Source organism: Oryctolagus cuniculus, chromosome 9 (genome assembly GCF_964237555.1).
Source record: "Oryctolagus cuniculus chromosome 9, mOryCun1.1, whole genome shotgun sequence".
Lineage (NCBI taxonomy): Eukaryota > Metazoa > Chordata > Mammalia > Lagomorpha > Leporidae > Oryctolagus > Oryctolagus cuniculus.
The window spans coordinates 106,878,431-106,949,201 of NC_091440.1; the positions used below are offsets into that span (position 1 = coordinate 106,878,431).

Genomic DNA, 70,771 nt, shown 5'->3' on the forward strand with positions numbered 1-70,771 from the left:
TTATATAATCATTATTCAAAGAATATCACTTGATTGAAAATTAAGCAAGCTGCACCAGCAACAAGCTGGATAAATTCCTACTTATTAGAAGCAGCTGGTTTCTTTTTTTAAAATTTTTATTTATTTATTTATTTTGACAGGCAGAGTGGACAGTGAGAGAGACAGAGAGAAAGGTCTTCCTTTTGCCGTTGGTTCACCCTCCAATGGCCACCGCGGCCATTACTCACTGGAGAAAAGATCATATACATAGTTGAGTAGCTTGATGTTGTAGACATTAATGTTTCTGCCTGACTCCTAGACTCCGAGTACACTTTAGACAGTGGAGACCAACTCAGTTCTGTGAACTGACTCCCTGGACCCCTCACATCCTTGTCTAGTGTGCAGTTATCTGCGTAAGACTTCCAAGCCAGCCCACCTCCACTGAGTCTGTTTAGAAGTGCTGCCTTCTAAGGTACATTGGCTTAGCAGGAAGCCACTGAGGAAGAGGAGGTGAGGAGTTGCCAGGACAAGTCCCCTTAGAGAAAGAAATCCAGTGGTTAAGATCATTGGAATGGAAAGAGATAAAGATCTCCGGCAAGGCGTGTGGGTAGGACAGTGCTTCCAGGAAAATCCTCAAACTAGAATTTTTAAAAGAAAGAATAAGCTCTTCTGATAAGGAAGAAAAACTGAAACCCACTGAAAGGTCTGCTCAAATCAGACATCTCAAGGATTTGGTGTAGATTAGGACAAGGATGACAAAAAGAGAGCGTCTAGGGTAGGATTAGTTGTTACAAATGAATAACTGAGACCTATATCAATATGCCAACTTTGAGCCTGGAGGTATTTCCAGACAATAGTTCAGACTGAGCAGAAAGCCTGCTGCTGCATCTCTTCACACACCCCACACCCCGTACCTGAAAAGTTGTCCATTCTCTTCAGAGCCTCTTGGAGATTCAGGTACTGATGGTTAAGTTCCATTTGCTTTTTGGATTTTTCATCCAGCCTCTTGGCAAGAGTTTCTATCATTTCTTTGAGTTCCCTTTGTGACTCCTGGGAAGCTGCTTCTGCCTGCTGCTGGGCTAAGACCTGTCCCTCCAGTATATTCTCCTGCAGAGTGAGGTTTGCTTGCTGTTGCTTTAGGAGGTCAGATACCTGCAATACTAAATCACACCCGATTCCATTTTCAATCCTCGGCAAAAATTCCTCCAAATGGATTTTTTAAGTAAATCGGTACACAAACTCAAATAACCTATCTTGACAACAGATAAGATACTGGAAAATGACCTAAATGCAATCAGATATTGTGGATTTGGAAGTTAATTTCAGGAATTGTACTAGTGACAAAAAAAGAGATTTTATTTTTAATTGAGAGTTATACACAAGTTAAGAGTAATCACAGCACACAAAGTGTAATAGTCGAATAAAATATAGCCAGACACCCATGAGATTCAGTGGTTATTAATAGAAATAGCCATTAATGATGTACTCTATTTGTGTCTTAATTATTTCACTACATCTCCTCCCATTCTGTCTGTTCTTTCAGACTTCCTAATTTTATTTAGGAACTGTGGTGCTCAGAATTATTTTAAATTATTGTGTCATAAAAGTCTCAAAACTTTTTTTTGGCTACAGCATATTTTAGGAAGGGTGGAGATGAAATGAGGTTGTGAAATCAAGCAGAAGTGAATTTTAGGGTCAAATAGCTCAGTTATAGATTTTTTTTAAACCAAAAATATTATTTATTTGAAAGGGAGACACACACATACACACACACACCCAGAGAAAGAGAAAAATTGAGACATAAATACAGATGAAGAGAGATCTTTCATTTACTGTTTTACCCTCCAAGTGCCTGTAGCAGCTAGGGCTAGGGCAGGCCAAAGTCAGGAGCCAGGAACTTAGTCTGGATCTCCCACATGGGTGGCAGGGATGCAACTTCTTGATGTCTCTTAGGGAGTCCATTAGCAGAAAGTTAGAATCAGGAGCAGAGCTGAGACTTGAACCCAGGCACTCCCATATGGGAAGCTGGTATCTTAGTGTCCCAAGCAGTGTCTTAACTGCTGGGCCACACATCTGCCCCTCAGTTCTGGAGTCCTGATGGTAGAGTACAGAACAGACCTCCTGGCTTCAAGGTCAAATGTGACCCTTGTAGGTGACCAAAGCCTCAGAGGAAGGCTCCTACAGTCCCTGACACTGAGTCAAGGATGCCTCTCTCATTAGGAAAGACCTTAAGTGTCTATAGATGGAAATAACAGTAGTTTGTGAATTTGAACAACCAACAAGCCAATAGCAAATCAAAATCTTTAGTAACCTAGATCCTAGGCAGCTGAAGCATCTCAGATCTACAACCTAACACACAGGCAGAGCAGATGGATGATGGGCACCACTTTCTTTCTCTCTAAGCCACTCTGGTCTTTCTTTTCACTTCCTCTTTTCCTCTCAATATCCTCTCTTGCTAAATGGTCATATTACAAATTTGGCAGTTTTTAAAAACAGAATACAGATATTTTTTGAAAACATATTTTTTCAGTTTATTTGAAAGTTGGGGGAGGGGAGAGAGAGAAAGAGAGAGAGAGACAGGGAGAGGGAGAGGGAGAGAGAAAGGGAAAGAGAAAGGGATAGAGAGAGAAACCTTCTATCTACTAATTCACTCCCCAAATTCCTACAGTATCTGAGGCTGGGCCAGTCTGAAACCAAGAACCTAGAACTCAATCCAAGTCTTGCAAATGAGCTGCAAGCATTTGAGTAGTTGGGACCCAGGGACTCGAGTCATCATCTGTTGCCTCCCAGGATATGTATTAGCAGGCAGCCACGTCAGAGTGGAGCTGGGGCTCAAATCCCACATATCCCAAGCATCATCTTAATTGCTGTACCAAACACTGCCCCTACATTTTGTTTCAAATATTTTACTTATTGTATTTATGGTTCTTAACTTTAAAATAATATTTAATCACCACTATTTCAAAAAAATCCATAAAAACTAAATTTCTTTTATGTTTAGGTCTCTGAAGTAATCGTGTGGAATAGCAACTTCAAATAATTTTCTTCTCCATCGTTGTAGCATTTAAATAGACATGATCTATGAACTTATGAAAACAAAAAGCCAACCATTTATAATCTTCATTCCAACTCTCTACTCATTTGAGGTATGAACAAAATATACTTACTCCTTTTCCCACACTAAAAACATTTTGCCTAAACAGAATCTAAATCAAGACTGTTTTGTAGTTGTTACAAAACAAACTTAAACACTTACCAGCCCTCATCCTCCCCCCACTCACACACCATTTCCCTATTTCAGCACTTACATTGCATCCCCAGCATTATAATGGTCACCAGTGATCCCAGGCAAAGGACTCCGAGAGCCACAGCAGCTGGGCACCACCACGGAGAAGAAAGAAAACGGAGACCTGGAGTGACAGAGGACATTAGCGAGATGAGTAAGAATGGGAAGAAGTCATATTGTTCTCTGGGTCCTGTCTGTATTTGGAGCTCTGCTTTCCTCACCTCTGGTCCTCCCATTGGTTCTGAAAGCAGTTTCTTCTACATGTTTACAGAGGAAATAAAAGGATCGTTAAAGGACTGGCGTGGTGCCTCCAGGACCACACAACTGCCAGGATTCCACACCAAATGCCTAAGTTTATAATCTGCCTAATCTCCCCACAGTGACTCTGCAAGAAACTCCCAGTCCAGCCTGGTTGGATCAGCTTCACCGACAGTACAGAGAGCCTGATGCTTGTAACACAGGTCATGTGTACACATGTGTGTGTGCACACACGTGTTTTATAAGGAACATGATATGAACAGATATCAGGCATCAAGAAATAAGTTTCAGGCAATTAATGAACAGAGATTTCCTTAAAGTATCCTGTACATTATTACATAGTCTTTAATGTTTAGTCCACTAAAATTACATCTTGAAATTGGAGCTTTTTTTGAGCAAAGACAAATCAGAAGGAAACTTCAGTATTCTCATGGCTTATACTAACAGCATGTCCTACACTAATACCAATTCTGGGGTTGTTGTTATAAGAGGAAAATTCATCATTTTTATGAAAATAAATAAATCCTATAGCTTACAGGTGTCAGAATATCTCTTTATGTGTTCCATCAGTAACAAAGCACAGATAATATTGGATCTGTAGGAAAAAATTCCATACAATATATTTGGCTTCCTCATTTAATGAGAAAAACAAATAAAGCACTGATATTGTTATCTTCAATATGCAAATAGAAAAGTGAAGGGTTCCATCATGTGCTTAAAATCAGATGATAAAATCTAAAGAGATATTAAATTTAATTGTCTATCGCTATATAACTGGCTATACCACATCACAAAATTTCCAGTGTGAATGGACAATGATCCAAGTCAACCAACACACAAATATGTTCAAAGAGCTTTCATGATTCAAAAGCACTGTGCTAGACTCTGCAGATGATAAAGAGAACACAGGCATTTTTGACAGTGAGGAGTATAAGGGTACTTATGGAAAATATGTATTATGGAAAAACTATGTATGGATTGCAAAAAAATTATTTTGCAACATAATAAACTTATCCTTTCATTCTATTTTCCATTAAGTTCTTGAAGTACCCGCATGTGGTTCTTTCACTGACTCAATAGTTTCTGAAGTCCAGTGTGTGTGTGTGGCAAGCTTGGAGATGCAGAAGATAACTTTCTCTTGTGAACAAGTGACCAATCATATCCTCAGAAGCAATTATCTCCTGTGAAGTTTTCAACCCATCTCCCTCTGGCAAATATTCATCTCATTAGGATGTCAAGTATGTTCACCACTTCTGGATGATAAAATTCCTGAATTTTTAGAATTTTTACTTAAAAAAAATGGGAGGACCTATAGCTGTGAAAGATCTTCTTTGTTTCTCTATACCTCCCTTTGTCCTGTTCCCTTGGTAGGTAGAAGCCATTAATTCAATTCCACCCCTACTATTGTTTTCCTAATCAGAAAATAATTCAATTCTTTGCAGCTGGACATGAATCTAACCAGGGTTCTGAAAGAATTAATTTAATATTACAGCAAAAGTCAAGCACTCAATCCTACTGTATGAATAATGAATGAATGAGTAAACAAGCTATTATTATTTCTTGTAGGTCTACCCATAAATGCCAGCCTTTTTTTCATACCAAGTTATGTCATCATCTCCAACTTATTTTCCTATGGAGAGAAATCTTTATCTTGTTTATTGGAAACATGATCTGAAATTTTCTTATCCAAATTTCTGGTAAAACTTGTTTTTCCTCTCCTCCTTATATTTTGTTCTTTTTTCTCAGGATAAATATAAAATAAGGCAATTTATCCAAATTGTTGAAATGGAATTATGAATTAACATATACTTAAAGAGTTTAGATTACATGTATCAAATAGAAATTATATTTTTTTCAGTTATATATAATAAAATTATATGCTAAAAAATACTGAATATCCTGTGATTTACTTTGGATAATTTATATTTCAAGTTTGCAGTATCTCAAAGGCACTTACAAAAGTTATTGGTGTACACACTGGGTCAGAAGGGATTGGATTTTGGATAAATAGATAAATAAATAAAAATAATACATTTAAAGTGAACATCATAGAGAATAGCTTACAATAAATTCTCTAAGTATTATCATCTCCATCATCACCATTATATCTGACTTGTTTTTCTGTAAGGCAAACGGCATTAACTGTACTATGTTTTCCGATACTTGGGTGTCTAGCTTTCCAATCCTATTCTTCAATAAATTTACACTTTTGAGCCTGTGTTGAGATTCTGTTCCTCTACACCTTTGCCCATCCCTGGTACCTTTAGGTTTCTTCCCATTCGACTTCTGATCAGGCTGGTCCTTCATGGGCTTGACCTTGAGGTCGTCAACAGCCATTTCCAAATTCATGCCAAGAACGAGAGATGGAAGCAGTGAAAGACTTCCACAAACTGAGAGTGTGCACACTTCTGCCGGAGTATTTAAAGAGCCACTGTTATCTAATAGAATGACTCAATCACTCGGTAGGAGGAAGGGGAGGTTTTTGCTTCATTTTGGGAAGTTGGCTGACGCATTCTTGAGTTATGTCTATTGCAGGTGGGGAAAGTTGTGATTCTGATACTGTTTCAGCATGTTTCACTAAGTAAATTCTGAAAGGGAAAACTGTATTTTCCATGACCATTAGGGGAGAGGCATTGTTGTACTCCTGCTTCAGACAAGGAAACAGAAATTCAAAAAGAGTGCGTGACACTAAATTTGTGAGAGTGCATTTGGGCCAGCTTATTTCATTCCAACAGTCAGAGCTGTTTGTTAATTTCACCATAGTACATGTCTCTATGTCTATATAGTGTCTTTCACAACTCATACATTTTTCTTTGTATCTGTCACTTTGTTCTTTGTAGGCATCTTCCAGACTAAGATTAAATGCTTTTTCTTTTTTTATGAGAGAGAGAGAGAGAGAGAGAGAGAGAGAGTTCCTATCTGCTGGTTCACTCCCCAAATACCAGCATCAGCCAAGGGAGACCAAAGCTAGGTCTCCCACATGTAGGATAGTTTCCCAAATACTTGAGCCACCATGGCTGCCTCCCAGGATCTTCATTAGCAGGAAGCTGTGATCAGGAAGCAGAGCCAAGTGTCAAATCAAGGTGTACAGGTGTCGCTCCCTGTCTTCGTGGAGGAACGACACAGGACCCTGCGCTGTTCTTTTGTCTGCTCGGCCCTCCCCGGGTTTGCTGCTGGTTCTTCCCGGGTTGGCTACCGACCCTTCCACCTCCGTGGAGGGGCGTTCCCCCTGCCACATTCCCCACTTCCGCGGGGGAGCAGCACACCGCCGGCTGGCTCTCTCGGGGGCTGCACAGGTGTTCCCCTTAGATGTTCCTGGTGCATGTTGTCTCTCTCCTCCTTTATAGTCCTCTTCCACCAATCCCAACTCTGCTACCCACATGCCGAGTACGCTGCTCTCCTCCAATCAGGAGCAGGTCCCACAGTCTATTGGTTGAACTGGAGGCATCTGTGTAGAAGCTGTTTCCCTTCTCAGCGCCATATTGTGGGAAAGCAGATGCATAGAATAAGTCTTAATTCCAGTAACTTAGTCTAGTCCGAGTTGCTCCCCACATACAGGCATCCTAACTGGTGTTTTAACAACTGAGTGAATCCCTGGCCTGCTGTCATTTTTAAAGTTGATAGTAGACATGAAAATTTGGGATGAGTCATCTATAACTCCTATTAATGCAGTGATGTGCTGGATAATTTTAGAACTTAACTAAGGGTACCATTTCTTTCTTTCTTTTTTTAAGATTTATTTATTTATTTGAAAGGCAGAGTTACAGAGAGAGAGGTCCTCCATCCACTGTTTCACTCCTTGAATGGCCGCAATGGCAAGAGCTGAGCCGGTCAGAAGCCAGGAGCCAGGAGCGCCTTTCTGGTCTCCCACGTGGGTCCAGTGGCCCAAGCACTTGGGCCATCCTTTGCTGCTTTGTCAAGCATATTAGCAGAGAGCTGGATTGGAAGTGGAGCAGCTAGGACCCAAATTGCCATCCATATGTGTGTGTAAAGCTGGGACTGCAGGCAGTGGCTTTACCCTCTGCCACAGTGCAGGCCCCAAGGGTACCATTTCATACAGTTGCAATGTGACATAGAAGCACACAGCCCTGTATAGTCAGAACTAGTTTCAGATCTTCCCCAAGATCTGCAACCTTACGGAATTGCCTAACACTGTAAATCTCTTTGTCTATAAGTTAGAAATAATGTCTACTTGCTAATGTTGCTATAGGTATTTAAACGAGAAATTGGGTGAAAAGAACAAGCTCTGTACTTGGAACATAATAGGAACCCAATTAATATAGTTATTACCATTGTGAGTAGTGCTATTCAGTCCAGCTGAATTAGTCAGCAGAAGTGCATGTGGATGACTTGCAACCCAAATATTTGGTCATGGTGCCCTCCCTGTAAATGTGTCTGTGTTCTCTGATTGAATCCAAATCTGCTTTCCCTTCCCAATCTCCTAACCCAAAAAAACCTCACTGACATTATATGTGTGTGGTTTTTTTTATTTTAAAGAATTCTTATCCATTAGAGATGTCTTCTGAAGTGTTATGTCCAAAATGATATGATGTTTAGGATCTGCTTTAAGCTAAGGAAAAAAAAAAACTGGAAGAAAAAGTGGGTAAAAGAAGAATGGACAAGTAAATACAGTTTTGAGGGAACTATTAGGAAAAATCACCAATATTGACAGGCTACTTAGAAGTGCATTTCCCTCCTACCCCTGAGAAGCTGCCTGTATTACTTTGTTCTGAGCAGGGTATCTGAGATCAACTTGAAAATAGTTAACTCAGCCGGCGCTGCAGCTCACTTGGCTAATCCTCTGCCTGCAGTGCCGGCACACCGGGTTCTAGTCCTGGTTGGGGCGCCGGATTCTGTCCCGGTTGCTCCTCTTCCAGGCCAGCTCTCTGCTATGGCCCGGGAGTGCAGTGGAGGATGGCCCAAGTGCTTGGGCCTTGCTCCCGCATGGGAGACCAGGAGGAAGCACCTGGCTCTTGGCTTCGGATCTGCGCAGCGCGCCGGCCATAGCAGCCATCTGGGGGGTGAACCAACGGAAGGAAGACCTTTTTCTCTGTCTCTCTTTCACTGTCTAAGTCTGCCTGTCAAAAAAAAAAAAAAGAAAAAAAAAGAAAATAGTTAACTTGTCATTTTAAGTTTTACTCTATCACGCAGTTCGCACGCATAAAAAATTCAGCATGCACCAAATACATGGGCGTTAACGCAGCTTGTAACAAATCCCTTCATCTCCCAAGCCCATCCCACATCCCTGGACAGTGAATTCTGGGAAGGGAAGAGCCTGACTCGATACATTTCTGTGCTCACCAGGCTGCCTTTCACACGTATCAGATCGCAGGAAGTTAATAGTAAATTAATAAATACTGAAAATATCACAATGAAAAGGATGCTTCATCATTCTCACAGTGACTGCTGTTCCCAATGCCACTGAAATTATATAACATCAAATGTTTACCATTTTAACCATTTTTAATGTCCCGTCCAGTGACATTAATGTATCTGCACTGCTGTGTAGCATCACCACTACCTTATCTCCAGAACGTTTTCATTTCCTCTGACTGAAACTCTGCTCCCATTAAACAATAACTCCTGTGAGGTAAACTCCATGTGTCCCCTTAACCAGGCCAGGGACTCCCAGATAGGGTATTCTGGGGACAGAGTCACTTATTAACCAATATTAACCACTAAAATAAAGCAAATTTCTCTCCATAATGTGAATGGGCCTCATCCAAACATTGAAGACTTGCAGAACAAAGGGGTTAGCTTTCTCCCAGGTAAAAGAAGACCTCTACACCATTAGCTCTCCCGGGTCTCCTTACTGATAGCACTCCCCACTCCTTCCTCCTCCCTGGAAGATCCCATTCTACTTTCTGCCCATATCCTAGGTAACTCATGGATGTGGAACCATGCACTATTTATCTTTTTGCATCTGAGTTATTTTACTCCGCATAATGTCTTCAAGGTCCATTCACATGTGTTGTGTATTGGGATTTCCTTCCTTTTTGTATGCACTTTTTATAAAAAGATTTATTTTATTTATTTGAAAGAGAGTTACAGAGAGAGAGAGAGAGAGAGAGAGAGAGAGAGAGAGAGAGAGTTCTAATCACTCCCTAAACAGCTGCAATGGCTGGAGCTGAGCCCATCTAAAGCCAGGAGCCAGGAGCTTCTTCCTAGTCTCCCATGTGGGTGCATGGGCCCAAGCACTTAGACCATATCTACTACCTTCTCAGGCACATTAGCAGGGAGCTGGATCAGAAGTGGAGCGGCTGGGACTTGAACCAGTGCCTATGTAGGATGCCAGCATTGCAGGCTGGGGCTTTAACCCACTGTGCCACAGCGACGGCCCCAAAACTTCTTTCCTTTTAAAAGCTGCATAATATTACCTTGTCTTTATGTACCACATTTTGGGTTTCTTCTGTTTTTAAAGGGATAGTTTCTAAGCAGTTTCTCCCTGTGTAGGAGATAGCTGGACAGACTTGAAAGACTTTAGCAGGGTCCCATTATTCTTGACTCCTGGTAGGAGCTCATGTTCAGGTGTAATTTCTTCCCCTGGGGGTGTGGTTGGGGATTACAAAAGTGATGGATTGGGGCCAGTGTTGTGGTGCAGTGGGTTAAAGCCCTGGGCTGAAGTGCCAGCATCCCATATGGGTGCTGGTTCTAGTCCCGGCTGCTCCTCTTCCAATCCAGCTCTCTGCTATGGGCTGGATAGCAGTGAAAGATGGCCCAAGTTCTTGGGCCCCTGCACCCATGTAGGAGACCTGGAAGAAGCTCCTGGCTCCTGGCTTCGGATTGGCACAGCTCTGGACATTGCGGCCATCTGGGGAGCGAACCAGTGGATGGAAGACCTCTCTCTGTGTCTCTACCTCTCTCTGTAACTCAGTCTTTCAAATAAATAAAATAAATCTTTAAAAAAAGTGATGGATTATATGTAATCATATAAATGTGATTACATGAGGTATAGTGATTGTTACGCTAAAGCCATTCTCTTTGCTTTTCCTATCTTTATTATTTCTGCATCTCTCTCTCTGTCTAGTTATAAAGAAGAAAGCTTAATAGATCCTATAGCTACAAAGACATGAACACTACTTGAAGGAGCTTGCAAACAGATCCTTCCCCCACTGAGTCTTCAAATGAGAAAGTAGCCTTGTGAGACCATAAGCAGAGGACCCAACACCTCCATGCCCACACCTCTGGCTCTCGGATACTTTGACTCAGTAAATGTGTGTTGTTTCACATTGCTTCGAAAGTAACATGGTCATGTGTTATATGGCATTAAACTGAATACATCTTGTGACAAACTGAATCCTTCTGTTGCATTTAACTCTCCTATATCTAATCCTCTGGCTCTCAATGCCTCTGAGGTTGTCCCTTAATACCTATGCTGTGATCTTGGTTCATGAGACAGTTCCCAGTGGAGCCCCCAGAGGTTTAAAAAGGAACTAACTTTGTTTGCCATCTTTACTTTTGAAGGCATGGTTGTGATCCAATCCACTGCACAACTCTTTATAGCTTGATGTTGATGCCTCAGAGTAATAACAGTCTTGGCCTCTGTTTCAGTGGGGCAAAGAGAAGAAAGGACAATGTGGCTCACTAACTTGGGCAAGGTCAAAAGGAGAAAAATCAAACAAGCAATTATTTGACTATGCTTGTTGTAGTAGTTGTATAACAATTCCTGGAAGCATGGGCCAAAAAAAAAAAAAAAAAAAAAAGCCCTCCATTGGTTCCACTCCAAGTCCTTAACAACCTGGATATGAGTTAATGATTCACAAGCTTAATGGAACCACACAAGATTGTATAGGACTGTCCTGACATCAACCCATCCACCCCAGCTCCCTGGCCTCCTGTGTCTGCCCAGTATATACCTTCCTAAGCCTTCTTGCCTGACTTGTCTTTTCTCTCGATCATTCCCCATATGGAGCCTTTGATAGAAATTTTAACAGAGTTAAAATTGCCACAAGGCACAATCATTTTCATTAGGATTTTTAAAAAAAGTTTTATTTCCCTAGCAAATAATCTGGTGGGAAAATAGGAAATCTAGGAAAGAAAAATAACAAGGCCATTAACAGAATCCTATTTTGTTAGGAAGCTGGAGGGCAGAATGATGATGGCAATCATGTGGTGGAAAAGTGCAATGGGAGAGAGGGTAGAAATCATGTTAATTGGCAAACCTGTTTGTGCAGGTCAAGGCTGGCAGAGCTGCGAGAGGAGATGGCCAGGTTAGCAAGGGCAAATATTCAAGAACTGGAATATTAGGAGAGCTAAAACGTAGATTGGAAAGGAATTAGTATAAAAATACACAGGAGATGCATAAAGGATGTTAACCATGCAGCATATTGTAAGGGAAGATCTTAGGTAAAATTGAATGAAAATCAAAATAGTGTTAGCTAACACATGAAATAGTTGTTATCAAGACTATTATGTGCATCTAATACATACTGGCTTATTTAATCTTTATAAGCCGATTACTCTGACAATGTTATCATTATTACCCCCATATGATATGAACTGAAATTGAACCAACAGAGAGAAAAAATAACTTGCTGAATAACTTGCCAATAAGTGACAGAGCAAGTACTGAATCCCAAGCATCCCTTCTGGGAGCTGAGTCAGGATGCTTTATTGTCTCCCTGATAAGCCACACAAAAGAAAAGGTTTATGGTGCTTTTACGCTTGACTGAATAGAAACATTCCATTCCAGGCATCTTCTGGCCTTTGGTTCCATTTTCTCTAAGAAATACCATCTAACTCGAGTCAGGCAGACATCCATTCCTGCCTTGTAAAGGACACATTAAGTACTGGGGAGCCAGCACAAGGGTCTCGCTTTCCCTGACGTGAAAAACACCTCCCACTCTGTCAAAATTTTTATGGAAATTTGGAAAACATGCTTCAACCTAACCCCAACTGTCTTACTTTTTTAGAAAAGGAATGTTAATGCTCCTTACTTCTGAAACAGGTTTTAAATAACCAGTATCATGCCAGGGTATTCTTTCACTATTTGTTTTCCTCAGCTGAGAAAAAAATGTTTATATTCGCCATTCTCATATCACTTTGTCATGCTCTGTGTGCCCTTGGACTACAACCGGTCTCACCCAGTGGTCTCAACAAACCACTCAGTATCATTAGACTTTTCATAGTTAGGATCTGAAAGGTGCTTTTATTCCACTCTTATAAGATAGATACTCAATGAACAGTGAAAATTAACATTTAATGATCTTATGAATTGCATTGTATTAAGCCAAAGATTCCTTACTTAAGTATAAATTTTTGCAGTCTCTATTTGTTCCAATAGATATGTTTGTGTATTTTCTGTCTTTCCATGGGTGCTTGTTTTCACTATGACCTTAGGTTTATTTTCTTGAGTGCAAAATTCCTTTTTCAATCACAACACCACTTTGCCAGAAAAGAGAATGAGAGAAATGAACAAAGGAATAAGTAATTTAAGAAAACCTTATACATTTTTGGAAGCCAGTTTTTAAAAAAAAAAAATGTGCCTATCTGCCTCACTTGCAGGTGTTGATGGCAATCAAGTCAGGGTGGAGGAGGACGTCATTGACAGCACCTGGAAATTCTAATTTTCCAACCTGATTACTCCTACCCCAGTGGTTAGGAATAAATGATCCAGAACCAGCAGAGTTGATTATCAACATAGTGAAGGAGAAGGTTTCAAAGAGCAAGACCGGGCCGTGTTAATCACATAGAGAGGGGGCGAGCGGAGACTGGCAGGGCAGCCTTCAACCTCCTCCAGTTATCCTGGAGAGTGGCAGTGAGAGACAGGACGTTACTAATTTTCTGATGACAATGAGAACATATATTTTGTCATCATCCATCAGCTTTTGATCTTCCTCAAAGCTCACTTTCTCATCACTGACTAGAAAAAATACTTGATTCAGAGGACAAATGTGTCCTTTTTGACTGGTTTCCTTTTGGGGATAGTGGGAGAAAGAAAGTTAAATAGAAAGGATTTACAACTGGAAGGAAAGAAAGAAGGCAAAAAGAAGCAAATGCGCTGATCATAGAAACAAAGGAGAGGGGAGAGAAAGACAACAGAAATTAAGAGCTAGAGAAAGTTAGAGGAGAGAGAGAGAGAGAGAGCAGGGAGAGACAGAGAGAGAGCGAGAGAGAGAGAGAGAAGGAGGAGAAGAAGGAGAAGGAAGAGGAGGAGGAGGAAAAACTGACTTACTGCTGAGAAAGTTTCTCTTCTTAAGAATTCTAGGTGAAGAAGTCACACATGGCTCACAGCATGAAAAGGAGGCAATGGACATGCAGCATGTGATCCTGGAGAAGCAGGAGTCCAGACCCATGGGAGTCAGAGCCCAGGCCCTGGTGGCCTCTGCCCTGGCATCTTTCATCCAGGTGAGTTCAGCTGTGAACAGGCAGGAAGAAGGCATTTTCTCCCCCCTCAGATGCATCAACTCCCAAAGAACCTGCGAGAAAATGGATGGGGGCAGAGGGGAAGATGTACATAGAACCTGAGAGGCCATGGGAAAAAGGATAACAAAGTTTCCTTACAGTCACAGAGTCGTGTAGGTGAATGGGTGACTAGTGGCAATGCCAGTGGAAAGGGGGACAAATACAGTGGCCATCTCGACAGGCTATGCCGCTTTAGAACACAACCTGTGTGTATACTTCTCTGAGCGTCTTATCCATCTCACAGAACCCCAAGTAAGTGATGAAAACTCTGCAACTCCCCTAAATAGAATTTCCTATGTCAGCCTAACACATCCTGCGCAGCTGAGATGCCTCCAGTCCAGGAATGTTAAGAAAGGAAGGACTCTTTAAAAGCTCTCTGAACCCTCTATTTCTCCTGACTATTAATAGCAGCCCCTCAGTAATTCATCAGAGAAGAGGGGTTCAGAATGGTGGTCAAGGAGGAGTTTCTGTAGCCGTGAACTCTAGCAAGGAGAGCAAATGAAGGAACTCAATGGTATCCTATTCCTGTTCAGCTCTTGGCCTAGAGGGTTTTGTCTGTTTTACTCTGATATACTCTTGAACCAGCATCTGAAAATCCACTTTTTCTTTATTTTTCCTGTATTTTATTTTGTTTCTTCTTCTCTTCTCTTTCCTTTTTGAATCTCCATTTCTCCTTCTTTGGGCTTTTTGCAACAAGTGTGAAAAGTGACATTTGCCTTCCGGGTTCTTTAGGTTTCTCTCACCTTTGGTGAAGAAAGTGAAACAGTCCCAGGGTTGGGTTGAAGAAACAACAGCTGATAGCGAGGGGTTTCTGAAATGTTTTCTGCCCTAAATCCTTTCACCTGGTATGTGCTAATAGTGTGTGTCCCCCACCCTGTCTCCTCCCAACCACAAATTTCCAGTTGGTCCAAATCCCTATCCCCTTTTAAGGACATGTGTCATTGCTTTCCTGAAACTCCAGGCCATTTGTGTTACTGGAAGACAGAAAGGACTTCTATGCCTAGAGAGGTCTTTGAAGGAAGTCAACTGAAATGCAAGGTGGAAGGAGTGGAGGGACGAGACAACAATGTCAAGGGATTGTCACAGCGAACTCGCCTCATTCTATTAAGTCATTCAACACAATTATGATGGAATTTGATTTGAATTCCAACTACCTCTTTCTTAAAATCATATGCCTTAGTCCTCAACTTTCCAAAATAAGGTTAACTATACCCATTTACAGCATTATTGTGATGGGATGTTGTGAAATAGTGAAAGTTCTTAGCAGTTTTATTGCCATATGGTAGTCACACCTCCCCCCCACCCAGCTGTTTGCTATACGGTGAGTTATTAGCATAGTGAGGGGGATGAAAAAAGATCAGTGTCATAGAATTCAATTTGCAACTGGGCAGGAACTAGGAGGATGAAAACAACATCCTAAAGGGAAGATCAGAAAATTTCTAGGACAAATTGATATAAATGTTTGCCTCTCATTTACAAATGCGTGATACTCACCCTCCATCAACATAACAGATGCCAGGGAGCTGTGGTTGGCACAGCAGTTAAGACATCATTTTGGGTGCCTGCATCCCACATTGGAGTGTGTGGGTCTGAGTCCTGGTTATACTCTCAATTCCAGCTTCTTGCTATTGCACACCCTGGGAGGTAGCAGGTGATGGCTCAACTAGTGGGGTTCCGGCCACCTATGTGGGAAACCTAGATGGACATCTTGGCTCCTGGCTTGAGTGTGGCCCACCCCAGGTGTTGTGGGCATTTGGGGGGTGAACCAGTAAATGACAGATCTCTGTCTGCCTGGCTCTGTCTTTCTTTCAAAATTAAATGAAATAAAAAGAAAACCTGTGGCCGGTGCCGTGGCTCTATAAGCTAATCCTCCACCTGCGGCACCGGCACCTGGGTTCTAGTCCCGGTCAGGGCGCCGGGTTCTGTCCCAGTCGCTCCTCTTCCTGTCCAGCTGTCTGCTGTGGCCCAGGAGTGCAGTGGAGGATGACCCAAGTCCCTGGGCCCTGCACCCACATGGGAGACCAGGAGAAGCACTGGCTTCGGATCAGCACAGTGCGCAGGCTGCAGTGCACTGGTCACGGCGGCCACTGAGGAGTGAACCAATGGCAAAGGAAGACCTTTTCTCTGTCTCTCTCTCTCACTGTCCACTCTGCCTGTCAATAAATAAATAAATAAATAAATAAGAAAACCTCCACAGATTAGGTATTGCTCTTCTGGGGACTCCCAGCTCAACTGCAGAAGTTCACAGGCTCAGGAGGGATGACTACAAGGGACATAGATGTGGACTGAGCCTCATCTTTACGCCTTGGTCCAAGAGAGCACAGCCCTGAGAGGTGGGAGGCAAGCTGCTGAGCACAGCAGATGAGACAATTTCCCTGTCTGAGACTCTTTTCTTATTCTAGCTGCCCGGGGCGAGATGTGAGGAGAACTGTGCCACTGCAGACCCGTAAGTATCTGAGCGCGCAAGCAGGGAGGAAGGAGGGGCAGACGAAAACACGGACATTCCGACAAAGGTCAGGATGTCATTCGATTGCTAGGACTTCCCCTTCTGTCTTCATAAATGGGCATCCACCTACCAATCTCATGGACGTGTGTGTCATCTTGAGTGCTCAAAAATAACGCTGCTGAGAGTATTTTTTTTCCAAAGCTGATCTCATCCAAGCAAGCACAAGTAATAATCTCAAGCTATATGGTCAGAGTGGATTACAGACTTTCTCAGCCATGCTTCTCAGTGACTCACCACGACCGTATTTAGTCACTAGCATTTCTATGTGCTGATTCCCAGTGTAGCATCACTACTTCACATCTCCAAAACACTTCCACGTTTTGGAGTCCTGTTAATATTTATCGTAGGCTTCACTTAGCTATGACTTGGATGGAGTTATTGAATCGAAACCTGTCACAAGTGGGTCTTAGGCAGACAGAAGACATAAAGGCTGAGCTGCGAGTGCTTCATTCTGCTTTGAGGAATTATTGAAGACAACAACCAAAAGGAAGTGGAGATAGTTTGAATTAAAGACTTGTTCCTGCTGAAGGAAAACACATATTTACTGCGGGAACAGTTTCCCAGTCACGTCTGTTGAATCCGGGGGAGATGGCGGTGGCCTTAACACTTCAGCTTGTGCACGTCAGGCCTTCCTGCCTTACGTTCGTGCCCTGGTGTTTTGGACATCTGCCACCATGGAAGTGTCTTTTCCTGGAGAATCAGGATCTGCTGTAGCACTAGAGGGGCTTCGAACAGTCGAGGAATGTGAAAAAATCGAGAGGAGTCATTGTTTAGTGGAAAAGCAAGCTCAGTTTTCCACGAACATGTGACCAAAGAGAAGATAAGAAAAACAGATTTCAGGTGATTGACGTATCAGAAGTATTATTAAATGAAAAAATGTAATCATTTACAAAGAAACACTTCTTTGCTTTCCCTCCTACTCCTGATCTTATCTTGCACATCTTCTCCCAGGAAATTCTTATTTTTTTCATCTCTTCAGAGAAAACTTACAATTTCTATGGTTAATTCCAATTATTTAAATTTTTTCATGGTGAAGTTAGTTGGTTTCTACTTTTTCCTCCTTCCTGTTTGGTTTCATGCCACTTCTGATCGCAGATGTGAGAATTTAAGATTTTTAAATGGGGGATGTGTTGCAACAACTTGTGAAACAGAAATTACAAACTTGCTCTTACTGCTTTCACACTCTTCACTGACACTCTACTTATGTTTACATATGACCTCAAATACATACAGACGTTAATGTTAACCTCTGTCTTCAAACTCAGCCTTTGTGAACTTGCATTCTAAATTCTTTCTTGTTAATTTTCATGCTAACTGTGTAAAATGGTCATGAATCCATTTTCTATTAACATTCATCAAGATCACCACTTTTGTCTGTTTCATGATGATTTTGAAAATGATTTGCACGATGCCATCTATAGAATAAAACACAACTTGAGGCAGATGTTTCACAGAAGATTCAGCTAGTCACACTGAGGTTTGGACAATATGACTCGTGATGCTTTTATTATAATAAGATATCATTGTTATATTGTATCTATTTCCCTGATTCTGAGCTCCAACAGAAATTTACTATATTTTTAATCTAAAACAATTATGTTTTCTCCATAGCTGCCTGACCACAGACTGGGTCCATCTCTGGTATATATGGTAAGCTTCATTTGTAATGCCCAGAAAGATATTTTATTTCTCAGGGGTATTAATTATTTTTAAGCATTTAAATACATTGTCAACAGGAAGAAAATATATGAGATAGCTTCCTACTTAGTAAAATTTCTTTACTTCATCACTAACCTGTATGATAAGTTTAATTTAGTGCAAAAAATGTTGAAATGCATGCAAGGGGTCTTCAAAAAGTTCATGGAAAAGACACATTGTGCAGAAGTTATGCATGGATTTCAATTTTTCGCACCCAAATAACCATATATTTTAACTATATTTTCCCATGAATTTTTTGAAGTTCCCTAGTAAATCTGCTGAGATTATTTCAGTGAAAAGGCAACTCCTCAAATGTCTTATTTGTTCTAATGAACCGAGTTTGTCTTGTTGACAAAATAAAAAAAAGATATATGTCAAAAGATATAAAATCAAAAGGTATATAAAAGGAAAGCATCAGAATTAAAAGCTTGTAATTTTTCTATAAAATATTCAAACAAGAATCAAAATGCAGGAGCAGGCATTTAGCCTAGTGGTTAGAGGCACTGGTTAAGTTGCCGAGATCTCATATCACAGGGCATGGGTTGGATACCTGGCTCGGGCTCTGTCTGACTCCAGCTTCCTGCTACCGCAGATCCTGGGAGGCAGCCGGGGTGGCTCCACTGATCGGCTCCTGCCACCCAGCTGGGAGACTTGGATTGAATTCGGGGCTCCTGGCCTTGGTCATTGCCGGCATTTGGGAAGTGAAGAAGCCAATCAGAGTGCTCTGCCACTTTCTGTCTCTCTGCCTCTCAAATAAATTGAGAAAACAAAAGGGGGGAGGGGTGGGGAGTGGGAGAGTCAAAACACAGATAGGAACGGCTGATCGCCGTTAGTTAGGAGGAAGCCAGAGCACAGAGCTCCCGTGTGCTTCGTGGGCTCTTGCAGGTTGCTGGTGGTGATCGGCGCGCTGCTCCTCCTGTGTGGCCTGACTACTGTGTGCTTCCGCTGCTGCTGCCCCAGTCGCCAGCAAAGTGGGGACGACAGGAGCCCGCCCCCCTACGAAGTGACTGTCATCGCTTTTGACCATGACAGCACTCTCCAGAGCACTATCACTTGTGAGTACTTCCACCTGGTGACGTGGGACCGAACCCGATTTAAACGAATGAGCCGGAGGGTACACAGGTGCAGAACTGCTGATGGAATAGGTTTAGAACTCAGGGCGGCTTAAACTTCTGGAGGCCTGCTGGGGTGGTGACCCACTTTCTCACTCATGCTGCATTCCCACTGTTGGGCTGATGATAGAGTGAAAGCAGAAGTGAAATATTGGAGATAATATTGGAAATGTTTTATAAGCAGGAATTACCCAGATTATAAATAGTTATTTTGCTAAAACTGAGATTTGCTCTTTCAAAATGTCGTGGATTTGGGGAAAATCTACATTTTCTGTCATCCGTGCAGTCGCATACACTTTCAGTTCTCCAACTCTTGATACACTAATGTTTAGCCCCACCATCCCTCTGATGATCATACATCTCCTTTTAGCCCCTTCTGTTCTAGTCTTTCTGAAAATTGGGGAGGCAATGCCAGGCAGAACACCAGGTGGCAAAACGCTGTGGTGTTTCTGTGGAAAAGAGAACAGTGAGACGTGTGTGGCTCGCCTCTCCCCCTGCTTCGTCACCATTATCCTGAAGAAATGACACATAAGGCAGACAGAGATACTCCCAGGGAGTCTGCAGGATTGGCGGGTGGGGTAAAGGAATCTAAGTCTGGAAGCGGAAGGGAAAGGCAGGGTGTGAGATAGGGGAGCACAATTTAGATATCAGAAAAGACAACCCTTCTGGGGTCTGGTGTGGTGGCTTAGTGGGGGAAAGCTACTGCCTGTGATGCTGGCATCCCATTTAGGAGCCAGTTTGAGTTCCAGCTGCTCCACTTCTGATCCAGCTCCCTGCTAATGTGCCTGGGAAAGCAGCTGGAGAGGGCTCAAGTAATAGATGCAAATCAGAGGATGGCACAAAAAGACTGTTTTAAAATATCACTTTTCTGGCTGCTGCTGTGGTTCAGTGGGTAAAGCTGCCATCTGCAAAGCTGGCATCCCATATGCATGCCGGTTTGGGTCCTGGCTGCTCTACTTCCAATCCAGCTCCCTGATAATGCCCTGGAAAAAGTAGAGGATGATGGCCCATGTGCTTAGACCCCTGCCACCCCTGTGGGAGATGCACAGGAAGCTTCCGAGCTCCTGGCTTCTGCCTGGCCCAGCCCTGTTCCATTGCAGCCACCTGGGGAGTGAATCAGCAGCTAGATCTATCTCTTTCTATATAACACTGACTTTCAAATAAATAAATCTTTTTATTTTAGTTTTTTTTTAAATTTATTTGAGAAGCAGAGTTACAGACAAAGATAAAGATCTTCCCTCCACTGGTTCATCCCCCAAATGGCTGCAATGGCCAGAGCTGGGCCAATCTGAAGCTAGGAGCCAGGAGCTTCTGGGTCTCCCATGTGGGTGCAGGGGCCCAAGCACTTGGGCCATCCTTTGCTGCTTTCCTAGGCACATTAGCAGGGAGCTGGATTTTTTAAAATATTTATTTATTTGACTTGAAAGTCAGAGTTACACACAGAGAGAAGGAGAGGCAGAGAGAGAGAAAGAGAGAGAGAGAGGTCTCCCATCCACTGGTTCACTCCCCAGATGGCCACAACACCACAGCACTGGCCCTGGAGCTGGATTGGAAGTGGAGCAGCCAGGACACAAACTGGTGCCCATATGAGAAGCCAGCACAGGCTGAGGGCTTAGCCTACTATACCACAGCGGCAGCCCCCAAATAAATAAATCTTAAAAATGAAAAAGAAAAAGGAAAAACGAAGGGATCAAAAAGGAAAAGAGGAGATGAGGTTCTTCTGGCAGAGCATGAGGTTTCTAAGCAAATGCTGTAGGAGTGATAATGCATTGGAATGTTTGTTAAAAATGAGAGGATGCTAGAGCAGACATTTGGCCTGGTGGCTGAGCTGCTGGCTGGGACACCTGCATTCCTATCAGACTTCAGACTGGGTCTGGGACCTGGCTCTGCTCCCCATTCTAACTTGCAGCAGAGGTGATGGCTCAGGTGACTGGGTCCCTGCCACCCACATGGGAGATCTTGTTCGAGTTCTTGGCTCCTAGCTTTGAAGGGACCCAGCCCCAGTTGTGTGGGCCTTTGGGGAGTGAACCAGTGAATTGGTGCTCTCTCTCTCTCGGCCTCACAAATAAATAAATACATTTTTTAAAATGAGGGAGCATGAAGTGTGACGTAAGTCTCTGATGTCTGAGGATGTCACGTGGACGTCCGCTCTGTTCCTTCTCTCCTCACAGCCCTGCAGTCAGTGTTCGGCCCTGCAGCTCGGAGAATCCTGGCGGTGGCTCACTCCCACAGCCCCCTGGGCCAGCAGCCCTCCTCACCGGACATGCTCCCAGGGTATGAAGAAGCTCTGCACATGAGTCGCTTCACCGTGGCAAGGTGTGGGCAGAAAGCACCCGACCTACCCCCCACGCCAGAGGAAGAGCAGCTGCCTGTCGTGCAGAAGGAGAGTCCCCAGATGGAGCATGCTCCAAACTGATGGGAACTCAGACTTCATAAATGGGGTAGAGGTATCCCCAGAATCTGTAGGAATCTACAGAAAAATGGGATACTTCCTTTTCCTACTGTCAGAAGGTCTAGGGTGGCATCTAAGTATTAGTCTGTGAAAAAGATGGATTCTAATTCTTCACTCTCAGCCACGTGAGAATATTTCCTGACATGGACAGCTCCACCAGGGAACTCTCAGTCTATATCCAACGTGGTGCAGAATTTGCAATTCACTGCAAAACCGTGTCAACTACGATGAAAACAGGAAAGCACCAAGGGATCTGAATTCCTTCAATGAGTGTGTATAAAATTCCTTGACCCAAAAGATATTGCAATTTGTTTTTCTCTCTGCCAGTTGCTAGATTGTGATAAACTCGAGGAAAAGGATGAGGGTGTAGGATTGGCCACCTATATTAAGGCAGTGAACTCGCCCATCTTTTCTGCCTGAGAGAACAATGCAGGGTGGCTGATGTGGACAAAGAGAACACAGTGTGGTAGTGAAGGGCCAAGTACCAGCTTTATTTCATGGTCCTTCCCACCAGCTATAAAAAGCCCACCTAGAGTGCAGTAATTTTTCTGTTAATTTGTCAGTTCCTCCACCCTGAAAACACATATATGTGCACACACATATACACACATGCATGGAGACAGTCCCCCTTTTCCAATTTAAAGAAATGCATGGTTTTGCTTATTTGTTCCTTGCTTGGACCGCTCACACATCCATAGTGATACGCACTAGTCTAGGCTCTCACTGCCACCTGGTGGAGGTATGGTGGAAATACATTTTCTCCTCTGGACCGTCTGCAAAACCTCCTTGGAGCACTGAGTGCTACACTAAACCTTGATGAGATCCTTCCCAGAGCACCATTCTGTCAGGTACAGCAAAGCTATCCATTTGTCTATGGGACACTCGACTTCCCCAAAGTACTGCTATTGGAAAATTGAGGAATGTATTTAGGGGAGAACTACTCTCCTTAGATAAACACAGGTTTCTCATCACAGGATTGTTGTGAAGATCAAGGAAGCTAAATACAAGTGATATGACTTGTAAAGTATTATGCACTTGGACTTGTTATTATTCTTCTCATTGTCATCTCATCTTCACCTGATTGTTACGATTCCCGGGAGAGCTCTTGTTTGTCCTTTGCCAGCCTGTTATGTTGTTGCTAAGTCATACCTTAGGTGGCTTTATCAGTAAGTTGTTTGTCGATAAGTAACTAGAGATATAAGTGATTCCTTACAATTTGTTGTATGGAGAGACAGGGAAGACTTGAGACAACTGTGGTTTGTTAAGCAATGAGCTCTCGTGCTCAGGGGGGCATTCGGACCCAAGGACTGGCTGCTTAACACAGCACCTCATTGCATAAATTCTTGGAACGTGCACTCGGCCCATGCGAAGTGTGCCCTCAGTGAGTTTAACCTGCTGGTGATCTGGATTCGTACTGAGCCATTTATCAAATTGCCTCTGGAAGTTACTGAAAGAGGTGAACTGTTGATGGCACTTGAGGGGACCTTGTTTTAACACTGCTCATTGAATCATTGAGTCATCACGCATTCTGTCAAATACTCCAGGCTCTTTTGTCCTTTAAGACATCACAGACTTGAAGAAGTTACAATGTTGATCTGCATTAAAAGGTCTTGGAAGAAATCCTGCCTACGAGGTCTTATTCTGGAGCAATCTTTCTGCCTTACACCCTCCCCAACCCTTACCACCTTATTTGAAGTACAGAATTACTTCCATCCCTTTTCTGCTACTCTAGCCTACATTTCTCCTTACTGGTGTCTCTTCCTGACCTGCATCAGGTGTACAGTCATTACTACTTCTTAGCCACAAGGAGACTTTCACTCTCATAACTGTCCCTTGGCGTCATAAGCAATTAGCAGTTTTGTGGCTTCATTTATTTCTCTACCCAATCTAAGACACCTGTTAATCATCTCAATTGTTCTCGTTATTGCTTTTGATGTTTAAAACTCTCTGAACTTTCATCACACACATTCTTTAGGCTTCAGACACTGGTTCAGTGAAGCCAAATGTTTTCTCCCCAGTGCCGACCCTGCTGAGCGCTGCTGGAGAAATTCTCCCAACTCTACTGAGTTACAAGATCATGGACTCCAATACTACCTGAGCCATTTAGCACTCCTAGAGTTCCTATGGAAATCTCCCTATTTGTTTTCATAGGTGTTCAAATTTCAATGACCCTCTTCATATCCTGTACTCCACCATCAACTGATTAATTCTAGGCAAGGAAAGCCTTCAGATAACTTTCTACCCCAAAGCTACAAATCTCTACAGATCTGCACCTCTCTTCTCTTTCCTTTCAATCTCATGGAAATCAGCGTCTAAGTGCAGAGGTAGCAGGGGGCAAAGAGTGTGCAAGCTCGAGTCTCTGAGTCTCCGTCCTCACAGAGTTTACTTTGAAGCAGGGAATATCATATTAAGAAAAGCCAAAATAAAATGAGAACAGACTTTAAAAGGATAGAATATAACCAAGATGGAGATGGGGAACAACAGATAGGAGGAAACAGAGAACACCTGGAAAAGGCAGAGGGGCAGGGCAATGTGACATAGCAGGTAAAGAAAGCTACTGGTGGCAATGCCAGCATCCCATATGCGCACTGGTTTGAGTCCTGGCTGCTCCATGTTTGCTTCAGCTCCCTGCTAATGGACCAGGAAAACAGCAGAGCACCCAGGGACCTGGGCCCCTGCCACTCCTGGCTTTGGCCTGGTCCAGCTCCCATCATTGTGGCCATCTGGGGAGTGATCCAGCAGATGGAGGACCTCTCTCTCTCTCTCTCTCTTTCACCTTCCCTCTCCTTCTCCCTCTCTCTCTGTAACTCTGACATACAAATAAATTTAACAAAATTTAAAAAGAGAAAAGGCAGAGTGAGGGAAAAGCATATTCAAAGATGAGAAAATGTTTGGTAAAATTGAGAAATTGAAGAAACACTGGCATAGGGATAAGGCCACATGAAATGGAATCCAAGACTTAGAAGGGACTCTGGAAAGTTAGAATCTAGACTATTTTAACATTCATTGAGAAACCATGGAACAAACAAGCCATTGGATTCTATTTGAATTGCAAGATTGGTATGGAGGCTAGTTAGTGAACAAAGGAGCTGAGAGGTTTCCAGCTGTTTCCTTACCATAGCCCTGAACTGCTAAAACTCCAAACCCTTCCATGTTGATTTGGTACACTCACTTCCTCAGGGTGCACCTGAGCCTCCTCCATCATACAGAAGATGCCATGATGAACATGTGTTTGCTTAACTCCATATGAACACACCATGAAACCTTCCCAGAGATCATCTCTAATCCTGAACCCCATACAACCTCCACCTTATTTGCATATTCAATTAGGGCACCACTCCCAACCCAATAGAGGGGTGATCAATGGGAATGTGGGTGATTCTCCCTCATGCGTTTGCTCACACTTCTGTCTGAGTGAATACTTTTTCTTTAATCTTGTAAGATAAATCCTGCTCCCATTCTTGCACTCTATGTCTCTGCTGTGAATTCTTCTCTCATAGTGAGACAATAACCTGGAATAAATCCAGCTGGGGACCCACATACACCCCATGACTCATTATGCTTCAGAAGAGTGGACTGGTGTGGAGCAAGTATGGAAGTGAGAAGACCAGATAGGAGGCAACTGAAGAACAGAGGATAAGAGATGATTATGGAGAGGATGAGTATGGTGGTGATAGAGGCAGAAAGGGAGCTAAATGTAGAGGTTGCAGAGATTTATTGGGGATGGGATCACCAAGGCTAACTGATCAATGGCATTGGGAAATGTATTAAGGAAAAGGAACTGAAAGATGACTCCCAGATCATTTACCTGAGCTGATCCACACAACATGTAACTTTTTATTAGGTCTGGGAAGATCGGGGGATGACTACATCTAGGGTGGAAACAAGGCAGTGATTTCTAATAGAGAGGAAAAGGTGCTTGACAGTGAAATATAACAAGTTAAAACAAAGCCTACTATACTAAGCAGCAAGGAAAACTCAGATGTACCAAGGCAGCCATTGCAATAGGCTCAGTTCCCAAGTCTGATGTTAATGGTTAATGAATCTGTTCATGGATAATGGATTAAAGGTGGAGGCTTAATTCAATTGTCTTGTTGGAAGGTGTCCCAACTTTTGGAAAGTGCTTAGATTGGATTAAGTAGCGTTCCCAGTCTCTCTGCTTTCGGGCTCCCCATGTGATCCTTCCCCCTGCCATCCTTCTACCATCTACTACTCTCATCAGATGCCAGGCCAACAGGGCCACCCAATCTTGGACTCTAAAACCACGAGGCAAAATTATCCTTCTTTCTGAAGTAGCCCCTCTCAGGTGTTTGCTTTAGTGATAAAAAGCTGACGAATATCCTTGTCTGAACAGAAACTCCTGCAAAGCTTCAGGGCTGTGTCTCCTGTGATGATAAAGACACCTGAGGGGAGGTCTCTATCTCTATAGCAGGAGGGGAGACCTGAATGATGGGCCCACACTCATTTACACAAGGATGCCATGGACTCTCCTTCTGGGTGAACCTGGGTCTGAGAGAAGACTGGGTCCGGATGACTTGCTCCGCCAGGGGTTACAGCCAAATAGAACAGAACAGCGTTCCTTCTGGTGGTCAGCTTCTGGTCCAGGTCTAAGTCAGGAATTGCAGCCTCAGTGCTTATTGAGCTAGTCTTACTCGTGACAATGTTACCTAGGGCAGTGCCTGCCTGCTCTAGTTAAGTTACTACCTCCGCCCTCACATTGCTTCTCTCTGAGACTAGGCCAGAAGTTTCTCCTCAGGCTAACAGGCCAGGCCAGCTGGACCCAATATGGCTGCCTGAGCCAACTCCTTCTGACCTCAAACTTCATTTTCACCTAATGACATACCTACCCACTGGCATGACAAGAAACAGACTACAGAGGGGTGAAAAGTGGTTGCACCTGAGTTTTTGAGAAATCTCTGCTCATTCAAGAAAGACATGAGCATTCCTTCTCATTTCTGTTTGCCCTGGGTCTGTGGCTCTTCACCCCCCAACAGGTTGAGAGGTCAATTTGTGAACTAGGCTCTTGCTTCCTCATTCTTTGGCCACTGAATAAACTTGTGAAATTTGTTTGTTTTAAAGATTTATTTACAGAGAGAGAAGGAGAGAGATTTTTCATCTGCTGGTTCATTCCCCAAATGGCCATGATGGTTGGGGCTGTGCTGGGCTAAAGCCATGAACCTGGAACTCCATCCTGGTCTCCCATGTGAGTGGCAGGGGCCTAAGTACTCGAGTCATCTTCCATTGCTTTCCCAGGCACATTAGCAGGGAGCTGGATTGGATGTGTAAGAACCAGGACTCTGGCACTTATGGGAGATGCAAGGGTTGGAGGCTATGACAACCTGCTGCACCACAACACTGGCCCCAAACTTGTGCTGTTGATTCTCAGCTTGGGTTTCATTTTTGGCTCGATGCCACAGAAAAGACAAAGGACACCCTCTCTGTTGAGGTCTCTTCCTGCAAAGGAGGCGGGGCAGCATTATGCTGGTGACAAAGGAAATATCCTTACTAAAAGATCTGTTTAGTTAATACCAGAGATTACTTATACTTGAAAGTGTCAGTAAAGCAAAACAGGAATTATTCTGCAACTTTAAGGGGCAGGGGATTAAAACTGCCAAGTCTGGGGGCAGTGAACTTTTTTTCCTTTTCCTTGGGTAGATCAGATTGGCTGGAAAGGAACAAAGCCAGGTTCTAAGTGTGCCCTTGCGCAAGCCAACTGGGAAATAATGCCAGTGGGGGTAGGGATTGTCCTAAATATATTGAGGGTTGAACTGTGGGAAACAGTTGGCCGCTGTCTCTGAGCAGTGTAGGTCAGATGGCCTCCATCGGCTCCTCCACTTTGTCCCGGAATTGTACCATCTTCCACCTCAGCAATTCTCATCACTTCGAGAGTTTGGAAAGGGTGCCATGACATTAGTATTGTCTGAGTTGAAACCTGAAGGAAGGCTAAATTGTAAACATCAAATACACCTGAAATGATATGATCTCTGTATGAGCAAAGAAATTACATGAGGCTGTGACTCCTGCAGAATGGCAAACAGTCCAAGAGTGATAAGAATGAATCTGGAAATAAAAGTTGGCATCTTTTTATGGAAGTCATCAAATGCAGCTCTAGCAGTTTGGACTTTATTCTGCATTCTGTGAAAACCACTCTAAATATTTGAAGAGGGAAAAGGGATTCTGTAACTTTAAAAATGCTTGGTGCTGTGGCATAGAGGGTAAAGCCAACCTCCTGCAGTGTCAGCATCCCATATGGCACCGGTTCAAGTCCTGGCTGCTCCACTTTCGATCCAGCTCTCTGCTATGGCCTGGGAAAGCAGTGGAAGATGGCCCAAGTCCTTGGGCCCCTGCACCCTCATAGGAGACCCAGAAGAATCTCCTGGCTCCAGATAAGCATAGCAGCAGCCGTTGTGGCCACCTGGGGGAGTAAACCAGCAGATGGAAGACCTCTCTTTGTCTCTCTTTCTCTCTGCCTCTCTGTAACTCTGACTTTCAAATAAATAAATAAATCTTTTTAAAAATGCTTTGATTGTCACTAGAAGGTGCATAAAAGAAGGAAAATACAGAAGACGGGTGACCATTATGCATATTGAACCATCCCAAAGACAATATCTCTTTAATTTCTATGATACAAATGTAATTATAGACAAAAATATGAAATAAGTAGATTTAACTCTGCCTCTTCTCTATATTTCCGATTCCCAGTTCATCCTTCAATTGCTTGTGTGCCCTTTGGTTCTCACTGTCCCTGCTTGATAAGTTGTGTTAAGCACTGTATGTAAGTGCTGCAAATGTCGAGACTCTTCTTTCCAGTTTGCATATCAAACATACTATCAAGGATGGCTCTCATACTTTCCTCCCTTGCACTGCACTTAGGACCTGCTCTTCCCTGAAATATTGACACTAATTACTGTAGTGCTAATTGTAAGGAAAAGAGGGCAGAATGGTGCTGCTTCACACACAGCACCAAATGTAAGGAAAAGGGGTGTAGAATAGACAGGATACAGGAAAAAACACACAGCCAGAATTTATTCAGGGAAAACAAACTCGCAGAGATCAGCCAACTGCCAGCAAGTACACACACCCAAAGGACACGTGGCAGAGGGCCCAGACCCCAGCAGGCTGGGCCCTTTTATATCTTAGGTGGCCTAGGGGGGATGGGAGGCAGTAGGTGGAGATGAGCTTCTCCATACTGCTTTTTCAAGTTTGGCCCACTGAGTTCCAAACCTGGGGAAGAATGTAGGGGGTGGGGTAGGGAAAAACGCAGGATGTGAGTCTTTTGAAAGAAGGCAGGGATAACAAGAACCCAAGATGGTTGAGGCTGGTGTCCTTGTTCCATCACTAATGATCCTCGCTCTCTCCCAAAGAGGTTTAAATTCAAACTCAGGTGCCAGTGTTGTGGTGCAGTGCGTTTAACCATTGCTTACAACACCAGCATACCATACTGGAGCAACTGAGTGAGTCCTGGCTACTCCACTTCTGATCCAGCTCCCTGCTCATATGCCTGGGAAGGCAGTGCCCCTGCCACTCATGTGGGAGACCAAGATGGAATTTTGGCCTAGCTATTCTGGCTAAATGTGGCCATTTGGGGAGTAAGCCAGCAGATGGAGAATCTCTCTCTCTCTCTCTCTCTTCATCTTTTCTTATTCTGCCTTTCAATTAGGTACATAAATTTTTTTTTAAAAAAGGTCAAATTCAATAAATACCAGAATAGATACATGCAAATCCAATTTAAAGGAGACATTAGTTCAAGAGTCAAGTAATTTGTTAGTAATTACAACCATTTGAATGCTTTCTGTGGTTTGGGAGTCCTCCAAGGTTTCCTATGTTGACATTTAATCTCTATTGCAAGGTAGTAAGGGGGTGGAAACTTCATCTGACTGTGGGCTTTGGAAAACGCTGAGGATAAGGCCATTAGGGTGCAGTCTCCATGACTGAATCCTGATGTCCTTAAAAAAAGAGAAACAGAGACCAGACAGACACATGCCCACATACACACATGTGCTCTTGTCTCTTGCAGTGTGATGCCTTGTGCTGTCCTGGGACTCTGTCAACAAGGCCATTACCAGATGCAGCCTGTTGACCTTGGGCCAGGACCCTGGAATAAAATGAACCTGTTTTCTGTATAACATATGCAGTCTGTGGTGTTGTGTTATTAGCAAGAGAAAGCCGATTATGACACTTGTATTACAGAAGCCCTCTTTCACCAGCATCACCCCTACCTGTGCTACCATCACACAGCTGAATATTTCTCATGCCCCTCATTTTCCACATATGGCCAGTTCCATATTTTTATTAGATGAGTATCATGGGGAACAGCAGATAGGGCAGGCATTATGCTGTAAAATTCTAGCTGTATCTGCTACTTTCTATGCAACTGTGGTATGGTTATTTAAATATTCTGTGCTTCCCTTTCTTCATCTGTAAAATGCAGACATCTACATTACATTAGCATGTGAGGACTGTAGGAGTAAATAGATATACAAATAATCTAGGAAGCACATACATTAAAACAAGTATTAGTCACTTTGTAGACTGTCTTTCCCTTGTGTTAATTCCTGTTTCTTTTATTCCATATCTTTCATCTTGCTTCTTCATTTTGGAGTTGTTTTGTGAAAAAATTACATAAGTGTGGGGAGCAACTGGGAGCAACTCGGACTAGACTAAGTTACTGGAATTAAGACTTATTCTATGCATCTGCTCTCCCACAATATGGTGCTGGGAGAGGAGGAAACAGCTTCTACACAGCTGCCTCCAGTTCAACCAATAAACTGTAGTACCTGCTCCTGATTGGAGGAGAGCAGCATACTCGGCATGTGGGTAGCAGAGTTGGGATTGGTGGAAGAGGACTATAAAGGAGGAGAGAGACAACATGCACGAGGAACATCTATCTGAAGGAACACCTGAGCAGCCCCCGAGAGAGCCGGCCGGCGGTGTGCTGCTCCCCCGCGGAAGTGGGGAAAGTGGCAGGGGGAACCGCCCTTCCATGGAGGTGGAAGGGATGGTAGCCAACCCGGGAAGAACCAGCAGCAAACCCGGGGAGGGCCGAGCAGACAAAAGAACAGCGCAGGGTCCTGTGTCGTTCCCCCATGAAGAGGGGGAGCAACATAATGGTGCCGTGACTCGGATATGAAGCCTAGGCAGGGTTTAGTGTCGTTCCTCCATGAAGAGGGGGAGCAACACATGAGAAGTACAGTTTTGGTGACATTCGATGCCCTAGAATGTCTCGATTAAATTAAACAATATGAGGGAGCCATCACTGTGGCATTGCAGCTAAAGCTGCTGCTTGTGAGGTTGGGATCCCATATGGGCACGGTCCACGTCCTGGCTGCTCCACTTTCGATCCAGCTCCCTGCTAATGGTCCGGGAAAAACAGCAGAAGGTGGTCCAAGTGCTTGGGCCCCTGCACCCACCTGGGAGACCCAGAAGAAGCTCCTGGCTCTTGGCTTCAATCTGGCCCAATACTGACCATCATGACCATTGTGGCCATCTGGGGAGTGAACCAGAGGATAGAAGACTTCTCTCTGTCTTTTCCTCCTTCTCTGTAATTCTGACTTTTAAAATAAATAAATATTTTTTTTTGACAGGCAGAGTGGACAGTGAGAGAGAGAGACAGAGAGAAAGGTCTTCCTTTGCCATTGGTTCACCCTCCAATGGCCGCCGCGGCCGGTGCGCTGCAGCTGGCGCACCGCGCTGATCCAATGGCAGGAGCCAGGACAGGCGCTTCTCCTGGTCTCCCATGGGGTGCAGGGCCCAAGCACTTGGGCCATCCTCCACTGCACTCCCTGGCCACAGCAGAGAGCTGGCCTGGAAGAGGGGCAACCGGGACAGAATCCGGCGCCCTGACCGGGACTAGAACCTGGTGTGCCGGCGCCACTAGGCGGAGGATTAGCCTAGTGAGCCGCGGAGCCAGCTTAAATAAATATTTTTTAAAAATCCAATTCGAGGGCCGGCACCATGGCTCACTAGGCTAATCCTCCGCCTAGCGGCGCCGGCACACCAGGTTCTAGTCCCGGTCAGGGCGCCGGATTCTGTCCCGGTTGCCCCTCTTCCAGGCCAGCTCTCTGCTGTGGCCAGGGAGTGCAGTGGAGGATGGCCCAAGTGCTTGGGCCCTGCACCCCATGGGAGACCAGGAGAAGCGCCTGTCCTGGCTCCTGCCATTGGATCAGCGCGGTGCGCCAGCTGCAGCGCACCGGCCGCGGCGGCCATTGGAGGGTGAACCAATGGCAAAGGAAGACCTTTCTCTCTGTCTCTCTCTCTCACTGTCCACTCTGCCTGTCAAAAAAAAAAAAAAAAATCCAATTCGAGAGGTTTTCCAGAAGTTCATGGAAAATGTGTATTTTGGAAAAAAAAGTGCCTGAATTAAGAAAAAAATTTGCATCAAAATAAACGTATTTTTTCACTTTTCCACAAACTTTTTGAAGTATCTTTATAGTTTGGTTTGGTATAAAATCCTGGGAGAATACGTTTCCTTAAAATTTTGAAGACACAGCCAGGTTTACATAAACTCTGGCCTCCCTCCCTATTTTTGCATATGCTAATACTCCCAGATCTTGAATGTGGGACCTCTGACTTTATAGCTCTTCTCCCCCTTTTCCATCTCTTTGTTATATTGCTTTTCTTTCTAGGAAATGCCTTCAACTTTCTTCAAATACTTCTACTGAATTTTTCCTTCTCATATTTTCCATTTTTAAGATTTCTTATCTGAATCTTCTTTGTAGCTGATTTATCTCATACATATAAAGATTTTTCTTGTTTTCACAACCCAATTGTTGATGTTTTTATCTCCCTGAGTAGTCATTTTTTTCCTTCAAACTTTTTTTTTTTTTTAAGATTATTTGAAAGGCAGAGTGTCAAAGAGAGGGAGGGAGAGAGAGAGAGTGAGAGAGAAAGAGAGAAAGGGAAAGACCTTCTATTCACTGGTTCATTCCCCAAATGCCTGCAACAACTGGAGCTGGGCCAGGCTGAATTCAGGAGCCAACAACTCCATTTGGGTCTCCTATGTGGGTGGCAGACACCCAAGTCGTTGGGCCATCCTCCACTGGTTTCCCAGGCCCATTAGAGCAGGAAGCTGGACAGGAAACAGAGTAGCTGGGACTGGAGCCACCTCAGATATGGGATGTAGGCATCTCAAGTGGTGGTTTGACCTGCTATGCCACAGTGCCTGCCCCCTCCAAGTTGTTTTTCATTGATTATTTTACATTAGTTGTTTTCTTCAAATCCCTGGTGAACCTGGATTCCTTGCTCTCTGCTCAGATTTAAAACAGAAATGCTAAAAGGAGAAAAACATCCCACCCCAAATGTATTTCACTAGCACACTGTGAGAGGCTTATTCAGGGAAACTGCAGACCTGTGCACGCTCTGGAATGGCCCTGAAAAGCTCGTGATTTAATCACGAGGACAGAGCTTTTTTTAAAGAGGCCGGAGTGACCCTTTGTGCTTTGTCTCTGGCCTGTGAGGTTGGAATGAGAAGACAGCTGCCGATGAAGAAGTGGACCTCCACCAGACACTGAATCTGCTGACCTCTGCATCTCAGGTACCCCAGGTTTGAAAACCATGAGAAAGCTGCTGTTTATAAGCCCTGCAGTCAATGGTCCTTTGTCATAGCAGCCTGGACAGAGTAAGACATCACCCAAATTTCATCCCCCAAGAAGAAGGGGCATACTTCCTTTAGCTTACATGGGATCAATTCTAAGAAAAAAAAAATCAGATTAGTTTTGTGTAGGCCACCTAGACATTACCTGGAAAAAGCAGTGTGGATCCATGACTGGCAAGTATAACTAGAAGAACCAAGTGGTGTCAGCGGGGGAAGAGTAGTTGCCTTCAATACCATGTGTGTCCCCCAAACAATGAGCTGTAAGGGGACTTGTACTGTCTATTGAACAGTACGTCATTGTAAGTGCTATGACACAGGCAAACACACAATGCTTGGAAGCACCCAGGAGGGATACGGAACACAAACAAATGAGATAAAACACTTTCCCAGAAGGTGAGACCGGAACTGAACCCTAAACCCTGAGTGGTTTATAGAATTAGCTATGGGAGGGGGTAGTAACAGGAGAAAATGTTTTCTTAAGAGGAGCCTTTAGAAGATCCAGTGACCAGAAACAGTAACATACAGAGAAAGAAGTAACTTAGGATGCATGGAACAGAGAGAACACAGCGAATGGCCAAAAGTGAGAAGAGAGAAAGAAACAACAGCCAGGTCTTTGGTACTTTAATTCTAACTAAGAACTCAGCTTTCTCCCAAAGACCACAGAGAACTTCTGACCACTGAATGATATGAAGAAATGCCAATGAAATTCGGTTTTATTTCATGCATTCTGACATGAGTGAACTTGTTCCCCTCCCCCAATTTCTCTCCCCTAGTAGTGACGAGGACAAGATTAAAGACCAGCTAAGAATGGGTTTGCAAGACTGCATTTAGCACAGTGGTTAAGTTGTTACTTGGGATGCCTACATTCTATATTGGAATACCTGGATTTGAGGCCAGGTCCGCTTTGCATTACAAGTGAAATAGTTTGATCCATGTGGGAGACCTGGATTGAATTTGTGGGCATTTGGGAGAGTGAACCAGAAGATGGGAGATTTCTGTTGCTCTCTCTCTCTTTGCCATCCAAAAAAACCAAAATGAATTGATAAAATTCAAATAAATAACAATGGGTTTGAGTAATAGTAATGGGTCTAAGCACATCTACCATTTTTAAGATTGATTTATTTATCTGAAAGTCAGAGTTACAGAGAGAGAGAATGTGTGTGTGTGCACATGCATGCATGCATGCATGGAGAGAGAGAGAGAGAGAGAGAGAGAGAATCTTCCATTTGCTGGTTCACTCCTCAGATGGCCATAATAGCCAGGGCTTGGCCAGGCTGAAGTCAGGAATCAGGAGCTTCTTCCAGGACTCCCAAATGGGTGGCAGGGTCCCAAACACTTGGGCCATCTTTAACTGCTTTTACCAGGCCACTGGCAGGGAGCTAGATCGGAAGTGGAGTAGCCAGGACACATGTCAGCTCCCAAATGGGATGCTGGCATTGCATGTGGCAGCTTTACCCCCTATGCCACAATGGCAGCATCACAGTTTCATATATATATGTATATATATATATATATAAATCTATATATATGAATCTATCTATATGATTTATTTATTTGAAAGGCTGAGTGACAGACAGAGAGGAAGAGATGTATCTTCCATCTATGGATACATCGCCAAATGCCTATACTAGCTGCAGTTGGGCTGGGCTGAAGCCAAGAGCCAGGAACTCCATCCATATTTCCCACAGGAGCAGCAGGGACCCAAGTTCTTAGGTAATCATCCACTGCCTTTCCAGGTGCATTAGCAGGAAACTGAATGAGAAGCAGAGAAGGCAGGACTCCAATCATGAGCCAAATAATGTGGGCATCCCAGGGCAGGACACCTGCCCCCATCCACTTAACACTCTGTCCATCTAGGAATAATCTGTGGACTCTCCCTTCCAATCTGTGCAGAACTTTGTGACTGCTTTGAAGAACAGACTGAGACACAAGTGTCATTGAGGTGCTAACAATGCCAGGTTACAAAAGGTCATGTGTTTTCTGCTGAAAAAAATTTTTTTTTGAAATTTGCTGAGAGTCCCTAGCTGCTGTGGAAGTATTAATAAAATCTCAGTCCCTGTCCCTGGTGCCAAGTCAAAATAACAAGGTCAAAGTTTGAAGGTTAAGAGAGGAGAACATTTAATCTGTCGACACATGAGGGGTGAGCAGACCTCTGAGTCTCATGTGCAACTGCCCTCCTGAATGAGGGTGCTCTGAGCTTTTTAAAGAGGCTACAAGGAAGGAGGAGCTGGTCTAGTAAAATCTCGCACGCCTCTGGGGTCAGGTGCCAAGGCTTGTCACTAAATCAACGGCAAGGCATTCCCTCTCTGTTCCATCATGGTGGTCCTTGCGGCCCGCAGTTGGTGAGAATAGATGTAGCCTGACCAGGTTATCGTGCTCTGGTTGTCTGGTTTCTATGATGGCCATAAGGGCGTCAGTCAGCCTGGGGTCTACATACAGGTGTTAGTTATTTTCTGTCTCAGACCTGGAATTCCTCTAAGCACAACCTCTTGAGACAACACCGGCCACCAAGCTGTTACCTGTTAGAGAAGCCAATGACCTCATGAGTCCAGTGAGTAGAACCGGCAGTGCTGGCTGTACTGCTCCTTCAGTTCAGGGAGTTGGGGTGTCTAGGAGAGTGGGGTCTGATGGTATTGAACATCTGTATTCAAGGCACTATTTGGGGGCTCGGTTTCGGAAGAAGTCTGGCTAGACTACGCTATGCCAGGAGACCCATGTTGGGACCATAGAGAGAAGGTGGTAGCCAAGGAGTTCCCATTACCATAGCGCTAATGAAGCTGCCTTCAAAGAAGTCATGGTCAGACTAAACCAAGAAAGAATTGCCTCGCTGAGCCCTATTACCCCAGATAAATGAGCAAAACTTTTAGATGATATTACTGTGTCAAGCCACCATTTTGAAGCAGTTTGTTATACAGCAAGAGATAATCAGAACTGTAAGTCAAATAAAAAACAATCAAGACTAAATTAAAGTGATGGCAGTCGAGATGCAGCAAAGTGGGCACATTCACATGCTTAAGAAGGAAGATCCATCCATGCACAGTCCTGAGAGCAAGAAATATTCCCGGTGTAAGAGTCGACCAGTCTCATCGTGACAGTATTTGGCATTCGTTTTGTAGGTGACAGCTTATGTGAACATTCAAATGAAATAAAGGACTCTCTTGCTTATTCCAAGCTTGGCAAGTGGTTTTGGCAAATGATTGCAAGTCTCTGAACCTCTAGCCACTATATTCCTTATCAGAGGTCAACAAGTAGAAGCAGGAGTCCACCCCAGGCACTCTGATATGGGACACAGGCATCCCAAGTGGTGGCTTAACCAGCTGTGCCAAAACTCCCATCCCAAATGTGAGTTTTTAAAGTGGCATTTTCTCTGGTTAAAAGAGGAATCTGAAATGTTTTTATTAAATGTGTTAATTTATAAATTAGCTTCCGTATAACATTTTAAATGTCATGCTGAGAATAAAGGTAAGGAACACACTTTGGAAACTGACAGATTGTGTATTCTAAGATAAGGCATTGGCCTTTAGAAAAGTTGTGGCAGAAAGATTAACCAAAATTTCATCTCCAAATTAGTTTTTACATATTGTATAAGTTGCCTTTGTGCTTGGATATTTTTAAAATAAAGGTTAAAATCAGCATTTCAACTAGCTACGATTGTTCCCAACAACACTCTTAGCATTTTAATTGCCACCATAATTACCTTTCTCAACTGGATGTAAAGCAGTCCTCTAAAAGATTTACCTAGGTTTGAGTCAAAGCTAAAATGAATGAGTGGCAATTAAACTAATTGCAACTTGAAAATAAGGGCTGGAAATTATATACAATGTGATAAAATGATATGAGGATTTTCATATATTAACAAAAGAACAGAGGCTACCACTGTGGCAGAGGCTTATTAAGCTGCAGCTTGCCATACCGGCACCCTCCAACAGAGCAGTGGTTTGAGTCCTGGCTGCTCTGCTTTCCTTCCCGTTTCCTGCCCAAGTTCTTGGGCCTCTGTCATCCAAGAGGGAGACCTGGATGGAATCAGAGAGCGGAGAAGCAGAGAGTGAGAGAGGTCTTCCATGCACTGGTTCACTCCCTAATTGGTTACAACGGCCGGAGCTGTGCCGATCCCAAGCCAGGAGCCAGGAGTTTCCTCCGGGTCTCCCACATGGGTGTAGGGGCCCAAGGACTTGGACCATCTTCTACTACTTTCCCAGGCCTTAGCAGAGAGCTGGATTGGAAGTGCCACAGCCGGGTCTTAAACCTGCGGCCATATGGGATGCTGGCGCACTGTGGGGCAGGGTGTTAACCCGCTGCGCAACAGCGCTGGCCCCTGGATGGAATTATTGGCTCCAGACTTTGGTTTGGCCCAGACGGGGCTGGTGTGGCCATTTGGGAGTGAACCAGCAGGCAGAAGCTCTTTCTCTCTCCCTCTGTCACTTTGCTTTTTGAATAAATCTTTAAAAAAAAGTTGACAAATGCCATGGGAAAAAGGAATTAACAAGACCAACGGGACCAACGGGACTATGAAATTCGTTTTCTTGTTTCGATAATGAAAGTTTCATTTTGTGGGATTTTTGAAGGCGACGCTGATAGCCCTTGTCTAATAGTTTTCAGAACTCACAGACTGGAACACAAGGGAACCCTTCCCCTCTCTTCTTTGCGATCTCTGCCGCCCTCTCCCTACAGACTCCAGGGATCCCCGGCCAGAGCAGGGCTGGGCAGGTCTTGGGTCCCGAGGTCGTGAGGCAAGAGATGCCTCATGGCACCCGGTACCTGAGGCAGTGCCTTCCGTTCACGCGCCGGGCCGATTGTACCCCGCGCATCTATTTTCCACGTGCGGTTTTGCAGAATTAAAGAAAAACAACAACAACCCAAACATCTGAGCTCCACCGAGTGAGGGGCCTCCACGGCTCCACGAGGCCCAGCTCCCGGGGTCCCAGGGGAAAGCGAGCCGTTCGCGAGCGTGAAGTCCTCGGAGCCCTCACCAACACCACCTCCCCGCACTGGGGCCCGAGTCACGCCCTGCTGACCGACGCTGCCATTCTGAGGACGGACTGCGGCGGGGACCAAAACAGGACGACGCCGACGACGCGGAGCGGGAAGGCTGCGGAGCCCGCAGAGGGCAAAACGCAACTCCGCGCCCCTTCCGCAGGGGCAAAAGGCATCCCAGGAGGCGCGGGACCCCGGCCCACGCAGGCTCCCGGTCCCAGGCAGGGGGGACCAGGCTGGAGGGCAGCCCTTTGTATTTGTTTTGGGTCCCAACCAAGAGACGCCAAGGAGGGGGATGGAGACATCTTTAGCCCGTTGTCTTAACTAAAAACCGTTTTTCATATCAAATCGCAGTAGAATACCAAGTATAACGCTTTCAGGTTTGCAGTGGGCTCCACTCGGGAAAAAAAAATCAGGCAGGGTCAAAATAAATAAAAACAAACAAGGTTTCTGTTCACCTCGGTTCCGCCGAGTCCGGAGCGCCGGGGGCGGGGCCGGGGGCGGGGCCTGAGGGCCTGGGCGCGGCTTCGTGACGTCACAACCCCTGCGCGCCGCTGGGGTGTTTTTGTGTTCCCTGCGCTTGGGCACAGCCGCCCGGGTCTCTTCACCTGGCCGCTTCCCACCTGCAGGCCGGGGCCCCGAGGTGCCCGTCCTGAGCGCTGGGCCAGGCGGCGTGGCAGAGGGCGCGGACGCTTCCGAAGCGATCCTGGTACCCCCAGAAGTTGGCGGAGGGCAGCGAAGCGCGAGAGACGCAATCGTCCGCGAGGGAGGCAGGCCCCGTCCGGGCGTCTCGGAAAACCTGCGGTGCATCATGAAGTTCCAGTATAAGGAGGACCATCCCTTTGAGTATCGGAAAAAGGAAGGAGAAAAGATCCGGAAGAAGTATCCGGACAGGGTCCCTGTGAGTGTCGTGGGGGCGGGGAGGATGGAGGGGGTCGGGGCCCGTGGGTGCGGGGCGGCGGGCTGGCAGCCCTGCGGCGCAGAGGGGGCTCCGCGAGCCTCGCCCGCCCGGGGCCGTTCGGCCTGCGGATCTGGGGTGGGATGGGGGGGGCTCGCGGCCCTAGCGGAGGCCGCTGGTTCCTGGCGGCAGAGCCCCTGTCTGCGGTGACTCAGCAGTATGGAGGGCTCGAGCAGGTGCAGGTGCAGGTGCAGGTGCAGGTGGGCCCGCGGTGGGGCTTGTCTGCCCGCGGTGTGGGCGTGTGGATGCGGGCCGTGGACGTGCCGCTGTTAAGCACGCAGCGGAATTGTGATGGGAGCCACTGATGCCTTGGGGTTTGCCTCTGAGGATGCTTCGCCTTTAATTACCCAAGTTGGCTTTGGCCCTCCTGAGCTCTGGGCCTGGGAGGTTCTTTCTTGATTTCTCTTAGAATTAGGGAGGGGAGGGCTGGGGACGCCACGAGACGGGCCTGGCCCAGAAAGCAAGGTCACGTTCTCTGCGCAACAGCCGCCTGCCTCAGCGTTCCCGGCCCCGGGGGCCCGTGGGGGGCGGGGAGCGGCCGGCCTGCCCTTGGAGCTGATTGTGATCCGATGGGGCCTGACACCATAAGGCGGGACTGAGGACTTTTTCTTTCGGATTTGGACACTGGCTCACGTCGCTAAAGCTGGTGCCAGGAGCGAGGAGGAAGAAACATGAAGCCATCTCTCAGCATCCGGGCGTTTTTCCCGTTGCCCCCTCCCCCGCCCACTTGCCCGGCTCTTGTCTAATGCAGGCTGCGTAGCCCAGGATGACTTGGGTGCGCGGGCCAGGGGCTGCAGCCCTTGGGTGTTTGGAGATGGGGGCGCAGAGTTTGTGATTATTTCCATCTTCAGACAGGGACGGTGGGATAAGGATAAGTGGGATAAGATGTCAAGAGTTGCCATTATGTGATGTGGCCTCTCCTGACTCACACGGACTATTTGGGAATTCTCCAATTCTTCCGTAACTCTCATGTTCTTACTGCAGCCAGAAGCAATCTGGGCTCTAGCCCCGCAATGGAAACTCTCTGGCCCTGCCATTCCTCAGCTATTTTGTACACAGTGGCTTTGGGCTACAAAGGGGAGCTAATCGTTACCCAGCGCCCTGTGTGAACCTGCCTCTTCCTGGACCTAGGGTGCTTGTTGTAAATGTTTCTCCCAGATCTAGCGATTCTGGAGGAATGAGGTTTAAAAACGGCAGCTAGCTTTCACTGCTGACTTACACACAGCAGGCCGCGTTCTCAGGGCTCTAATGTCATTCACTTAATCCTCACATTGCAATCCTCACTCTATAGATGAAGACTGGAACCATAGAGAGATGAAGTCACTCCCTAAAGACTTGACCTTGCGAGTCTATGGCACAGCCTGGATTCCAACTCTGGCCCTTAACCTCCCGTGCTGTTTGGTTTAATTTCTAATACAGTTCTGGCATTGTGCACCTCACACTGCTGAGTAGTGGAAATGTACTGTTGCTACCCTCAAGAATTCATAGGGTAGTCTGGTGCCAGACAGGGCACGCAGTAAGCAGAATGACTGGGAGCCTAGGTTCAGGTAGCTTTATATAGATGCACCTGCTCCTAGTTAGCATTCTCCTGTATTTTCTCAAAACAGCGCTTCCCTTTTCAGCCCTTTCTGTGCATCCCCCTGCCCCCCAGGATATTTCAGCTTATCCTTCTTGTTCTTTCTGTGCTTACAGTTTGGAGTTGGATGTCTTACTTTCTGATAACTAGTAAGCCATTCAGACCACCCCTGGGATGCCAGGGCTCCACCAGTTAGGGTTTAACCAGCTGTGAGCCTCCCTCCCAGCCACTCACTGGGTGCCCGGCCTCTGGACCCTTTCCTAGCTGTGACGCAGGAAGAAGAGTTCTGCCCTGGAAATTCAGAGACCTGCTTCCAGGCCTGAGCTTCAGGAGCACCCACTGTGCCCTGGGGCAAAGCCTTTCATCTCCTGTGCTAGACACAGGAGAGCATGAGCATAAAGCCTTTTCTAAAAAAGATTTATTTTATTTATTTGAAGGACAGAGTTACAGAGAGAGGCAGAGACAGAGAGAGAGAGAGAGAGAGGGAGAGAGAGGTGTCTACCATCCACTGGTTCACTTCCCAGATGGCCACAACGGCCAGAGCTGCACCGATCCAAAGCCAGGAGCCAGGAGCTTCTTCTGGGATTCCCACAAGGGGGCAGGGCCCAAGGACTTGGGCCGTCTTCCACTGCTTTCCCAGGCCAAAGCAGAGAGCCGGATCGGAAGAGGAGCAGCCAAGACTAGAACCAGCGTCCATATGGGATGCCGGCACTGCAGGCCAGGGGTTTAACCCGTTATGCCACAGTGCTGGCCCCATAGTAAAGCATTTCTAAGGCCCCTTCCTTCTTGAGATTCTTGGTACAGGTGTGCCCTGCTTTCTCATAAAACCTGCACTTAGTTCCACCAATACCTCTGCACAGCCACCATCCAAAAGAAGGCTTTGGCCTCAGGAGAGGAGGGGTCATGGGGTCCTGGAGTTACCATAAATAGCTACAGCAGATTGAGAACCTGCAGCATAGTTGAGTATACACCATCCATTTTTAAAAATCAGTGAACAGCTCTGTGGAGTAACAGCCACTTTTCACAGATGAGGGAAACTGAGGCCCAGAGAGGGGAAGCATGTATCCCAGGGTCCCCCGGAAGTGAGGAGTGGAGTTTGGATTCCCAGAGACCAGGCAGTTTCTGGTAACTCACAGCCTTAGCCGCCACCCTTCCCCTCCTGCACCTCCCGCAGGCTCCCCCAGTTGTCACTGTAATGCGCTCTGCCACTTTCTTCTGGCCCCCTCCTTTGTGGTTTCCATCTGTTCTCACTGATGGGAGCTGCCAGGTCTGAGTTCCTGTGATGCACAGTGCACGCTCCTCCGCTTCCCCTTGATTTGATGGCCGTGCTGTCCTTGTCCATCCTCAGTTTGGGGTCTTCTCTGGTCTCTTGCTGAAGCTCTTCCTGCTTTTTTCATCTTAATGTTTCCCTCAATCTCTCTATCCCAGTTTTTTTTTTTTTTTTTAAGGTTTTATTTATTTATTTGAGAAGCAGAGTTACAGACAGTGAGAGGGAGAGACAGAGAGAAAGGTCTTCCATCTGCTGGTTCACTTCCTGAATGGCCGCAGCCAGGAGCCAGGAACTTCTTCTGGGTCTCCCACGTGGGTGCAGGGGCCCAAGGACCTGGGCCATCTTCTACTGCTTTCCCAGGCCATAGCAGAGAGCTGGATCAGAAGAGGAGCAGCGGGACATGAACCGGTGCCCATATGGGATACCGGTGTTGCAGGGAGAGGATTAAACTACTGTGCCACAGCGCTGGCCCCCCAGTTTTTTGTTTTTAAATTTAAGAACTGATGTGGACTTTCTCCAGTTACACAAGAGAAGTTTTTTATTATTATTATTATTGACAGGCAGACTTAGCCAGTGAGAGAGAGAGAGAAAGGTCTTCTTTTTTTCCATTGGTTCACCCCCGCAAGTGGCTGTTACGGCCAGCGCGCTACGCTGATCCGAAGCCAGGAGCCAGGTGCTTCCTCCTGGTCTCCCATGCGGATGCAGGGCCCAAGGACTTGGGCCATCCTCCACTGCACTCCCGGGCCACAGCAGAGAGCTGGACTGGAAGAGGAGGAACCGGGACAAAATCAGGTGCACCGACCGGGACTAGAACCTGGGGTGCCGGTGCCGTAGGCAGAGGATTAGCCTATTGAGCAGCAGTGCTGGCCGAGAAGTTTATTATTTTAATTTTTTTATTAAAACCTTCACCCCTTCCTCTTTTTTTTTTTAAAGATTTATTTTTATTTGAAAGACAGAGTTAGAGGTAGAGCCAAAGAGAGAGAGAGAGAAAGTCTCCCATTCTTCTGGTTCACTCCCCAAATGACTGCAACAGCCAGAGCTGAGCTGATCTGAAGCCAGGAGCCAGCAACCTCCTCCTGGTCTCCCACACGGGTGCAGGGGCCCAAAGACTTGGGCCATCTTCCCAGGACATAGCAGAGAGCTGGATTGGAAGTGGAGCAGCCGGGTCTCGAACCAGCGCCCATATGAGATGCCAGTGCTGCAGGCTGTGGCTTTAACCCACTGTTCCATAATGCTGGCTCCCACCCCTTCCTTTCAATAGTTCTTGATAATTTACAAAGTATTTTCATGTAACATTTTGTGTGTTACTCAGGTTCACTTCATTCATAGCATGAGTTTGTAAAAGATGTGTTGGCAGGCTCTTTTCCTTATTACTCATTAGAATGCTGAAGCTCAGAGAAGTTAAGTGACCTGTTGAAGATCACACAGATATTAAGGGTACTTACTTAGTAGTTGTTTCTGCTTCATTTTAATTTTTCTATATCTTCTATTTAGAATGATTATATCTTCTAAACTAAAAATCCAAAGCTCATGGTTTTATAATATTTTTATAAGCTGAAATTTGTAAAAGACTTTTTACATGTTTATATACATTTTTCTTTTCTTGTTGCAGAAATCCATGGTGTTTATGAAACTTGAAGGCTTATAGAAATATTTAATGTAGACACTGGAGATTCCTTGAGGTTCTAACATCATGTTCCTGGATGCATCATTGTACCGAGATATTACAGAGCGTCTTTGAAAGAACCATGTTAAAACTTTTTCACTTAGTAGTGTATTGAGCATTAGTTGGTAGTCATTCTTGATACTTTTGAGAAAGCATAAAATTTAAAACACATAGCTGTACCTAATGACATTGGTATGGAAGAATAAAATGAGTAGTTGATCAGGACCTTCTGAGAAAACCCAGACAGCCTCCCTGATGTTCTAATTAAATACCAGGAGGTCTGTGTCCTATAGTGCACCTTTCAGGTCACTTGTAAAACTCTAAAATCCAGATGTTTCTTTTTATTTTTCATTATGGGCCCTCTGCGTTCTTTCGTTACAGCAGTAATGAAACTAAAATCTTCCTTTAAAGGTGCCTCTTTTCCCCATTGATGTGGAGGAGAAGTGGAGAAGTAATGCCTAGACTCAGTTCCAGTAGGGTAACTGCAGGAAGCAGAAGGGAAAACAGTAGGCTGGGTCTTGTGGTTTTCATTCCTGCTCTTGTCCCTAGGTGATCGTGGAGAAGGCACCTAAAGCCAGGGTGCCGGATCTGGACAAGAGGAAGTACCTCGTGCCCTCTGACCTCACCGGTAATGTCCCTTTTCTCCCAAGCCCTCTGTCCCCTGAGATCATGAGATTGAGAGTATTGAATGGAGTCGAAGGATCTGAGTGTGGCTCTCCGCAGACTTGGCTGACTCAAAAATGATGTCAAGTCCCTTAAGCATTTCCCTTCACTGTGCCTTGTTTGATTCAGCCCCAGAAGAGCCCAAAACATTGGAGGAAAAGATCAGATGTCCATTATTTAAACCACCTATTAAATCAGCTTTGCCATTGTGATGTCAGTTTGTTTGAGGAGAAGTACCAGCCTAGTTTCCTGGGAGGATCACAGTTTAGAGATTATCGGTGAGATGTCTCATCTCCTCAGGCCATGTGGTTTTGTAATAGGTTTTGTATTGAGTTTGGAATTATAAAGAACATATTTGATCTTCACCTTGATCCTTAATGGAATACCTACTGTGTTCAGGAGACACTGAAAGATTATAGATCTCCTTGCTCCAGAGTTAATAGATTTGAATATTGACTTTCTAGAACATTTTCAGAATTCTCAGGAGATGTAACACACTACTTCACACTTGGTGCCCCCACACTGAATTGAGTGACCACCCTAAGACTCCTGGGGTCTGGTAGACCTCTTTCCATCTCTGGTTTGTCTTGGGGGAAGTGGGGGTGGAAGGGTGTTACAGGTCAGCTTTAGACAATGATGGGATTGATTGGTCTGGCTATACATAGAACTCCTGTGCATCAGGTGAATCTTGGGGTGGATCTGCTAACAGTGGGTCTGAAATTAATGGGGGAAAGAAGGAGTAAACTCCGCTGTGTTGCGCTTGGGACTCTGCGGGCCTCTCGTGTTTCACTTTTTATTCCCAAGGCTGCAGGAGGATGGTTGGCTCTGCTCAGATGGTCTCCAAAGCTGATACTTACTCTAGAGGGTACAGGTGCAGGAGAATTTACCCTTCCTTTAATCCCTTGTTTTCTGCTCTTCGTGCCTTCATTTTCCTTCTTCCTTCATCCAGTTGGCCAGTTCTACTTCTTAATCCGGAAGAGGATCCACCTGAGACCTGAGGACGCCTTATTCTTCTTTGTCAACAACACCATCCCTCCCACTAGTGCCACCATGGGCCAGCTGTATGAGGTAATGCTCCCGGTCGCAGCAGTTCCGAGCAGTCTGAGTTGTTGATAACACTGGGAAAGTGGGGCAGAAGGTGTTACTTACCAGGATCCTCTTACAGATGGCAGTGTCAGGCTCTGGGTGATCAGACAGCACTTGTCCTGCAGGGAAGCAGTCCTCAGGACTAGATTTATTCCCGCTGACAAATCTCTCTTCAGTCTCGCCTGACTACTGTTGTAATGTCAGTGGTCTTTATTGAAATGACTGGAAGTGGTTGTTGATAACAAAGATTCCAAACATGGATTCACTGCAGTTCCTCTTTTTCTTGTTGGTGACAAATAGTGTGAAAGCAAACTATGCATTCAGATCTCAGTTCATTATTTTATTGCTATTTATTTGAGAAAACAAATGGTGTTAATTTTAGCCCCTTCTAGCTCTGAAACTAACCTTAAGCTCTAAACCGAAATTTTGGTTTAAGACAACCATATAGAGCCACACAAGGGTAGCTCCTTATTTCTGAGTTCAAAGCTAAGAACATGAAACAGATTCACCATTACCTGGGCACAGTGAATTGTAATTGAAATTGAAATGCAAATTAAGGCCAAGTCTTCATTTTGATTCATTTATCTTAAGAGACAAACTCAGGGAGAATAACTTACCTGACTTGGTTTAATTGGTAATCTAATGAGTAAGCTATAGTAAAGCACTTTCTCACGTTGGAAATTGAACGTAACATTATAACTGTTGTACTCCTTAAAGGATTTCACACGAGTGCTGCCTTCTCATGGCGCCTCAGTAATGACACAAACTCTAATGGGACTTCTATTCCATAGTGTATCTTCTCCATTAATATATATTCCTGTACATGTCTTGTGGTATGTTTCCCTTGCTAATATGAACTTTAAAAAATATTTTAAATTATTTATTTGAAAGGCAGAGTGACAGAATTAGAATGAGATCTTCTACCCACAGGTTTAACCACTTCTGCTTACTCTTTTAATAGAGGCTAGTGATGTTCTTCATACTTATTCAATAAGGCTGTGTGTGGCTCAGAAGCCTAGGAATAATGAAGATGAATAGGTGTCCTGAGCTGTCTTCTTTTCTCTTCCCCAGGACAACCATGAGGAAGACTATTTTCTGTATGTGGCCTACAGCGATGAGAGTGTCTATGGGAAATGAGTGTTGGAAGCCCAGCAGATGGGAGCACCTGGACTTGGGGGTAGGGGAGGGGTATGTGTGGGACTTGGGGGAAGAGCAGGAGGGCTCCCACCATGGAGGAGACAGAATGTGAAGACATCGAGAAATATTACACCACACACACTGTCATCATATTTTCACATGCTCAGTTGATATTTTTTGCTGCTTCCTCGGCCCAGGGAGAAAGCATGTCAGAACAGAGCTGTTGGATTGGCTGTGAGAAAGGATTGAGGATGGCATAACTTTACAGCTTTGCTGAGAATACTTGTGCAATTTCATAGGAGGGTCAGCGTATGGACCAGGTGGGGCCAGAGACAGTTGCGGTCCAACAGTGACTCCCTCCTCACCATTCTAGTTTTGACATTCACATGAGACCAAAAGGGGAGGAAGACAGGAATGTTTTATGACTTGTGGTGGTGGGCCGTGCCTTCTGGGGACCAAGCCCATTGTAACTGAAGCACTGTGGCCTTCCACGACTCCTCCCTTCCATCCAAGTTGTATTGTCACACACAAACATCTCAGTGCCACCCCAGAGGTGGCAGTAGACACAGGCACAGAAATTGAGATGGCACTCTCTTACCTTGAAAATAGGGGTTAGTCATGACGGTGGTTATGATTACGAGGTAGTTAGGCCAGCACTGAACTGGAACGGACTTGAGTGTTGAGCCTCTCTAACCTGCTGTCTCTCTGGTGCCCCTTATCCCACACCTTTCTTGGAACTCAATGGGCCCCAGGCTAAAACTACTCCTTTAGCATATCCTTTAGCGTTTCCCGTGTATAGGGACAGAGGTGTCTTAGGTATGGCAGAGGCAGGTGGATCTCCAACTCCCACTCATCCAGACTCCTTCCTCTCCTGCTGCTGTCCCTGCAGTCTCACACGCACAGGACGGTGCTGACGGTGGCCAGCTGCTTCCCTCCTTTGGTTTCCACGCTGCAGCTGCTTGTCACAAGAGTTCGGAGGGCTGACTTTCAGTCACTATCGGGGATTTTACTGATCTGTTTTCCCTGCGGGGGTTACGTGGGGTGGGGTGGGGCCCAGGAATTGCACTCAGACGTGACATTTCATTTCATCTCCGCTACTAGAAAGAGTCCTTCCTGTTGGGAAATCTGTGTGTCAGTTCTGTCAGCTGCAGGTTCTTGTATAACAAAGTCAATGCTGTCAGGCCTCAGAAATAAAGTAATTTGCTCACCTTCAGAATTTACATGGAGTTCATAAGTGTTGCTTTTATTCGGTGTACGTTAGAGTAGATGGCACGCGGACTCTGAGCAGAACGCTGGGAGCGAGGTGAGCGAGTGCTCACCTCCATGATCAGATGTACACGTGTCGTCTCAGCTCGTTGCTGACCTGGAGTTGCCCTCGAGGGTGAGTGGTAGAGTGGGGCAGTGTGCCCGGTGTGCTGGTGATGTGTGCTTTGGCAGAGCTGAAGGTGGAACTGCCTGCATCAGAGCATGGCGGGCGGGTCGGGGGTGTGCGGATTACAAATGAAGATGTCTGGGCCTTGTCCCAAACGTATGTGACTCAATCACAGCGTAGGCGTCTGGAGTTTTAATAGCACCTCCTGTGACTCTGCTGCACACTGAAGTTTGCCAGCCACTGCCTTTGCAGCAGGTTTTGCTGCTTATTCCAACCATACCTTATTCCCCCCATCCCCCACTACATCTTGGTCAGATGTGAAGCCACCATCTCCTCTAGCAGCAAACGAGCACCAAAGTAAAGCTCCTGGTGTGAGAACAAACTTGTTGTCTTCGGAACACATGAGAGTCTTGCATTCAGTCAGGAACCAGCATGTACACTGTAAGAGAAGGAACAACAGAGACGTTCATCTCCTTGCATGAGAACCTTAAAAGCCGTCTTTAGCCTCCTTGAGCCTCTTGCACCTGTACTCCCTGGGGTGTCTGCCTCTATAGAGTTTTATGGAGTATGTCAAAGTCACTAGAAAGGAAGATCCATAGCAAGATTGCAACTACCAAGCTGTGCCCAGCCAACTGATTGGGAAAGTGAGGATTGAGAGGACAGGAGAGGCCCAAGCCCAGCAGGCACTTTATGCAGACAAGTATGGAAAACCAAGGCATTTTGATCAAAGCCTTGAAAGTATACACCTTGTCACTACAAAATGCCAGGTTGCTCTTCCCTAATAAAGCCAAAAGGAAGCTAATAATTACTTGCTTAGATAGGAACTTAGCAACTCACTACCTAGGAATGAAATTGGAAGAATGCCTAAGAGCAAACACATGGCAGACCCCAGCCCTTCTTAGACACCTGAAACAGCCTTTTAGTGCAAGGGGCTACAGATCGTTGCTAAACTTCACAGTCTTTCTGGAGGCTTTGACTTATTTTATTCCTGCTATTGCTGAGTTTTCTTAGAGAAAATATTGTATCCTTGGTTAGGATATCGTATGCCATTTTAGGCTAGCCATCTGATTTTACAGATCCTGTAAGTAGCCTGGCTAAGTCCAGAGGCAAACCTCGCCAGATACTCCAGTGTTCTGATTTGGTAGTGTCTCTCAGTGCCACTCATGGTTCCTGTGTTAGACATAGCAGTTAAGATGCCACTTGGGGCATCTGCATCTCCAGGACTGCCTGGGTTCAAGTCCTAGCTCCACTTCCAATTCCAGATTCCTGCTAATGTGTGAGCTGGGAGGCAGCAGGTAATGCCTCGAGAACTTGGGTCCCTGCCGCCATGTGGATGGAGTTCCTGGTTTCTGGAGGCACCTGGCCCAGCCCTGGCTACTGTGATGTGTGGGGAGTGAACTGGCAGATGGAAGATCTTTCTCTGCCTTTGTCTCTCTGCTTTTCAAGTGAAATGAAGCAAAATAAAAATTAGGGAATAAAAGCTTAGTGCCCTCAGGCCATTGTGGTACTGGTCCAAACTAAAAGAATTTAGGAAGTGTCCTTCCGATAACTGGAGCTCCATGTCCCTAGTTAATTTGACTTTGTATATTCTGGGAGTGAGGATTTAAATGAAAGTCCATTCTTTTCTGAAAAAGAGGCCAGTATAACATTGTCTAGGGATGAGTGAGTCCTTATCTTTTTCCATATAACTTGAGTAGAAAGATAAAAGTACTCTTGTGTAAGGTAAGCATACATCCAGACTTGCCAAGGATAATCTTGACTTGTGTCTGATGTCCCGATTGAGTTACTAGTGGTTCCTTATTTCCCCAGGGGACTCCCATGGTTGAATTTTCTTCCTTCAAAGCATTGTGCACCTCTAAAATTTTTATAGACTATATTGTATAATCAGAGATCAAGATTGCAAAGGGACAAAACAAGTGATGGTTAGCTTAGGGACAGTGGTCACTAGGAAGACAAATTCACTGCCTTATATACTACCACAGTCAGTCATGTGGACAGTACTCCCCAGAGTCATATGGTGTATAGTCTCCTGGGCTGAACAGTGGTTCTTTGGACACAATATTGTCAGCTGTTGCCAATTGTCTTAGGAATCCTTAATACATTAGGCCCACATTTCTACCTTGTACTTTTGTCATTAACTATCAAATAGGTCTGCTGTGGTTTTACAGTTGTGAATGGAGCTGGGGGGAGGGGAGTGGGCAATGCATATACACTTGCCCACACAGTACCAGGTCAACTGTAGTGATGAAACATTGGGGCTGGCGTGGTGCAGTGGGTTAAGCTCCTGTTTGTGAAGCTGGCATCCATACTGAAGTCCTGGTTCAAGTCCCATCTGCTCAGCCCCTGATCCTGGGAAGGCAGCAGAGGATGGCCCAAGTACTTAGGCCCCTGTCACCCATGTGGGAGACCAAGATGGTGATCCTAGTTCCTGGCTTTGCCCTTGAGCAGACCTGACAGTTGTGGTCATTTGGGGGAGTGAACCGGAAGATGAACAATCTGTCTCTCCCTCTTTTCTTTCTCACCCTGCCTTTCAATTAATACAGAAATCTTTTAAAAATAAAATAAAGCCAGCTGATAATCAGCTTTTAAAACCAGCTGATAAATTCATCTAGTTTTTACTGTATGATATAACATCTGTGATTGTGGTTTCATTTGAAATTTTCTTTGGACAGATTTGAACAAGCTCATTTTCTTCTATGTATTTTTAGCTTTAGCTTTATAAAACCACCCAATGTTGTCACAGAGTGGTCCATTTTGCCCTTGTGTGGTTCTGAGTCCAAGTTGTCACCCCGTCGGCACTCTGAGTAATAGAGTATTTCCCTCCTGCCTCATCCCTGCTGTCCAACTGTCTGCCCACCCCACCCCTTTGTTTACAGGGCTATTACAGTGCAAAGTCTACAATTTGGTCCATCCAAAAGCCTGCGTCATGTTGTTCTGTGGATGACACAGCTCTATAAAGTCTGTTTTCCTTAGCTATTTTGATATGTAGCCTAGGGAAAAAAAAAAAGACACAAATATCCCTGTCCCTTTCCCAAAAGCTGTGAAATTGGTGACGTTGGCTTAACTGTCCTGTTGTGTTGTAGGGCCATGCCTCATTCTTTCCCCCTTTTTTTTTTTCTTTTATCCTTGCAACTAAGGGTACTTTGATAACTTTGCAAACACATATGGCCAGATTATTTTCCAGGTTTTAAGTAACAGGAAGTGATCACCCTTAGAAGTAGTCATGTGACACTGCAACATGCCACTGTGCAGGGGCGTGTGTTTTTCAACAGTGACTAACAAGACTGAGGTCATCTTCCTTGTGAGTACCTGCAGCAGCCTGGGACCATCCGTTCCCACAGTTCTATTTCCAGCTCAGCCACGTATTTAAGATCCTTATGACTTCTCTTTAGAGGTTATGGCTCCTAAAACTTGATCAAGTGATTCTGAACTCTCGGGTGAGAAGTTGAAACCCACTTGTTATTGTTATACTGCTGGTAGACTTAACAGTTGCCTCACCTAATTCAATAAGTGCTTGATGATTGCTTATTGATTTAAGCAATATTTCGAAGAGCAAATGTAGCAATAAAGCCATACTTTATTTGCTAATATTGATTTATTCTCAACCTTCAAGTCTTCCTCAGGTATCATCTCAAGGAGATCTACCCTGAGCACCCTCTTTAAAACAAGATTGCTTTTAAAAGTTTGTAGCTGGGGTGGGCATTTGGCCAGGGGTTAAGGTGCTGCTTGGCTTGCCCACGTCTGGTGTTAAGGTACCTGGGTTTGAGTCCTGCCTCTGTTCCCAAGTCCAGCTTCCTGCTGACGCAGACTCTGAGATGCAGCACTGATGACTCAAGTAGTTGAGTCCCTGCCACCCACATGGGGACCCAAGACCACAGCTGCAGCCCAGCCCAGTCCTTAGATTCCTTACATTTGCGGGCATTTTGGGCTTGAACCTGCAGACTGTTCTGTCTGTCTCTGTCTCTCTGACTTTCAAAATAAGTAAATATATAGTAAAAAATTGAATCAAAAGGCAAGTTTATTTTGGTCTCCAAACTTTGACATCCATGTATATGATGTGTCTTCAAAAAGCCCATGGAAAGTTTGTGTTATAAAAAACCTATGCATTGGCTGGCACCGTGGCTCAATAGGCTAATCCTCCACCTGCGGCACCGGCACCCCGGGTTCTAGTCCCCATTGGAGCGCCGGATTCTGTCCTGATTGCTCCTCTTCCAGTCCAGCTCTCTGCTGTGGCCCGGGAAGGCAGTGGAGGATGGCCCAAGTACTTGGGCCCTGCACCCGCATGGGAGACCAGGAGAAGCACCTGGCTCCTGGCTTCGGATCAGTGCGGTGCGCCGGCTGCAACGGCCATTGGAGGGGTGAACCAATGGAAAAAGGAAGACCTTTCTCTCTGTCTCTGTCTCTCTCTCTCTCACTGTCCACTCTGACTGTCAAAAAAAAAAAAAAAAAAAAAAAAGGAAAAAAGAAAAAGAAAAACCTATGCATGGACTTCAAAATTATTTTTGCACCAAGCTAAACATCTTATTTCATTTTCCATGAGCTTATTGAAGTCTTCTTATATAGCCATATCTAGTATCATGCTGCGCTTTGTTCTTATGCTATAGCTTTGGTGTTTCAGTTTCTCAGACTTGACCAAATTTTTTTTATAACCTCAAGACCTTCCAAAAAACTTACCTAGAATACACATCCCTGTCATTGTTTATTATATCTTAATTCTTCAAATTTCAGTTTCAACTTTTCTTGGAGAGTGCATTTAAGCTTCCACTTTTTTTTTTTTTTTTTTTTTTTTTTAGATTTGTTTATTTGTTGGGCAGAGAGACAGAGGTCTGGTCTGCCGACCCCTGGTTTATGCTCCAAGTGCCTACAATAGCTGGGAGTCTGGAATTCATTCCAGGTCTGCCACGTGGGTGACAGGGACCCATGAACCTGAGCCATCATCTGTTGCCTCCCAAGGTGCACAGGACCAGGAAGCTGGGTCAGAAGTGGAGCAGGGACTAGACCACATGCATGCCATGGACCATGCCAGTATGGGATGCAGGGTCTCAAGCTTTGTTGTAACTACTAGATCAGATGCCTGCCCCTAAATAACCAGTTCACCATGCATACACAAGGACATTTCTTCAATTTTCCTGCCCTGCCATCTAGTTCATTAAAGATGGTTTTTACCCTGGATTTGTTTATAATTTTCCCCCACTGGCATATATTTGGCATATATCATGAGTTCAAAAAATTTAACTCAATTGAAGGAAAATTCCCTAAAACTCAATTTAGGCTGTGGGATCATTTGATAGGACAATTTCAATATCATTCTTTCCAGACCTCTCTTCAGGAAGAATTTTCAAAAACTATGTTCTTTGAGCAAGATGGGTATATTCCTCCCTCCCTCCCTCCCTCCCTCCCTTCCTCCCTCCCTCCCTCCCTTCCTTCCTTCCTTCCTTCCTTCCTTCCTTCCTTCCTTCCTTCCTTCCTTCCTTCCTTCCTTCCTTCCTTCCTCTTCTGTTTTGATACATTTCTGACTCCCTGATTTGTCATTGTGTCCGTTGCTCAGGGCTGTCCAGTCACCATTACCTGGGAGCTTAAAACTATAGGAATTTGTTTAATTAGTTTCAGAGACCAGAATCTGAAGTCAAATTGCCAGTAGGGCCATCCTCCCAACAGTTCTAAGGTTCCTTGCCCCTGCCCAGCTTCTCATGGTGTTGACAGTCCTTGGCATCCTTGGGCTTCAGTTACATCCTTCCAGTCTCTGCCCTTGTGGGCACATGTTCTTTTGCATTCTGTGGTTGTGTCTTAAGCCATGTGCAACGCCCAAGTCCCATCGTTTTGTAGGCAGATTCAACATGCCAAAGACTCATCATGCAGGTAAGCTTCACATTCCATCATCCCTAGATGCCACGGCACCTTCCTGGAGGCCACCACATGGGCTGCACCCCTCCCCCCAGTCCTGTCTCCTTTGAGTCATCCATCAGACCCTGCCCTGAGCACCACCTGCACCCTTCCTGGTCGGCGGCAATTCTCTCTCGAAGTTGTCCATAGGCAGGCCTGAGTGTGTGTTACTTTTTGCCTGTCAATAAATCCTGCTTTTCGGCTCTGTGTCTCCTGGTTGCACTCTTTCAGGCTGGAAGATCAGCAGCTGGACTAAGTCTAGCTGGGGGTCTCGGTTCCCACTGCATCTTCACGTGGCCTGGGAAGGATGACAGGCTCTGGGTCTAAGGTCCACCTTAATCCGGTAAAACCTCATCTGAACTGTTTCCAGAAAAAGATCACATTCTGAAGTGCCAGGCAAACATGAATTTTGGGGGGAACTATTCCACTCAATACAACTGCTAATAAACTCTGGTTGCATAATAGCTGATTAACAATTTAGAACCTTGAAGAATCTCATAATCCAAAAGTAACTTTCAAGTTTGTTTTTCTTTTATTCTGTAAAATAATATTTTTGGTGAATTAGTTAATATGTTAGCTCCAGCATTTCAGCAAAGCAAATTAATGTTTAACATTGTTTTGGGCATGTGTACTATTAGCATCTCATAGAAAAATTTACAAGTCATAATGGACAGTTTGAAATTTAACTATGTTTGTGTAAAAAGGATGCACCCACGTATTATATTTAGTACACACACGTGATTTATTTATATATGCCTTCTATGCTCACTATGCTTCATAACCTGTCCCTCAGGTGAAGCAATATGAACAGTGTAAAGACTAACCGTGCTGGGGCAAGCGTTTGGCACAGTGGTGAGACACTGCTCAGGAGCCCACAGCCCGTATCAGAGTGCATTGTTCCAGTCCCTGCCCCTTCATTTCCCCTCCAGCTTTCTGCTAATGTGCACTTTGAGGGGGCAGCAGAAGATGGCTCAAGTCACTGGGACCCTGATACCCATGGTCTGAATTCTGGATTCTTGGCTTCAGTCTGGCCTACCTGGGGCTTTTGCAGGTATCTGAAGAGTGAACCATTGGATGGAAAAATCTCTCTCTTGGCCTTTTTTTCTCTGCCTTTCAAATAAAATGAAAATACATTAATAAGATACTAAACAATGCCTGGTTCTATCTTCAGGTGTTAGTCATCTATTTGAAACAAAATTAGAAATGCAGTTATTTATTTGGAAAGAAAAAAAAATATCAGGGCACATCCAATAGGAGGCAAAAGAAAAAAAATGTAGTGTTTGAGATTGTGCAGGCCAGAGCTTTAGTAATCTGTAGTTTTTCATGGGGCCCTGAAGGAAATGACTCTTGGCGTGGTGTGGTGAGGGCCATCCACCTGTGTTTCTGCCCGGGCCACGAGAAACAGAGCTACCATCTGTGTAGCACAGCCTGCCTACCTCTCATCAGCAGCAGGTGCTACTTTTTAAATATTTATTTGCAAGGCAGTGAAGGAGAGACCGAGAGAGAGGGAGAGAGAGATCTGCTCCTTGGTTCACTTCCCAAATGGTCATGATGCTCAGGCCAAACTCCAAAGATTTGGGGGCCCAAATCTTTGGGCCATCATCCACTGCTTTCTCAGATGCATTAGCAGGCAGCTGGATTACAGGACTTAAACCAGTGCTCCAATATGGGGTGCTCGCAAGTAGCAGCTTAACCTGCTGCGCCACCATGCTGACCACTTTTGAGAAGTGCCTGACATTTTCTGCAGGATTGTCTGCCGAGGACTCATCTGAAAAGTGAAAGCCATCCTCTGGGAGTTTGGTGGTGGTGGGGCAGTTCAAGCCTCTTCCTCAGGCAAAACATGGCAGCCGTGTCTCTGCGCTTTTCTGAGCGTAGGCCTCCACCTCTGACCAGCAAGGCTGCACCTTGTTCCACCCCAGGTCACCTGGGAGAGCTGAGTCACGGGAGAACTCCAAGTTATCCAATCATCTAATCAGCAGGAGACAGCTTCTTGTTTTTCCTTTTCTTTTTGCTGTCAGTTGCTCTCAGCTGCAGATCCATTTGTGCTGATTCCTGCCAACCCTGCCAAACCACTAGGAAAGCGCAGACATAACGTTTACCTCTTACAGATCCTTTTAAACTCCATTGTTTTTTCTCTAATCCTCACTGCATCCTCTCAGCATCCAGGGTTCACCAGCAAAGAGTTTACGTCCAGCAGTTACAGAGGAGGCAGCGGCCTGCCTTTCTGACTTCAGGATCTGCTTTCTCACCCGTAGACTACGTGCACTGCCAGGTGCAGCTGTGGGCTGATGACCAAAGAGTAAACAGGGAAGCCTCAAGGGAAGCTCTCGGCTTGGGTGCTGGGTAGAGGCTCCCTGCCTTCTACTGCGAATGAGGAAACAGTATGACTCACATAAGAATGAGATCCAGGTCCTTGTCATTCTGGGCTTGTGTTTTGCTTAACACGATGACCTCCAGTTACAACCATATTATTGCGAATGAAGGACTTCTGGTGCAGCTTTTATTTAGAGCTTTCCCCTCCTACTCCTAATACAGGTCTTTAGGGAGAAACTGGGTCCCACGACCATAAATCAGTAAAAGAGAAAGAGCATGGGATTTAAACATAAAACGGGGATGGGATTCGCAGCTCTGCCAGTGAAAACAAAAGCAGCTGGAGCGGCAATGGTAAAAAAGTTAAGAAAACAGTAGGGCCTCCTGTAATGCGGAACACTTCCTCAGCCTAGCCGGGAAACCGGCCTGAGCTAGAAGCAAGTGTGGTAATAGAGATTTCGGTGATTAGGAGAAAAGCAGGCTGCGGCACCAAGGTTGCCCAGAAGGCCAGGTGGCGGGAGCTGTCTGTGTCATGTCAGGAGCATGCTAAAGACAATCAGCTCCCCCGACAGGCCCCAAGACAGACCTTGTTCTCTGTCCTGTAAGTCACAACCACGTGGGAGCAACAGATCGGACGGCAGGAGAAGCGCACTGCACAAGGGATGCTTTTCTTAAAGGGCTCTGTACAAACTTTCCAATGGGCATAAAACCCCTAGCTGGCTTCCGTCCAGTGGCTTCTTCCTTCTGAAGAAGCTCCTCCTGGCTGCTTTCCTGGGCACTCTCTCTGCTCTTTTCTTTGTTTTTGATTTATTTATTTATTTTAAAATTAGAGTTACACAGAAAGAGGAGGGGCAGAGAGAGAGAGAGAGAGAGGTCTTCCATCCAGTGGTTCACTCCCCAATTTGCTGCAACGGCCAGGGCTGCGCTGATCTTGGAGCCAGGAGCATCTTCCGGGTCTCCCAGTGGGTGCAGGGGCCCAAGGACCTGGGCCATCTTCCACTGCTTTCCTAGGCCATAGCAGAGAGCTGGGTCAGAAGTAGAGCAGCTGGGTCTCGAACTAGCGTCCATATGGGATGCCGGTGCTTTAGGCCAGGGCGTTAACCTGCTGTGCCACAGCGCTGGCCCCATCTCTCTGCTCTTTTCAGTGAAAGTCTTTAGCTAACAACTGCCTTCTTGGTTTGTCCATCTGCTTCATACTTCGCTGTGGATAGAACAAGTTCCTAGGATTCAAACCAGCTCTAATGCATAAAATCCTGCATAAGTGTTTGTACTCCCTGAGCCTGTGGCTCATCTCTGTACATATGTAAGACAATAAATCACCTATCTGCTGTTAGCAGTCTTTGGTTTTGAACTGATGTTGATATGCCCCTCCCATTCCTCTGGCAGTGAGGATCAATTCTGAAAATAATTACAGGGCCGGTGCTGTGGCGTAGCAGGTAAAGCTGCTGCCTGCAGTGCCAACATCCCATATGGGTGCTGGTTCATGTCCCGGTTGCTCCACTTCCGATCCAGCTCTCTGCTATGACCTAGGAAAGCAGTGGAAGATGGCCCAAGTGCTTGGGCCCCTGCACCTGCACGGGAGACCTGGAAGAAGTTCCTGGCTCCTGGCTTCAGATCATCCCAGCTCTTGCTGTTACAGTCATTTGGGGAGTGAACCAGTGAATGGAAAACCTCTCTCTCTGCCTCTCTATAACTCTGTCTTTCAAATAAATAAAAATAAATCTTTTCAAGAAACAATTATAGGCATTGTACTTTGTCCAGTAGGTGGCAGGCCTGATTCATTTATTTGCATTTACTTTAAAATTTTATTTATTTATTTGAGAGCATGACAGAGAGAGGGACAGATACACACATACAGAGAGAGTTCTTCCATCTGCTGGTTCATTCTCCAAGTACCTGCAACAGTCAGGGCTAGGCCAAAGCCAGGAGCCAGGAAATCCTCCTGGGTCTCCCACTTGGGCCATCATCCACTGCCTCCCAGGAACATTAGCAGGAAAGTTGGATTGGAAGAGTAGAGTAGCTGGGACTCAAACCAGGTACTGCAAAATGGGATGCAGGCAACTTAAGTGGTGGTTTAATGTGCTGCGTTGCGCTGCTCACCTGGCCTGACCCTTCTAGCAGCTCCTTGCAGTCTTAATTATCGTTGGCTGGAAAGATCATTTTCTCTTTCCAATGAATTTGTCGTTAATAAAAAGGCATGTGAATTAATTGTAAATAAACACCATAGACTATGAGATAGCTTTATTCATTGACTATCAAAATTTTTCTATCCTCTCCCAAAGAAAGAAGATGCATTACACGCCCTCTCTAGTGTAATTACACTCTCTCTCTTTCAGCATCTATGAAAGAGTAACACTGCTTTCAGACACATGGACATGCTTCAGTTCGAAGAGCTAACAGGGGTGGGCGTTTGATCTGGAGGTTCAGATGCTGGTTAAGCCCACATCCTGCAGCTCACTCCTGACTCCAGCATCCAGCCATACAGACTGGAAAGCAGCAGAGCTGGCTCAGGTGGTCGGGTTCCCGTCACTCAGGTAGAAAACCTGGACTGTGTTCATGGCTCCTGCTTTGGTTCCTGCCTTGGTCCAGCACCCGCTCTGTGGAGTATTTGGGGAATGAACCAGTGGATGGCAGATCTTTCTCTCTGACTCTGCCTTTCAAATAAAAAAATGAAAGTAAATAAATAAATGAATTAAAAACAAGTAGTCAGCGCTTTTGTTAATTGTTACTGTCATTCAAGAATCACTTATCAATCATAAATTCCTTGAAGTTTCTCTGTTCTCAGAACTGACTTATTCTCTCTTTCCCACAGCCTAAAGATCAAAATGATGGAGAACTTCCTTAGGCTAAGCTGAGTAGTGGAGGATGAGGCAGGGAAGAGGAAAAGAAAATAAATATTTCCTGAGCAACTTTTTCCAAAATGTACAGTACTCCTTGTTTATTTGGGAAATTAAGATTTCTAATGAGAAGAAGATTACAATTGCATTTTGTTATTGTCTTATGAAAAGAAATAAAAGGCAAACAAAATGATTAAAAAAAAAACCCTCTCTAACCACAAAACCTACACTTCAGTAATATTGTTATAATGTTCCAACTTACTGAAGAGATTGCATTAGTTAAAGAAAGTGGGGTATTGAAATGTAGTTGGTGAGATGAGACAAGAAACAATGGCATCAGATTGATGTCAGTCCCAGAGAGCAGATCTGGGTGAGATTTTCCATCCACAGCATAGGACGGCTGTGACTTTTCACTTAGAGTTGCGAAAGTACAGCAAATGACAATAGGTGGGCTGGAAACTAGGTTTCTGCTCTCTGGCTCTACAGTTTCCAGTAGGTGCCTCTACAGCCATCACAACTTTGGGAGTGAGTCTTGGGCACTCACCTACTTATTCCTATGGTAGTCAGGAGACTGAAGAATCCTGGAAGGCCTGACCAGGGAGAATGAATTTCATCAACAACTATTCCTTGGTCTTGTTTTGGTTGTGCTCGCTCATTAAACTGTTTTAGCTTTAACAAAAGAGATGCAAAGATATTTATTCAACATCATGAGACAGGTAAAATGGCCAAGGGAATCAAGGACAAAACACATATCCAAAGTAAGCAAACTTACTTCAGAGAAGACAAATGTGTAGAACTAATCTCTAGGAGCATGGGTTCTGAGGAGCCCAGGTCCTAGAAAGATGGCAGGAGAATTGCTTTATCTGTCCAGGGGGAAGAATTGAGAGAGTATGGGACCGATGTCAATCTGATGCCATCGTTTCTTGTCTTACTTGATTGTGAGGCCTCTGATGTCAATCATTGATTTCTCTTTTTCCTTCTACTTTTACTCCCCTATAAAATTTAAAAAAAATTTTTAAAAAGATTTATTTATTTGAAAGGCAGAGTTGAAGACAGAAAGGGACACACACACAGACACACACACACATGCACATAAAACTGACAGATTTTTCATCCATTGGTTCAGTCCTCAAATGTTCTCAATGGCTGGGGCTGGGCCAGCCTGAAGCCAAGAACTGGGAACACCATCCTGGTCTCCTTTGTGGGTGACATGCTTAAGCACTTGGGGCCATCTTCCACTGCTTTCCCAGGCACATTAGCAGGGAACTGGATTGGAAGTGAAGCAGGGATTTGAATTGGTGTTCATGTGGGTTACCTCTGTGTCACAACACTGGTTCTATATTTTAATTTTACCAATTTCAAGTAACTTATTTCACTCTCTCTGAGATTGTGAACCCAGTTATGTAAGCAAAGCGCTGTATGGATATTATCTGTGTTTTTTTTTTTTTTTTTTTTTGAAAGAAAGAAAGACATGAACAGACAGACAGTTCTCCCAACTGCTGGTTCACTCCCCAAATGCCTGCAATGTCTGGGACAGGGCCAAGGTTGGAGCTGGGAGCCAGGAACTCAGTCCAAGTCCCCTCACAAGGGTGACAAGGGTCCCAATTACTTGGGCCATCACTGAAAGATCTCATTTGTATGTGGAAATTAAAAAAGTTGAACTTAGAAAAGTTGAGAGTAGGATGGTGGTTACTAGTAGGATGGTGATGTAAAATGGGGAGATGATAGTCAAATGATACAAAATTCCAGTTTAGACAGATGAAATAGCTTTTGAGATCTATTGCATAAAAAATGACAAATATATGAGGATGGGTGGCTTAATTAGCTTGATTTCATATTCTGCAATGAATGCATATATCAAAACATCACAGTGATCCCCAAAACATTTACAATTATTTGTCAATTAAAAAATAATATAGGACCACCAAAACAAAAGATATAGAACAATATGAAAAATCTGGATATTTGTATTTTCCTTGTCTGTGGTTGACATTGCCTGAGTCATTTTGCAAGATGAGATATTTAATTGGAGGAAGGTTTACAAATAAAGATATTTTAATGTGGAGTATTAATTGTATTAGGGATTCTCACTGGAAAAAGTTTTTGTATACCAACGTAGAGAAGAACAAATATAGTATAGTTTCAAAACCGCAATGATTTCATGCTTGCTTTTAATAAATACATGATTAGTTAATAGATTGTTGCATATACGTGTGACTAAGATAAGGTGTTAATACCTTGTGTGGGAGTTTCACAGAACTTGGCTGCTGCAACTGTCTATGTCATGTGGTTGGAAAACATGGTTTCGTGATGAGCTGCTGGTGAGCTTCAGGCTTCTCATTCTGAAGTAGCCCAAGAATAGTGCCAAGTAGGTCATTTCTTGTTGGTCAAAAACACCAGACCATTTTGTTAAAAATCAGTAAAATGATTCTGCAACTTCTAGCATAGAGGTTTAAGATGCAACTTCTACATCATAGAACTCCATGGTTGGGACAAAGGTTTGACCTAGGAGTGAAGACAAGCTAAGATGCTGAGTCTCGGATTGTAATGCTTGGGTTCTGACACCTGTCTCTGGCTCCTGACTCCAACTTCCCTCCAATGCAGACTGTGGAGATAGTAGTGATGTGCAAGTGGTTTCCTAATTCATTTAATCAAGAAAACTTGAGTTTATTCTATTTGCCAACAAAGATGCTACTGTTACATAATTTTATTAGAAAATTTAGTGGCTTTTCCTCTGACTTGATGTAGTATTTTTTATAGTTTATATGTATCATACTTATTAATTTTTTAAGGTTGCCAAGAATTTACGTCTTTAATTATGAATGTTTAAAGAGCAAAAAAATTTGCTTGCTATCATAATTCTTTTTTCCCCCAATGGAACATTTTATAGATTTCATAAGTACACCATTAGGAATATAGTGATTCTTCCTACCATACCTGCCCTCTCACCTCCACTTCCACCCACCTCCTCCTCCCTCTCCCATTCCCAGTCCATTCTCCATCAAGATTCATTTTCAATCAACTTTATACACAGAAGACCAACTCTATACCAAGTAAAGATTTCAACAATTTGCACACACACACACACACACACACACACCTGTTTGAGAATAAGTATCACAATTAACTCTCATAATACAACTCATTGAGGACAGAGGTCCCCCATGAGAGGTATGCAGTGACTCCTGTTGTTGATTTAATAATTGACACTCTTATGTATGACGTCAGTGATCACCTGAGGCTCTTGACATGAGCTGCCAAGGCTGTGGAAGCCTTTTGAGTCCACTAACTCTGTCAGTATTTGGAAAAAGCCATAAGCAAAGTGGAAGTTCTCTCCTCCCTTCAGAGAAAAGTACCTCCTTCTTTGATGACCGCTTCTTTCCACTGGGGTCTCACCCACTGAGATTCTTCATGTAGGACATTTTTTGCCACAGTGTCTTGGCTCTCCATGCCTGAAATGCTCTCATTGTATTTTCAGCCACATCCAAATGCCTTAGGGCTGATTCTGAGGTCACAGTGTTACTTAAAGCAATTGTCTTTCTATGAGTCTGCTGGGTGGACTGCTTCCCATGATGGAACATTCTCTCCTTTTTAATTCTATCTATTATTATTACCAGACACTTGATCTTACCTATACGATCCCTTTAACACTTAATCCTATATATATGATCATGTTAACACTTAAAATGACATTTTTACTACCCAGCCTAATGGGATTTGGGGTCCCATGGCAAGTTTTTAAACTGTACCTTTAAAAGTAAGTCCTTAGGAATGTGTGCAGAACTATACAGTTTTAGAGTTACAAACTTCCTCCTCTGTCTCTTAGTCTCTTATGCCTACTCTTATTTTTTACTGAGACCAATTTCACTTTATACACATTTGGTTAATTCTATGTTAAGTAAAGAGTTCAACAAATAATGTGAAGAAAAAAAACCTGTTCCTTGACAGTTGAGACAAGGGCTATTCAAATCTTGCTTCTCAAAGTGTCAATTTCACTTTTACAGATTTTTTTTAAGGTACTTTATTAGTTCTTAACAGATTGGGGGGAAATATGGTATTTGTCCCTTTGGGATTGGCTTATTTCATTAAGTATGATGTTTTCCAGATTCATCAATTTTGTTGCAAATTACTGGATTTCATTTTTTTTTTTACTGCTGTGTAGTATTTCATAGGGTACATAGCCCATAATTTCCTTATCCAGTCTTCAGTTGACAGGCATTTAGGTTGATTCCATGTCTTAGCTATTGTGAATTGAGCTGCAATAAACATGGGGGTACAGATAACTCTTTTATTTGCTGATTTCATTTCCCTTGGGTAAATTCCCAGTAATGGGATGGCTGGGTCAAATGGTAGGTCTATATTTAGATTTCTGAGGTATTTCCATACTGTCCTCCAAAGTGGCTTTACCAGTCTACAATCCCACCAACAGTGGACTAGGGTAACTTTTCCCCCACATCCTTGCAGGCATTTGTTTGTTGATTTCTGTATGAAAGCCATTCTAACGGGTGAGGTGAAACCATCATTGCTGCCCCTCAGGGGCATTAGCTGGATGCTGGATTGGCAGCAGAGAAGGAGGTGGGTCTTGATCCAGGCACTCCTATATGGGGTGAGGCATTACAAATGGCAGCCTCACCAGCTGTACCACAATGCATACTACATGAGTATAAATTTTAATCAAAATAAAATGCTTCTAATCAATAGATTTACTTGCTTATTTTATTTTTTATTTTTATTTTTAAAAATATTTTATTTATTTATTGAGAGTTAGAGTTACAGACAGTGAGAAGGAGAGACAGAGAGGGAGGTCTTCCGTCCATTGGTTCACTCCCCAAATGCCCACAACAGCTGGAACTGGGCCGATTCGAAGCCAGGAGCTTCCTCTGGTCTCCCATGTGCATGCAAGGACCCAAGGAATGAGCCATCTTCTACTGTTTTCCCAGGCCATAGCAGAGAGCTGGATTGGAAGAGGAGCAGCCGGAACTAGAACCAGTGCCCATATGGGATGCTAGTGCCACAGGCGGAGGATTAACTTACTGCGTCACGGCGCCGGCCCCTATTTATTTTATTTTTTAAAAAGATTTTTTTTTAAAATTTTACTTGAAAGTCAGATTTACAGAGAGAAGAGAAACAGAGTGAGAGAGCGAGAGCGAGAGTGAGAGTGAAAGTGATAGAGAAAGAGAGAGAGAGAGATGTTTTCTATTTCTATTTTCCACTCTATGAAATACTACACAGCAGAGAGATATTTTTCATTCTCCAGATGGTCTCAACAACCAGGGCTGGGCCAGGCCAAAGCCAGGAGCCAGGAGCTTCATCAGGGTCACCCACATGGGTGGCAGGGTCCTAGACACTTGGGTCATCTTCCACTGCTTTTCCCAGGCCATTAGCAGGGAGCTGGATGGGAAGTGGAGCAACTGAGACACAAATTGGCATCCACATGGATGCCAGTTTTGCAGGTGATGGTTTATGCCACGATACCAACTCTTATTTATTTCAGTATTTTAAAGAAACTTACATGCAGGTCAAAATAGCTTCTGCATATTAGACCAGCAACAGAATTGTTCAAATAGTGGTGACAACTGTTCCTTTCCTACCTTTTTTTTAAAGAAAGCATTATTTTATTTCATTGATCTCACCTGTTAATACTGAATGCAAATTTACAAATTTAAAATTATGTGGTGCCCCATAATTTTATTACAAAGCATAGTATACTCTCATAGATTTAGGAATTTGGGCAGATATGTCACAAGGAGTAGGAGAACCAAGCAATCAAATGCAAAAAGACTCCCCACTGGTTTATTTATGTATTACTGAATGTGAGCTACGGAATTTATGATAGTCCTTTAAATAGCATTTTCTTCTGATTATGCATTTACCTCATTGCCAACTAAGTCTCTAACAAAATCTAATGTCTCACAAGTCTTCCAATCAGGAGTTGAAAAGAAACACAGGGAGAAGAAATTCACCACATTTACAGTTGTTCATGTTCATCCGAACATTGTTCGGGTCACATCTGGTTCCTCTGGGTTGTGCGCTATGCAGTCAGGCCCATCAAGGTTGTACGTGTGTGGATTTTTTTTTTCTTGCCACTATTCCATAAACAATACAGGATAGCAATTATTTACACAGCACTTCACTGTTTTAGGTATTGTAAGTAATCTAGAGATGATTTAAAGTATACAGGAAGACTGTATAGGCTGTGCTCATACGCAAATATTATGCCATGTCTACAAGGACTTGAGCATCCTCAGGTTTTAGTATCCACAAGAGGTCCTGGAGCCAGTCTCTCAGGGATATTGAGGGGCAGCTGTCGTTGAACTTCTTATATAAAATCAAAAAAGGACTATGATACTCTCAAAATCCAAAGATCAGATAAGACCTACCTTCCAATCTTTTGTGCATTTTAAAGAGTTGTTTAATTTAATGATGCTAATGTAGAAATATGTTCTGTATTTTTACATCAATAAGAATCCGACATTCAAGGGATGAGCCAATAACATGTGGCGAAAGGAACACACCTTGAACATCTTAAATTGTAAAATTCAGTTCAAAGCAGAAACTGTTACTGTGTAACAAATACTGGTCATCCTAAAAGTACTGGTGATGGCTCAATACGCCCTCTCACAAGAGTTTTTCACATATGCATACGGCCATAGCTATCTATAACTGCACCAAGATTTTAAATGTTTAAGGTGCTTTAAGTTTGCACTGTAGAACTGATTCAGGACAGCTCGGGTGAGAGTGAGCCACACACAGAAACGCAGCTACGGTCTAAAATGTGGCATCTGTGGAGCTGGAGCGCCCTCTACAGGTAAGGAGGAGGACACACTCATTAGCTGTCCTGCGTGCATTTTCTCATTGATTCAGTCCACATCCATCCTGAAACATTGGACCTGTTATTAGGGCGATGTTCTGAGAGTCATCACGACCACTGTGAGGCCTCCCATCATAATCCATTCCTAACTTTTCAAGCATTATTGTCAGTTTGGTTTGGCTTCTAGGAACCTTGTAGAAGTTTCCCTGTGATCTTCGAATACTGATCCACTTTTTAGCAATAGGAGGGTGTTTCAGCCTGTTGAGTTGTCCCTAAATGTTGCAGAACTTACTCATATCCCATGAGCCCCCTGAAAATATGCCATATTTATACTTTATTCCTAATTCCTTAAATTTACCTTTCTTAGCACCTGAGGGAGATTATCAGCTTTGTCTACCTGATCCTGAGTAATTCCAGCAAGACTGATGCAGAAATCAGGAAGCTGTGTGTTAGCCTCTGGTTGTACGTACTGCTGAAACATGTCTTCTTCTTCTTTTTCTTTTCTTTTTTTTTTTTTGACAGGCAGAGTGGACAGTGAGAGAGAGAGACAGAGAGAAAGGTCTTCCTTTTCCGTTAGTTCACCCCCCAAGTGACCCATACGGCCGGCGCACCCTGCTGATCTGAAGGCAGGAGCCAGGTGCTTCCTCCTGGTCTCCCATGGGGTGCAGGGCCCAAGCACTTGGGCCATCCTCCACTGCACTCCCGGGCCACAGCAGAGAGCTGGCCTGGAAGAGGGGCAACCGGGACAGAATCCGGCGCCCCGACCGGGACTAGAACCCGGTGTGGCGGCGCCGCTAGGCGGAGGATTAGCCTGTTGAGCCGCGGCGCCGGCACATCCTCTTCTAATCTTTCCTTAGCATATGCAAATAAATGGTCTGGGGTCGACGCCGCAGCTCACTAGGCTAATCCTCCGCCTAGCGGCGCCAGCACACCGGGTTCTAGTCCTGGTTGGGGCGCCGGATTCTGTCCCGGTTGCCCCTCTTCCAGGCCAGCTCTCTGCTGTGGCCAGGGAGTGCAGTGGAAGATGGCCCAGGTGCTTGGGCCCTGCACCCCATGGGAGACCAGGAAAAGCACCTGGCTCCTGGCTCCTGCCATCGGATCAGCGCGGTGCGCCTGCCGCAGCGCGCTGGCCGCGGCGGCCATTGGAGGGTGAACCAACGGCAAAAGGAAGACCTTTCTCTCTGTCTCTCTCTCTCACTGTCCACTCTGCCTGTCAAAAAAAAAAAAAAAAAAAAGGTCTGGTTAATTGCATATTCTTCATTGTGCAGAAATGACATACTGGTTCCCCAGAAGAAGTAAAGGTTTCCCTAAAAGTCACATTAAGTCAAATTGTTGCTTTATAGCTTATTGAAGTGGATAATACTCCTATTACTGAAGACATCAAATTGTCAAGTTATAAGTAATGTCTTTGCCCTCATGTTCCTTGATGGCATTTTAAGAAAAAGATTTATTTATTTGAATGGCAGAATTACAGAGAAAGAGAGAAAGAGAGAGAGAGCGCGAGAGCACAGAGACAGATTTTCATCTGCTAGTTCACTTTCCAAGTGGCTGCAAATGCCTGGGCTGGGCCAGGTTGAAGCCAGGAGCCAGGAGCTTCTTCTGGATTTCACGTGTGGGAGCAGGGGCACAAGCACTTGGGCCCTCCTCTGCTGCTTTCCCAGGTGTATTAGCAGGGAGCTGGACCTGAAATGGAGCAGCTGGGACTCAAACAAGGGCTATGGGATGCTGGCATTGCAGGCCAAATCATACTCAGCTCACAGGAGGTATTTTCCTCCTAAAGATGTGCTGACTAGGAGGCAAATGAATACCAGGATTCACTGATAGGTGAACCAAGAAGCAGGCTGCACCTAGTGATGCGGATGTGCAGCGCTGTCTGGCAGAAGAGCCTGGGATTGGGCAAGATGGTTGCAGCTGAATTTGGAAAACACAGCTGGCACATTCACCCACTGCTCTTTGTGTCTTCTCGGTTGCACGGCCGCATATTTCCAATGCATTTTCTATCTGTATTTTCACTTGCCAGTTAGACATCAAGCTCTTCCCAAGGGTTTTGTCCTTATAATTCACAGAAGTGATTTTATTAAGGCAAACAGCAACTTATATATGGCTAACTTGAATATGAATTTTGAAGTAACCATATACACCATCAGCCCTAGGTGGTCCCAGTGTTTTAAAGATAATTTGGGCTTTTACCTGTTTTCTCAGCATAATTTCAGTATTGATAGCAGAAAGAAAATAGGAAGATTCATCAGTATGTGGTGATTAAATAGCACGCTCCTGAATAATTCATGAGTCAAAAAAGAAATCAAAAAGGAAGAAAAAAAATTCTTGACACAAGCAAAAAATTAACATATAACAGAATATTAGACTGGATAACTAAGGAAAGAGATGGAAGATTATATTATAATGCGCACACAGATAATTTTCCTTATCTGACCTGAGTTCCAAGCGGCGCTCTCACCTAGCTTGTGGGTGCTAAAGGCAAACACACACAAAACAAGCGAGCAATTTCCTCCTGGTTGGCGATGCAGCATTACCTAGCAAGCACTTTTTCTGCAGGGTTCTGCATTTTCTGATTCTGTTCTAGCTGACCCACTCGCCAGGTCCTGCCTCCTCAGATTCCCACGTATTGCATTTTTAGCCCAAATCTTTGGAATCTCCTCCTCCCTCCAGGTATGTTTCACCATTTCTTGTTCTTTTGAAATCCTCCTTCCCCAACTCTTGAAAGTTGTAATCAGGCCGGCGCCGCGGCTTACTAGGCTAATCCTCCGCCTTGCGGCGCCAGCACACCGTGTTCTAGTTCCGGTCGAGGCGCCGGATTCTGTCCCGGTTGCCACTCTTCCAGGCCAGCTCTCTGCTGTGGCCAGGGAGTGCAGTGGAGGATGGCCCAAGTGCTTGGGCCCTGCACCCCATGGGAGACCAGGAGAAGCACCTGGCTCCTGCCATCGGATCAGCGCGGTGTGCCTGCCGCAGCGCACCGGCCGCGGCGGCCATTGGAGGGTGAACCAATGGCAAAGGAAGATCTTTCTCTCTGTCTCTCTCTCACACTGTCCACTCTGCCTGTCAAAAAAAAAAAAAAAAAAAAAAGTGTAATCAATAGACTGTCCTTTATTTTGGGCTATCTCTCTTTTTGGACATTTAAAAATAACAAAAACATTAATTTTTCCTGACTTCAAGATATCAAAGTTTTGCTTTATTTAGCTCTTTTTTCATTGTCTTTTGTGCATGTCTAGTGAAATTTCTTAGTAAAATTTCTCTTGAAAATTTAATTAGGTATTCATCAATCTGACAAATAAGTGACTTTGCCAGTTCTATTATGAAATATTTACAAGAAAACATTCTTCAAATGTTTAATTTTAGATATTTTGGTATTCTGTTCATTTTGGCTATTTTTAATAATGAAGATTTATAGAAAATAGAAATAGGTGAATAAGTCAAAAAACTGCATATAAATGATGGGTAATTTTTACTGAAATCTTAAGATAGTATAAAGGATCCCTATCCATTAGCCATGTTTTAATTATGGGGTCACTTAGGGAAACTGTGAAGGGCAAATGCTAGTCCCATGCTTCAATCACAAATTGTGCAAAGCTTCCTGGGAGCTCAATTGATTATAGCCGAGAATTAGCTGCGTACTATGACTTGATTTCAAGATGCAAGCTATCATGATGCTAGAGGGGATAGGCTTAGAAATTTTAGAGATTAATTATTGAAGATCTATAATTGATATTTTCCATCCATATTAAAGTGATAACAACTTATAAGAATTGGCTAAAAGGTCCCAACTCTTTTAGGGTTATTTTATTTCTTTTGCTTTCAAGTGTTTGGTGGTATGTTTTCACATATTTGGGGCTTCTTAGTGAATATGTACCCAGAGAAAGAAATGGGCTTAAAGACTTTCCAATGCAGACTTTCCCCTCTCCTTCTAATTATATACCTTCCAAAATTGTAGAATGATATGCTGATACTCCCACTCTATCCCCCACAGATTTTTTTCTTTATAAGGATGAATGAGGAGTCCATAATTTGTGCTACACAAAACCAGAAGCAGAAGCACACAACAAAAAGCAACCTTAAGAATAAATTTAATTCAAACCAAGTGCCATTAACCAAGGGGGAGCCAACACAGCACACACGTTTTACAAAGTTCAGAACCACAGCAGCGGAAGATATCACTGGTGAAGGTAACATAATCTATGCAGTAAACATGTAGAGAATGTTCAAAATCTATAAACTGGGAGATGGGAAAATACAGCACGTGGGAGCCCGGGATGGAGTTGCTGGCTCCTGACTTCAGCCTGGACCAGACCTGGCTGTTGTGGCCGTTTGGGGAGTGAACCAGTGGATGGTAGATCTCTCTCTCCCTTTTTCTCTGTTGCTTTGCCTTTCAAATAAATGACTCTTTAGAGGAAGAATAAGATGAGTGGTGAAAGGGTGGGAAAGTAACTCCCTGGTTACGAATGTCATCAGGTTGTGGGAAAATTACTGGGTACAGCTGCTTCTGAGGGGTGGGCTTCATAAATGATTCTGGAGCCCTGAGGATGTCGCTGAGTGGGAGGCAAACATGGGCTTGGACTGATGATTCCGGGTGAGAGTGGTATGGCCCTGACACCAGTCTTCAACATTGTTATTACTGCTTATTCAGAAAGCTGTATTTTTTAATTTAGCTGTCTTACTATGTGTTTGTGTCTTCAACACTTTCACAATGAGTTTCTGTTCTGTGATAAGGAAAGCACGCTTGATCCTGTCAAAGAAGAAATAAGCACGCATGGACCCCCCCACAGGCCCTGCTGACGTGTTTTTTCATTTCAGACAATCTCATACGAGTTTTAGGTCTCCCAGCACAGACCCCTCAAAGTCTGCATGGTGCCTTCCCAACTTTCTTGGTGTAAAGGCAAACAATTGTATTTCCCGTCCAGCTTTGTTAGCTGCTGTATTGCAGG

At 44.6% G+C, this 70,771-nt stretch overlaps 4 protein-coding genes and 1 pseudogene across 6 annotated transcripts in view; 3 read left to right on the plus strand and 2 right to left on the minus strand.

Moving 5' to 3' along the window:
- OLR1 (oxidized low density lipoprotein receptor 1) overlaps positions 1-5,910 on the minus strand; it is a 12,545-nt gene extending 6,635 nt beyond the window's left edge. The window contains 3 exon segments of one of the 2 annotated variants that reach the window (NM_001082633.1): positions 894-1,139; positions 3,288-3,389; positions 5,785-5,901. In NM_001082633.1, coding sequence (NP_001076102.1) covers positions 894-1,139; positions 3,288-3,389; positions 5,785-5,872 — 436 coding nt within the window. In that variant the 5' untranslated portion in view covers positions 5,873-5,901. 2 annotated transcript variants of the gene reach the window in all.
- Positions 5,911-13,172: 7,262 nt separating this feature from the next.
- Positions 13,173-23,315, plus strand: TMEM52B (transmembrane protein 52B). Its single transcript, XM_008259646.4, has 5 exons — positions 13,173-13,870; positions 16,330-16,373; positions 18,045-18,083; positions 19,017-19,186; positions 21,415-23,315. Exons 1-5 carry the CDS (start codon positions 13,772-13,774, stop codon positions 21,657-21,659), a joined length of 597 nt encoding a protein of 198 aa, XP_008257868.2. The 5' UTR covers positions 13,173-13,771; the 3' UTR covers positions 21,660-23,315.
- A 14,813-nt stretch (positions 23,316-38,128) lies between these two features.
- GABARAPL1 (GABA type A receptor associated protein like 1) lies at positions 38,129-47,838 on the plus strand. Its single transcript, XM_002712818.5, has 4 exons — positions 38,129-39,163; positions 44,282-44,360; positions 45,345-45,463; positions 46,553-47,838. The coding sequence occupies exons 1-4, from the start codon at positions 39,074-39,076 to the stop codon at positions 46,616-46,618; spliced, it is 354 nt and encodes a 117-aa protein (XP_002712864.1). The 5' UTR covers positions 38,129-39,073; the 3' UTR covers positions 46,619-47,838.
- Positions 47,839-65,781: 17,943 nt separating this feature from the next.
- On the minus strand, positions 65,782-66,430 carry LOC127491976 (3'-5' exoribonuclease 1 pseudogene; annotated as a pseudogene).
- Positions 66,431-68,178: 1,748 nt separating this feature from the next.
- LOC103348991 (killer cell lectin-like receptor subfamily E member 1) overlaps positions 68,179-70,771 on the plus strand; it is a 9,999-nt gene continuing 7,406 nt past the window's right edge. Inside the window, exons 1-2 of one of the 2 annotated variants that reach the window (XM_017343378.3) lie at positions 68,179-68,501; positions 69,817-70,012. In XM_017343378.3, the coding sequence (XP_017198867.3) occupies positions 69,835-70,012 (178 nt within the window). In that variant the 5' untranslated portion in view covers positions 68,179-68,501; positions 69,817-69,834. The remainder of the gene's footprint in view (positions 68,502-69,816; positions 70,013-70,771) is intronic. The other variant, XM_017343379.3, reaches the window with a different exon arrangement.

Excerpts from the sequence above, each read along its gene's own strand:
- TMEM52B (XM_008259646.4), top strand. The coding sequence starts at position 13,772 with ATGGACATGCAGCATGTGATCCTGGAGAAGCAGGAGTCCAGACCCATG. Across the intron at positions 16,374-18,044 it reads AACTGTGCCACTGCAGACCC|CTGCCTGACCACAGACTGGG; the intron begins GTAAGTATCTGA and ends TTTTCTCCATAG. Across the intron at positions 19,187-21,414 it reads TCTCCAGAGCACTATCACTT|CCCTGCAGTCAGTGTTCGGC; the intron begins GTGAGTACTTCC and ends CTCTCCTCACAG.
- GABARAPL1 (XM_002712818.5), top strand. The coding sequence starts at position 39,074 with ATGAAGTTCCAGTATAAGGAGGACCATCCCTTTGAGTATCGGAAAAAG. Across the intron at positions 39,164-44,281 it reads AGTATCCGGACAGGGTCCCT|GTGATCGTGGAGAAGGCACC; the intron begins GTGAGTGTCGTG and ends TCTTGTCCCTAG. Across the intron at positions 44,361-45,344 it reads CGTGCCCTCTGACCTCACCG|TTGGCCAGTTCTACTTCTTA; the intron begins GTAATGTCCCTT and ends TCCTTCATCCAG.